The sequence below is a fragment of the Setaria viridis genome, chromosome 7 (assembly GCF_005286985.2).
Source record: "Setaria viridis chromosome 7, Setaria_viridis_v4.0, whole genome shotgun sequence".
NCBI classification, from domain to species: Eukaryota; Viridiplantae; Streptophyta; class Magnoliopsida; order Poales; family Poaceae; genus Setaria; species Setaria viridis.
Genome location: NC_048269.2, coordinates 12808210 through 12879285, shown reverse-complemented (window position 1 = coordinate 12879285; position 71076 = coordinate 12808210). Strand labels below are relative to the sequence as shown.

At 42.5% G+C, this 71076-nt stretch overlaps 4 protein-coding genes, 1 long non-coding RNA gene and 1 pseudogene across 6 annotated transcripts; 2 read left to right on the top strand and 4 right to left on the bottom strand.

Moving 5' to 3' along the window:
• The first annotated feature begins 13032 nt into the window (after positions 1-13032).
• Positions 13033-18234, top strand: LOC117862434 (protein SMAX1-LIKE 4). Its single transcript, XM_034745914.2, has 3 exons — positions 13033-15155; positions 16177-16450; positions 16556-18234. Exons 1-3 carry the CDS (start codon positions 13672-13674, stop codon positions 17960-17962), a joined length of 3165 nt encoding a protein of 1054 aa, XP_034601805.1. The 5' UTR covers positions 13033-13671; the 3' UTR covers positions 17963-18234.
• Positions 18235-21478: 3244 nt separating this feature from the next.
• Positions 21479-36427, bottom strand: LOC117863442 (protein TRANSPARENT TESTA 9). Of its 2 annotated transcripts, XM_034747139.1 has the most exons (21): positions 35943-36417; positions 34457-34508; positions 34294-34370; positions 34090-34223; positions 33903-33999; positions 33758-33815; positions 32705-32813; positions 32498-32621; positions 32227-32413; positions 31846-32129; positions 30985-31073; positions 30830-30900; positions 29984-30094; positions 29348-29410; positions 28534-28671; positions 27538-27643; positions 27374-27445; positions 27219-27265; positions 22670-22829; positions 22392-22558; positions 21479-22232 (listed from the first exon to the last, which is right to left on the bottom strand). In XM_034747139.1, the coding sequence occupies exons 1-21, from the start codon at positions 36149-36151 to the stop codon at positions 21924-21926; spliced, it is 2664 nt and encodes an 887-aa protein (XP_034603030.1). In that variant the 5' UTR covers positions 36152-36417; the 3' UTR covers positions 21479-21923. The 2 variants fall into 2 exon arrangements, 1 of the variants encoding a protein (XP_034603030.1); XR_011898641.1 differs by lacking the exons at positions 21479-22232; positions 22392-22558 and adding an exon at positions 25927-26422 and having other exon boundaries at positions 22687-22829; positions 35943-36427.
• Positions 36428-40319: 3892 nt separating this feature from the next.
• LOC117863095 (uncharacterized) lies at positions 40320-42498 on the bottom strand. The gene is made up of 3 exons (XR_004642131.2): positions 41640-42498; positions 41404-41542; positions 40320-41089 (listed from the first exon to the last, which is right to left on the bottom strand). It is a non-coding gene; the product is annotated as an uncharacterized lncRNA (long non-coding RNA).
• A 3129-nt stretch (positions 42499-45627) lies between these two features.
• Positions 45628-51253, top strand: LOC117864232 (metal tolerance protein C4). Its single transcript, XM_034748262.2, has 13 exons — positions 45628-46036; positions 46144-46201; positions 46886-47018; positions 47121-47176; positions 47476-47590; positions 47706-47763; positions 47929-48047; positions 48234-48353; positions 48986-49087; positions 49161-49233; positions 50151-50218; positions 50798-50858; positions 50934-51253. The coding sequence occupies exons 1-13, from the start codon at positions 45703-45705 to the stop codon at positions 51071-51073; spliced, it is 1437 nt and encodes a 478-aa protein (XP_034604153.1). The 5' UTR covers positions 45628-45702; the 3' UTR covers positions 51074-51253.
• Positions 51254-51608: 355 nt separating this feature from the next.
• On the bottom strand, positions 51609-55803 carry LOC117864606 (ABC transporter C family member 10; the record flags this gene model as incomplete). The annotated part of the gene is made up of 8 exons (XM_034748734.2): positions 51609-52071; positions 52464-52703; positions 52862-52925; positions 53261-53566; positions 53629-53867; positions 54402-54696; positions 55031-55195; positions 55306-55803. Coding segments are annotated over 8 exons (1902 nt in total), but the record flags the coding sequence as incomplete, so codon positions are not given.
• A 9687-nt stretch (positions 55804-65490) lies between these two features.
• LOC117864605 (protein FAR1-RELATED SEQUENCE 5-like) lies at positions 65491-67972 on the bottom strand (annotated as a pseudogene).
• Between the last annotated feature and the right edge of the window lie 3104 nt (positions 67973-71076).

Here is a 71076-nt window from a genome sequence, read left to right as displayed (position 1 = left end):
ATATTGGCACCCAAAAACCGATTCAAAACTTTTGTTTGTACATTGGGCAAATACCAATATACCATGTGCCAACCAGTTGGGTTAAATAGTGGAAACAAGTTCACAAATAATATGTGGAGATTGTATAGAGTTATAGAAAAAAAATACTGTCGTTTACCGTAAGAAAGTGACAGACCACAATTTCTATGATTTTTTCACCATTAAAATGGATTCCACTTTGAAGATATAGAAAGTGACAAAGGTGCAAAAAATTAATTAAATTATCAAACAAGAATATGTTTTCTTTTCGGTACAGATTTTGTTCGCTAAAATTGCTTTCATTTTCCTATTCTACTTGCTAATAAACTGATGTAAAATCCTACCGTTTGGTACAGCTTCATCTGCCTTTTTTTTCTTAAGAACGAAGCTAACACAGAAGTTACGAAAAAATAGGACCATGGTCATCCAAACCGTTGTTTGCAGTTTATTTTTAACAAGATCCTAGCAAACAATTATAGGAGCAAAAGGCCTAGCTAGTAACTTTCCACGCAAAAAGTTTTTACCAGCATCTGTTCATGTACAGGAAGACGCGGATCATTTTATTGAAAAAAGGCAAAAAATACAAAAGACATGGAAGAACAAACAAGGCATTGTGTTGTCCCATGTTCATACTGTGCAATCTTACTAATCTGCCATGTCTGCCACTACGAGATTTGTTAATTGTATAGTCCTTAGTGATCTTGTCCTTTTGAGGGGCACGAAAAGAAACATTCCATCACGACGTCAAATTCGGCAACCCTTGGGACATGAGTGATATAGTACAGCTTGTGTTCTGAGGAAAAAAAAAAGGTGATGCTACAGCCTCAGCTCATGCTCTCTCCAAGGTGTCCTGGTGAACTTAGAAAAGAAGAAACAACTGCTGCGAACTAAAAGCCTATCCTAGGCTAATTAAGTCAGTCTATACTAGCACTTACGATGTACGTTCAAAATAAAATTCTTCCATAATTAAATAATTCCTCTGTTCCAAATTGTAGGTTGTTTTGGTATTTCTAGGTGCATATTTTTGCTATTCATTTAGACTATGTGTAAAAACTATAAATCCAAAAATATCAAAACGACCTACAATTTGGAACGGAGGGAGTACAAAATCATTCGTGCCAATTGTTTAGACCCGCTGCAAAGCATGCTCTTTGTTCGAGTTAGTTTTCTAGCAAATTTCAGCTATTATATATAAACGGACTTCATTAGATCATGCGGGTTGGGTCTTCATCATTTAGCTCATACAAAGTGTGCATCGCTGAGTACATGACAATTTTTTACACAAATGAAAAGAAAGGCTGGAAAAAATATGGATACTTTTACATAATTAGAGGCTTCTCAGGAGCCTCCATGTTAACCCTCGCCAAATGTGCTAGAAAAGGTATAAATTTTAGAATTTCTCAAAAATATCCAAACATGAATTCAGTAAACTCAAGCCATGCATCATTGACAATAATAGACACCGGGCCTATTCTGTTTAAAAAAGTACACATCTTTGTCATTATTAAAATAATCTAGAGTAATAACCCCCTCTATATCTATATCTAAATCATCCACATTAATTGTTACAAAAAATAATCTAAAAGTAACCCGCAATCTTCATCTAAATCTAAATTACCTCCTAATGCCACTAAAGTCACCCTCCAAATTGGCATATAAATTACCAACCTCTGTCATCATTAAAGATAACCTACGGAAAACCCTTAAATATGCATCTAAATTACTTATCTCTATCATTATAAAAAATCTTCCAAAAGTATTCTATATCTAGTATGTCTTTAAACTACCTGCTTCTGCCACTATTAATATAGAGAGAAAAAAATTACTCGAGTTATACATGCGTGATGTCATATAGACCATATGTGTATTTGTGCATACATAAATGTGCATATCAATTTTCATGTTTTAAAAGCATAGCTCAAGCTAAGGTTTCAACTAAAAAAAATATCACATGGATATGTTGCAAAGGAGAAAAACTAAGATCAGGATGGAAAAGCATATACGGTAATTGATAACTAAAGCCTATCATAAATGGATTGATGAGTATTGTGTTAATATATGAATATAATGAGATAAGGAATTTCGGTTAGCTTTGAGCCCACATTAATTCATGAATGTGTAACACACATGCATGTCTTTTAAAGTTAGCCTGTCAAACCCGGATAGAATATTTTGCTAGAATATGAATAGAACAAAGATAAGCAATTGTTTTTACCTGTGAGCCCATATGTATTCATGAATTTTTAACACTTGTCTTTTCAAGTTACTAGCAAGCTCGTGCAGGCACAAGAGTATATGACCTTGACCCCACAAACTACAATATAATTGGGTCTCAGCTAACTAAAAAATTCTAATTTTACGTGCATGCGTATAGAGATTAGATTAGATTTATAGTTTTGTAATACATTGGCACGCTAAATTTTTTATTTTGGATTCTGGATTTCATGATGATTATAGTGTTACAGTGGAACTTTGTAAATACACAGTCTTGCGATACCTTTGTCAGAAATTCTTAGTTTGCTGATTTTAGTTTTGCCAAAATTACTCAAGTACAAAGAAAGCCAAACGCAAAAGGCTTGGTTAAAGTTCACAGGAGTACATCAAACATATTCTCTTTACTGAAGATCATCAGTGCCCGGTAACATACAAAGCTGCTTATCTAATTTTGAGGCGTTTAAACTTTGGAGGTTTAAAAGTCTGATTCCCGATCACGCGCAGCTCTTCTTTTAACCCTCTCACGGAAAGTATGATGCACGATCAAGTACTTCAGAAGGGAAAGCAGCTACAATATCTAGCTACACATAGCTATGTTTATACACACCGGTACTGTACAGTCACTACTGGAAAATTGAGCATTCGTCCAACGCGTTAGTACCGAACGTCTTTTCATCCGGTATTAACGTGCGGCGTTAGTACCAGTCGTCACGCACAGTGCAACCGGAGCCTCTGTAGTACCGGTTTGGAGCCTCAGCTGGTACTAAATGACGGCACGTGGACCGCGTGGCCGGCACCTAGATTCTCCATTTAGTACCAGCTGGTGGCTTCAGCCAGTACTAAATGGTAAGAATGCCATTTAGTACCGGCTAGTAGCTTCAACCGGTACTAAATAGTGATTGAAGCTACCAGCCGGTACTAATGTCAACCATTTGCTCCATATATAAATGAGCTGCTTCCTTAGCTTCCTCCCCGAGCAAGCTCACCATTTGCTCAGGGTTCATTTTTCTTCACTCGACCAGCTTCTTCACTGGACCGACTAGCAACTTCATTCTTCCTCCTCTGGTTATAGTATTCTAGTTTTTTTTTTGAATGAGCTAGTTTTATGTTACAAATGGAGTACTTGTTGCTTTATTAGAGTGAGGAGAATGGAGAGTTTTTTAGGATGAGTTTTATATTACAAATGGAGTACGAGTGAGGAGAATGGAGAGTTTTTTAGAGTGAGATGAATGGAGAGTTGTTTAGAATGAGTTTTATGTTACAAATGGAGTACTAGCTTGTTGATCTTTTAGAACGAGGAGAATGGAGAGTTTTTTAGAGTGAGGATTCTATCTTTCTCCTACCTAATATTGACCAAATTCTTTATCTAATACGAAGCTCTATGTCCATTTTTCACGTAATACGATGCAGATGGACTGGCAATGGATGTAACACCTCCACTCCTCCAATACCAGAAATAGAAGAACTTCGAGTCCACAAACTCTGACCGAACATCATAAAAGAATCTTTAAATAGTTTTCCAAACACCTTTTGGAGCCAGATTTCATAATAGAAATATGGTGGCCAATAGCCGGTTCAAGCAGAGATTTGTTCATTGACCTTGACCCATCGGCTTATGGTTGGTTTTGGATTGCCAAAATAGGCCATGCTCAGTGAACACGTCTTTTGCCTGGATAGGCTATTGGGCCACCATACTTCTATTATGAAAATGCGGTACTTGCTCCAAAAGATGTTTGTACAATTATTTCAAGATTCCTTTATGATATTTAGTCAGAGTATGTGGACTTGTAGATCTCATGTTGTACCATTATTTTAGGATTGGTGTATCTTTTTGTCTCCCAAATTAACGGTCGTGATGTGGACGACGATCCTATGTTCTAAATATCTCATTTATGTAAGACCTAATATATGAGCTAGATTATATTGATAGGTTCTTAGGAATCGACATTATCGATATAAATCGTAGTTTGTATGTTGCGATGATTAACGGTTATGATGTGAACGATCCTAGGTTCTAAGTATCTCATTTATGTAAGATTTAATATATACGATGCATTTTATATATAATGTACTCTAGTTAATCTTTGGGATGAATTTTTATCTCTATTATTTCATATATATATATATATATATATATATATATGTATATACATGTGACAACTTTGTCACGATGATTGAAATATTTTATTAGAATTAAGATAGTGTGCGCAGGAAAGAAAATTGCTGGAGGCGGACAATTTCAGCTCCCACCAATTTGGCAACTTTAGTACCGGTTGGAAGCATGCCCGGTACTAAATGGAGGAATTTAGTACCGGGCAAAGGCTAGAACCGGTACTAAATGCTCCTAATTTCAGATCCCGCCATGTAGCAATTTTAGTACCGATTGGGATCCCTGCCCAGTACTAAATGGAGGAATTTAGTATCGGGAAAAGGTTAGCACCGGTTCTAAAGTGTCCCACCTACAAATACTTCATCTTTTCCAAACACTTAGCAGTTTTCAAAAATTAGCAGTTCCTCCCTCTGTGCCACGCCGGCCCCGTCCCCGTCGCCCGCGCCCACCGCCACCGCCACCGTCTCGTCCCTGTCGTTGTTGCCATCGCCATCCCCGTCACCCACCGCCGCCGTACCGGTCCCGTCCCGTCCCCATCTCCATCATCATCGCCGCCACCCCGTCCCCATCCCCATCACCGTCGTCGTCTCCCATCGCCCTGTCCCCGGCTCCGTCGCCATCGCCGTCGCCCGTCGCTCCGTCCCTGGCTCTGTCACCGTCACCCATCGCCCCGTCCCTGACCACCACCACCCCGTCCCTGGCCGTCGTCCCCATCGCCGCGCATCTCCCTTCCCCGCCTCCCCCGCGTGCCGCCAACACCACACCTCTCGCTCCCCCACCTCCCCCGCGCGCCCTCCCTAGTTAGGTTTTCTTTTTATATATATTTTTTATTTTGATGCATTAAAATAATTTTGCTACCCATATTGGATTAAAATGGCTATGATTTTGTTTGAATTGGATACTAATTTGTATTAGATGCTAAGTAATTATTTTTTGTGATACAATTATGGCATAAAACTATATCTCTTAGTGGACATGTAGATATTCACGGGTAGCATTGTGATAGAATTGTGGATGGCTATGAAATGATGGTAGCATTGTGATAGAATTGTGGATGGCTATGAAATGATGGTCTAGATTTATTTCAATGTATATGATGTGAATATATGATAATGTATTATTTGTGGCAAAGTTGACTAGTTAAGAAAAATGGTGGTAAATTATCTTGGCCATGTTTAGTTGCCTCCCAACTTCCAACTTTGATACTATGCAAAAAGAAGATTCCCCATCACATCAAATTTGCGGTACATGTATGGAGTACTAAATGTAGACGAAATTAAAAACTAATTGCACAGTTTTGTTGTACTTTGCGAGACGAATCTTTTGAGCCTAATTAGTCAATATTTGGACAATAATTCACAAATACAAACGAAACGCTACAGTGTGCTACAGTGCTAGCACAGTAATTTAGCACCTCCCAATTTGACCAACTAAACAAGGCCCTTATCACAATTTTATTTGGACAGTTTGGGCTAACTATTCCAAGTGGAAGTCTCTTCTCACCGTGGTGGTGGTAGCCATGGAGGTGGGCGCCGTGGTGGTGGCGATTGTGGACACTACATTTTTCAGGAGCCACCGTTGGCTTGTCCTCCAGTAATTCACTTCCCTAATCCCATCATTGACTTGCCAAAAGGTGATCGAAGCAGAGGAACAATTTCCAATATAGTAATATTCTTTCCTTCTTATAATTGGTTTTTTTACTGCACATGAATAATTCCTAAATTCACTTTAGCTTATCGACAATATTAGATGGCTGAAAGGTGTTGTCGAAGCTCTAGGTGGTACTTCTCCTTTAGTGCAATCTGAGATAGTTGGTCCACGAAATTTTAAAAGAGTAAAATCTCTTTTCAAGTACCTGTTCGAGAAACACAGGCCAATCGAATGAGAGTACCAAGACAGCCCATCCCGATGGTTTCAATTGCCGCATGGGTTAATTAGCACCAAGTAGGGTAACTTTTGAAAGGACCACCATGGAGGCTTACCTACAACAGCTTAAGGATCATAGGTACTTTGTGCCAAACTTCTCATATTTTCGAATAAAGACGCTCGAGGAGGGAGAAGCAATGTGACTAGGACTACCGAGAGGCTTTGTCAGCTTAATCAACATGACATGGTATGGAACACATATCTAATCATCCTTTTATCTTTAATTATGTTACATATTTTAAATTTCATCACGTTATTCTCTTATTTTAGGATGTCTTTGGTCAAACCTTGGCGGCAATAAGCTTTCATGCGATTCTGGCTCAAGTCTTGGATGTATTGAATTATAGTTACACCAATGGAAACCCGATACGCACTAGAGATTTCAAGTTCCAGGCTCATCTCACTTTCTAGGGCCATTTCAGTTGACGTTGTCTCCATTGTTCGAGATTTATGGTAGTGCATGTAACCATCTTGTGAAGCGCTAGAGAGTGCACTAATTCATGCTCTAACTTATATTGATGAAGTTATAGGCTTTACGATTGGAGACTTAAGCTATGTGGCATATCTACATAAGAGAAGCGAATTATTAAATATGTAGCATGTATGGATGTACTCCTACCATATCTTTTTCTTATGGATTTGAACTTGTTCTCTATAAGACCTTAAGTATTGATGTATGAACTATTGAGTGTTAATGATTTGAATGGGTTGATACTTGTTATACTTGGATTTGAATGGGTTGATACATTAATGTAATATTGTTAGTAAAAGCTCCATCGAATACGAGTACGAATTAAAACAAAAGGGTAAAAAAAAGAAAAAGAATAAACTTTAGTACCGGTTAGTAAAACCAACCGGTACTAAACTTTCATCCGCAACAACACGACGTGGCTCGCAGTTTAGTATCGGTTTAGTATCGGTTGGTACCAAGCGATATCGGTCGGAAGTATGGTACTAAAGGGGTCCTTTACCGATCGGTATTAGAAGTCGATCCTCCAGTAGTGAGTGCGTGCTGGTAGACGTAGATTCGGATAGTGAAGCATCGCATGCACAAAGAGAAGGGAAAAAGTGAGGCAACTTTAAGATGCATATGTAAAATGTAAATCAACTCTATCAAATAAAGTAGATAACAAAAAATGAGGGGAAAACCACACCTATTACTAGTATATTATCAAAGTGAGGGTGCAACAAGTGCTATATATTGAATTTATTCTGATAGACTTCTGCATTCTAAATATTTATATTTAGAATAGTGACAGAAGATTATTTCACATAAACCATCTATTTAACCAACGAATTTTACACCCTTTTCCTGTCCATTTTTGAATATTATCAAAGTGAGAGAGCAACAAATTCTTGAGTTTGCTAAATAAGAAGATGGTCACCGAAAGTACCACTGGAAAACAATTCACAAAAACTTACTAGTACCAAACAATTGTAGCATCGAAATTAAAGCCCTAGTGACTTTCTTGCAAAAGTGTTCTTAGCCATCTGAGTACAGAAGAGACATTAAAAATAGGTTTGCATAAAGAAAAGACATGCTAGAATAAGGCATTGTGTTGTTCCAAGTTTATCATGTGCAACCCCGCTATTGTTCTTTGTCTGCCACTAACAGATTAAATTATTGTGTGATCCTTGATTCCTTGGTGAGCTTGAACTTTTGAGGAGCACAAAAGGAATCATTCCATCACCACGTCAAATTTAGCGACCCTTGGGAAATGAGCGCGGTAGTACTGCTTCATTCATGCCATCTCCATTGTGTTGTGTCCTTCTGAACCTTAAATAAGTTTGTCATTTAAAAATATATTTGAATTTGTCAACTGTTTTCCTTTTGTATATCCATAGCAAATTAAGCAAGGTTTCTATATTCGGTTAAACTTTAACAAATTGCCGGTAATCTTTTTTGAAACGAATTCCGGTAATTTGAATCAGTTCTCATTTCTATCATATCACACGTCTTTTATTTTCCCTGCATTGTGTGCATCACTAAGTTTGGAGCCCATCTGTTTTTTTTCTTTCGTTGGTACAATTCCAATGCAAAATTGCTGCAGACATATATAGAGCTAAGAATAGAGAATCTGTGAGAATAGAAGTGGGTAGCATAGTTCCTTGGTCAACTAATAATACCGCTAGTAATACGTACAAAATGCAAAAGCAAGATCGAATTAAAGTTGGCAGCAATCCATGTGTAGGAATACGTCTTGTAATAGGATTGATGTCCTACTTGTATTCTACTAGGAGAATACAAGGGTTTAGTGTCCTACATGGACTTGTACAATTTGTCTAGACTATATAATGAAATCCTTGGCAACCCATGGGTACGTCATTTCATAGTACATCTTACATGGTATCAGATGATAGAATCAAGTCGGCGCATACGCTGAAACAATTTCAAGTTGGCGAATCTGCTGAAATTCGGAATCAAGTAGGCGAATCCGCTGTAGAATTACGTGGCTGCTCATGGCGTCGTCCAGCTCTTCCTCGACGACTGCTTTGTTCTCTATTCCCGTGTCTGAGAAGCTCACACGAGATAACTTCGGTGTGGTGAGCCCAGGTTATGCCGGCAATCCGCGACGGGTCTTACTGGGTTTTCTTGATGGATCTTCAGTGGCGCCCCTCCTATGCTTCTGTTGGAGAAAGAAGAGAAGTCCAAGATTGAATAGGACAATCCTGCATATGTACAATGGCTGGCCCGTGATCAGCAATTATTGGGGTATCTCCTCTCTTCCATGACCAAAGAAATTTTTGTCCAAGTTTTGTCGCTCGAACATGCTTCACAAGTATGCTTCAGAAGCATGGACAGCGGTTTCTCAGATGTTCTCGTCTCAATCTCGGTCAAGAACCATGCACCCCCTGTCTCAACTTGCTCGTGAAAAGAAGGGTGAAAGTTCCGCTGCATCTTACTATGCTAAGATGAAAGGTTATGCCGATGAGGATGGTGGCGACAGGAAAGAAAGTTAGTGATGATGATCTGATTGCTTATATTCTCAATGGGCTCGGTGCGGATTACTTCAATGTCTACCAAGGCTGAACCAATTCTTTCCACGAAAAAGGATGAAAAAAAACACACTCGCATGATAAGCTGCTAAAGCAAGAAGAAAGATGAGTACCCTGCTGGAACGCAAAGCTCATGTAATTTTCAGGCGTTTAAAGCTTGCTCGCTGTTTAAAGGTCTGATCCCCCGATCGATCACACGCTTCACGCGGAGCTCTTCTTTTTAACCCCCGGTAGAAAGTGAAATGCACGATCGAGTACCGTACTCGGGAAAGCGAAAAGCATTGCATATTTGCATGTACATGAATAAAAAATTGTACATATGGCAACGTATACGGATCGACTACGGTATATGCAGACATGTCCACAGTGTCCTGTAAATTGACAGTGAAGTACTCCTATATCACGGTGCAGCTTTACGTTGTGCGCTTAAATTATTTGGACAAGGATTACATGGACGAGTAAAAAAAAATTACTGCAGGAGCTTCGTTCACACGTGGCGAGGGGGCATCCGTGCGACCGTGCACGCATGTGATGAACTGATGATGTGAATTGCTGCTGCATATAGAGGAGTCACATGCGGGCCGGGCTGATATCTGGAGGGTGATCGATGGTGTCATGATGCAATGCAGTTTGCAGTATTTGTTGTTCTCCCACGCACGATCAATCATCATTCCGGCTTGACAGCGGATTAATAAGGACAATGAGGGTGCAATAATTTCAACTAACAAGCAGCGTGTGGGTTAAAATACATAGGAGACGTGATTTTTTCACGTCTTCAAATTTTCGTATCTGATGACAAGTTATTAGAGACGTGGAACATCCGCATCTTCAATGTGATCCTCTTTGGAGACGCGTTTTGGCAAATCCGCATGTCCTATGGCAGAGTCATCGGAGACGAAGTCATCGGAGACACGAATTTGGTAACTCGCGTCTCCAATAACAGATTAAAAAAACAAAAAAAAGTAAAAGAGGACAAATACACATTTTATTCATTATATACATTACAAATACATCACACAAATCTTGTTTCATGAGGTGAAATATCAAACTATGTTCTTATGGGAACTTGGTAAATAGCAAGAAATCTGAAATGAAATACAACCAGTAATCAAAGATTCAGACTTCCAGTTGTAGAGAAAGATCAGTGGACTCACCTGAGAAGCACATGGCCAGGGTGGTCAACAGCGAGCAGCAAGCAGGTGATACAGAGGCAAGCCGCCGCCGCTGCACTCTGTATCCTATAATGAAACAAAAGGGAGGAGAGATTATTCAGTCGGCTTATCAGCCACCAAACAGTGTTTTCCTCTCACAACAAAGCGAACAGGCCTTCGCTTCAGCTTATAAGCCGGCTGAAAAGCTGAAACGGCTGATTTGTTGTGAGAGGAAAACACTGTTTGGTGGCTGATAAGCCGACTGAATAAGCTAAAGCGAACAGGCGTCTTAAGCAACCATTAAAATAACATGGTTCACTCAGTTCATTACATTGATCCTAGGACAGTCGAATGCCGAATCAGCCAAAGAAGAACCTAACATTACAGAAGCTAGCGCACACTTCAGATTTGCTAGAATGTATCGAATCGATCAGAAAACAGATTGAGACAGCTATAGTAGTGCTACATATAGGGAAAAAAAATGAAACAGCATGCGTACCTGAAGTCAATGAAGATGCTTGTTCCTGGCTAGAATCTGTAAAAGCAAGAATAGATCAACATATTAGTAAAAGAGAACATACTCATCAAGATCAGAAACAACACTGGAACTGGTTCACATAACTGGTCGACCAAGGTAATTGCATCTCATGTCTGGGCATCCATTTAACAAATCAAGTTCTTATTTAATTATACATAATCAGTCAGAGCAACTAGGAAAATACAACAAACAGTGGTATCATGTTGTCAATTTACAGCCAACATAGCATTGCACCAATACAGACTATCTGCTATCAATAAACAGTGGTATCATGTTGAGAGCATCTCAAGGTGAGCATCTTACATACCTTCTGATTATCCCAATGAAATAACATCTGACTCAATTTCCTCAGCAGCTGATGGCAAGTAATCCCCTAGATGATGCATAAACATCAAATGAAAAGGTGTCATTTTAATGTGCAATTTGTTACTCGGAATTAAGTAGTCAGAATTAATTCCATATCATGCTCCAGCAAAGTATGATATAGCTCAGGAAGATGCAGGACACATCTATCTTAAAACACTAGTCTAACCAAATCATCTTTCCTCAGTCTCAAGTTTTTTGTTTGCACGAGAGACAGGTAGAGAATTAAGAGATCACTCACTCTGTTGCTCTTGCTCAGACATCCAAACTTCCTAAAAAGACAAGGTCTAACACGTCTAAGCCAATCTAACTGAAAAGCAGAGGGAGCAACAACTAAGTGCACAGGAACTATGCAAAACTCGGGTGGGAGTCAAGGTGCGGCGGCGTTGGAGACCAGAGAGAGAACGGGAAGCAATGGATGCCGGGCCCGGGGTAGGGGGATGGGGGCGGACGTGAACGCGCGGACGTAAAAATCAAGTTTGATAAAAAAAAATTCGGGTCCAAGGTATAGGTTATAGGAGACGCGTTTGGTCTACACGCGTCTTCTATATCTTCTCTTGTATTGGAGATGCGTTTTTATTAATCCGTGTCTCCAATTAGGTGCAAAGGAGACGCGGATCATCCTCCCTCATAGGAGATGCAGGTTAAGAAGCTATGTCTCCTACAGATCATCGGAGATGCGGCTTAATTTCGCATCTCCTATAAAAATGTCTCCTTTAACAGTTTCTTAAGTAGTGAAGTACTGATCAACCTATGGATTGTGCTCCTTATGTGTATTGCCAGATGGGTGATGTTGATAATTGCTATATTCTATCCAAGTGTTTGTCACGCCATTTCCCACTCCTCATGCGCGCACACCACCACCCTTTTAACCATATCATGCATTTGAACCTGAAAAAGTGGTTGGACAGCTAATTTTAACCATGCCATGTATTCAAACTTGGAAAATGCGGTAGAACCGGACTATAAATCTATAACGAATCAGATGAACCATGAGCAAATGGGGAAGTAGGAGAAAATAGGTGAAAAACAAAGAACCTTGTCGAATAAGGGTTCAAATCCCCAACCGCCTTTGGAGGACAGGATTCTCACACCAAACCATGAATGTGTTTGCGGTTTGGACATAGAATTGGTTATATTTGAGCCATGTTGAACATTGGAACAAATGACTCTAATTCGGCCACGCCTGCGAATCAGTCGACATTTTGTATACATGTTGAGCTTAGCGAACCGCAAACTTGAGACTCAATGGTTCAATGTCTGATCTGATCCTAATGATAACCCTAGGTGTAGCATGTTCCATACAATGCAAAACTTGACCACACTAAACAATCTTGACCTCTCTTATCTTTTAAGAACCAATCAAAGTGTAGAACTCAACCTCATGGAATAAAAAAAAAAGTTGACTATTTTCTTTCGTCACCTTCCTCCCTCTTTTTTTTCCTTCCCGTGATGTTGCCATTCTATATATGAAGGTGAAATTTTATTTTCTTTTCCCTAATCTCTAAGTGAGTTCATGAAAGTCCAGTAAAATTCTTTTTTGAAAGTAAAGTCCAGTAAAATTCTTTTTTGAAAGTAAAGTCCAGTAAAATTCTGCAAAGGCTCTATCACTGCATGCTGTTCCCTGGTAGTATTGATAAGAAACAAAATGAAGGGAGGGAACACTTTTGCATGGATGGGCAGCTGTATGTGTGTGAAAGGGGAAGCTCGATCGATCCCTGCCTGCTGCCCTGAAAAACAGAGTCTGCCTGCGCCTGCTTAAGCAAAAAGAAAAGGACGCTTGCATGGCATTGGCGCACACACTACGCGTGAGAGAGAAAGCAGGGAGCAAAGCCTGACGCCGCTATGCAAAGGCAGCGGCATCCGCCACCCTCCATAAAGAGACAAACTAGCCCCTCTCTCTCTCTACCTCTCTCCACTTCGAACACATCCTACTCCATCTCCATCGATCTCCATGAGAAGGTGTGTGAGAGAGAGAGAGATGCATGGGATGACAGAGGCTCAAGCGAGCAGTGAGAGTACTCTATAAAGGTAAAGAAAAGCAGCCATAAAAGGAGGCAGCAGCACTAGCTAAGCCTAGCCACGTACACACAGTCAGACAAACCACAAACCCCATTGCCATTACCAAGCAGAGCCATCTCATCTTCTGGTCTCATATAGAGAGGGAAGAAGAGCTCAGCTCAGCTCGCTCACACACCAGTCACCATTGCCGCGCTGCCTCCCAACGCTCGAGCGAGAAAGGAGCCGCCGTCTTCTTGCATCGGCATTGTCGCTAGGGAGAAGAAGCAGCAAGAGCGTGAGACACCCACGCACACACGGGTAGGGGGGGAGGGGTGGCGGTGTGACGGTGAGGGATGCGGGCGGGGGCATACACCATCCACCAGTCGCTCACCGCCGAGGCGGCCGCGGTGCTCAAGCTCGCGCTCGCGCTCGCACGCCGGCGAGGGCATGCGCAGGTCACGCCGCTCCACGTCGCGTTCGCCCTGCTGACGGGCCCCGCCGCCACCGCCTCGTGCGCGCAGCCGCTCGCCGCGGCCTTCTCCTCCGCCTCCTCCTCGCCGGCGGCGCCGTACGGGCTGCTCAAGCGCGCCTGCCTGCGCTCGCACCCGTCGCCCGGGGCGGCGGCGTCGTCCCCGGCGCAGCAGCACCACCACCCGCTGCAGTGCCGCGCGCTCGAGCTCTGCTTCAATGTCGCACTCAACCGGCTGCCCACCTCCGGCCCGCACTCGCCACCCGCAGCGCACTTCGCGTCGCCGCTGATCCAGCCCAGCCCCACGCTCTCCAACGCGCTCGTCGCCGCGCTCAAGCGCGCGCAGGCCAACCAGCGCCGCGGCTGCGTCGAGCTCCAGCAGCCGCCACCCCCACCGCCGCCGGTGACCGCGCAGCAGCAGCAGCCGCAGCCGCTGCTCGCCATCAAGGTGGAGCTGGACCAGCTGGTAATCTCCATTCTCGACGACCCCAGCGTCAGCCGCGTCATGCGGGAGGCCGGCTTCTCCAGCGCCACCGTCAAGAGCAACCTCGAGGAGGAGAGCGCGCTCATGCCGCCGCCCTCGTCGTCGTCCTCGTCCCCTCCGCCGCCGCCGCCGCCCATCCCTCCGCACTTCTTCCTCGACCCCAGCATCGCCGCGGGCGGCGGCGGTAGAGGTGGCGGCGGCCGCTTCGCGCTTTGGCCGTCGCAGTTCTTGGCCGCCGCGCCTGGCCCCGACGCGTGCAGCGACGACGTCCGCGCGGTCCTGGAGGTGATGGTCCGGAGGCAGGGGCGGCGCGGCGGCGGCAACCCCGTGGTGGTCGGCGACTCGGTGTCCATGGCGGAGGCCGTGGCCGGCGAGCTGCTGCGGCGCCTGGAGCGCGGCGACGTCCCCGCGGAGCTTGCCGGCGCGCACCTCCTCAAGCTGCAGCTGTCGTACGTGCACGTCCGCCTCATGAGCCGCGCCGACGTGGACGCCCGCGCCGCCGAGCTCCGGCGCAGCGTGGACGCCGTCCAGCCCCAGCGCGGCGGCGGGCTCGTGGTCTACGTCGGCGACCTGCGGTGGGCGCTCGACGAGGAGCCGAACCCGAGCGAGCACGCGACGGCCTCGTCCTACAGCCCCGTGGAGCACATGGTCGCGGAGCTTGGGCGCCTCCTCGACGACCTCCGTACCTCCCGCGGTCGCTCATGGCTCGTCGCCACCGCCAGCTACCAGACGTACATGCGGTGGCAGCAGCGGCGCCGGCGGCCGCCGACGGAGTCCGCCGCCTGGGCGCTGCAGGCCGTGGTGGTCCCCACCGGCAGCGGCACCGGCCTGGCGCTCAACAGCCTCCACCCCTCGACGCCGTCGTCCTCTTCCTCCCTCCCAAGGTGAGCAGCTAGCAAACTGCAAACCAAGATACCTGCTTTTCCTACAGTACTATGCTCTCCTCCTCCTGCCACCATGTTTCTGTCTGTGCTCGTGTTCGTTCGTTCGTGTTGCCTTTTGCTCCCTTGCTGCCCTGCGCAGCGCATGCTCGCCACTGTTGCATTCAGCATTCCTGGTCTGGTCCTCCATTGATGCCTTGCTGTCTAGAACAAGCAAAAGGACAAGCTGGCAAAGCGGGTTAGACCGTGGCGCATCTTTTGCAAGAACCTCCCTATCTGCAACACTGGTTAGCCATTAATGAGCTAGGTTGTCATGTGAACTCAAGGTAGTGGAATCTTGCAGAGAGGGATCAGAGGAAGAAGAAATGGATGTTGTTGGGGAATGGGATGGTAGCCCTGTGAAAGAATTTTTTTTTTCTTCTGCTGTTGCTGCACAGTGCAGAGATTCCATCGACCTGAACCGATCAGCTTCTGCCTGACGGGAAAAGGGCTTCATCTGATGCAGCGACAGTGCCTGGCGTCCTCCTGAGCCCCATGGCTCTTTTGGTACGCCAGTGTAGCCAGCGTGCAGCGGGTGGACGCGTCAGACTGATCCGGCGCTGCTCGTCTGCTGCGTCCCGTCCCTTTTCCTTGCAATGATGCTACCTTTCACAAGCTCATTCAAGCCACTGCATTCACATTTTGTGTGTTGCGGTGTTGCTTGCTTGCCCGTGTTGGGTAAAATCGCTGATAAAATAGTACTAGTAGAACGTATCTGTCCAGATTCAATTATATTGCTATCATTCCCTTGCCCTGACACCGGCTGGATCACAAGTAAATTTGCAGAAAGTTACTGTGAATCATTGAAACAAAACGGAAAAAAGATTCAATGCTACCACCTCCTCCGTTTCGAGTTGTAGGTCTTTCTGAAAATTTAGAACGAAGGGAGTATGATACGTGATTGCTCACTGTCTGAGAGGTACTACTGTCATATAGTAGAAGCTTTGTCACGGCCTAACATGGCTTTGTTTGTCCCCCTGTCCAGTGCCAGTGCAGCGCCGGTGCCGCCGGCCATGGCGACAGCGCATCAGCTTGGGCAGAGTCCGTTCGTGATGGCCGCCGGGGAGACGACGGGGTTCGCGGCGGCCGGAGATGACCAGGACGAGACGCACCTCCTGCTCTGCACCGAGTGCAGCAAGAACTACGAGAGGGAGGCGTCGCTCGTGAAGGCGGAGGCTGGCGCGGAGGGCCCACGTGGCAGCCTCCCCGCCTGGCTCGTGCCGGACAGGCCACCGGTCGATCAAACACCTCATCACAAGGTAACAGAAACATATCAGTTTCTGATAACATGCCAATGCTGTTCCATGATCCACCGTTCTTAACAAGATTATTATTGTTTAATTGATATTTTTGTGGTGATTCAGGAGAAGTATCTGATGGAGCTGAAGAGGAAATGGAGCCGGCTGTGCAGGAAGCTTCACCTCTGCGCTGTTGATCCGTGCTCGGCTCCGTGCCCATGGTGGTCTGGCTCTTGCTTGCTACCAGGCAGCCAGAGCAAGCCCACCGTCGCGGGGTTCCTGGGCTTGGATGGCCTGATGGAGCTCGGCAAGAGCAGGACGAGCCAGTGGCCGCCGTCACCGCTGCCTCGCTGGGGCCTGACTCCGGTGATGGCGCCGGGGTGCCAGGGCGCGGGGACCGCGCTCGCTCTCGGCAGCCACCCGCTCTCGGACTCGGCGACGTCCGGCGGTCGCGCCCCGGGAAGCGGCGACGGCTCCGCTGCGGTTCGCGAGCTGGAGCGGAGGCTGCGCAGGAACATCCCGTGGCAGCCCGTCTCCGTCGTCGCGGAGATCGTCGAGACGGCACTCGCCGGCCGGGGCCCCGTGTGGCTGTACGTGAAGGGGAGCGACCACGCCGCGGCGCGGCGCGCGGCCGCGGTGATCGCCGAGGCGCGCTGCGGGTCATCGGACCGCGTGGTCTTGGCCGATCCGAGCAGGTTCAGCTGCGCGGAGGAGCTGTGCTCCGACGTCGTCTCCAGGGCGTCCGAGATCGGCGGCCAGGCGTTCGTGGTCGTCGTCGACGACGTGGAGAACGCGCCGTGCGACGTCGTGGACTGCCTCGTCGCGGCGTCGGAGAGGGGTCGTCTCAAGGATCACCAGTCCGGCCGAGAACTCGACCTCTCCAGCTCCGTCGTGATCCTGACGACGTCCAAGTTCACCGGCGCCGCCGGCAGTGTGATCGGCCTGCGTCTGTGGTCCGAGGACGAGGCGCCGCCCGGCGGCGCTCTCAAGAGGAAGACGGTGTCGTCCCCGCAGGGCGAATGCAAGCGGGCACGCCACGACGCCCTCGACCTCAACCTCAACCTCTGCGCCGAGGAGGACACCGACGAAGAAGACGACGACGGCAGCGACGACGACGAGGAGGCCGTCCCCAGCGACATCACCCACGAAGGCGACTCAGGAGACTCCAGCGAGCACGGGCACCCGCACGGCCTCCTGGAGTCCATCGCGGCGCGCGTCGTCACCCTCGACGAAGAGGGCGGCCACGACGCCTTAGCCGCCATCCGCGCAAGGCTCGCCGGGGCCATCGCCGGCCATGGAAGGTCGCGCGTGGACGAGGCGGCGGTGCAGGCGCTCGCGGCGGCGTCCGGGGAGTTCCTTGAGGAGGTGCTCGAGAGGTGGACGGCGGAGGTGCTGGGACCGGCGGCGGCAACGGTCAGAAATGGCGGGAAAGGGAAGGAGGTGGTGGTGCTGGGGCTGGGGCCCGTTGGTGGGGCCCGGGAGACAGAGGGGTTCATGGGCTCTGTGCTTCCAAGTAGGGTCCACGTGGACTGAGCTGAGCTGAGGTGTCCAAATCTTCTTTTTGCTGCCCTTTTGGAGAGGAAAAGGAGAAGGGTGTAGTTTGTATGTATGTAAAAGGGAAGGGTTTGGGGTCTAGAAATGGAGAATTTGGGGGGTGGGGTAGGGGTTATATGGATCAAATGTCCTACTTTAGTAGTGATAATGCACTAGTTTAGCTTTGTTCATGTACTAGGTTTGGAGGGTTTGGAATGGAGATGAAAATCACAATTGGGTATCCAGTGAGAATGATCCTGGAAATATCTCTAGCACTTTGGTCCTCTGCATCAAAGATGGCGTACGGTGGAAATGGGTAGACTAGAATATGAACCGTCACAATCCCACGGCTGCCCCGACGCACAATCGTTGCCTTGGGTTTGCTTGTTCTTTTCCATACAATTCACAGCTATCTTACTCGTTAAAAAAAGAGGGTTTACTTGTTCTTTTCAATAAAATCAGCGTATCTTGTAACATTTGTAAAACAAAAAATAGTATAGGTTAATGGAGAACTGGTTATCCATGCTCTGTACTTCAGCGCGAAAGGGGTGACCAACCTTGTTGGCAGGCGGCCATTCTAGCGTTGGAGGTGAGGGGAATCGGTTCTGATAAGTATAATGTATGTACTAGTAAGTTTTTAGCTCCTTTTTATCTTTCCATGACGGATCTACTACATGAGTATTCTTTCTTTCTTTTGTCACCAGCGATTGAGGAACAGGTGAGTCCCGATATACCTTTGTGCCATCTTGGCGGGTTTATTTTCTTCCGTTGCTATAGGTTCGGTTCCAATCCGCAATCCGCTATTTTTGCATGAGGCCCTTCATTTCGACGAAATTTTGGTATATTGACCTTCGTCGGCGCGCAACATTTCAACCAAGGTATTTGGTGGAGAGCGGCAGCAACTGCGAGCTGAGACGACCAACGCCATCGGTGAACCTCAGAATCACCTCAATGCAATTTTTATGCATTGCTCTTGTAAGAGGTTGGATGTAAAACCTGGTTTATACAAATAAAATCCAACCTATTTTCTAAAAACAAATTTGGAGGACTGGTCATATTCCAACATGAGAGAAGACGTGAGAATGAATGTCCGTCGCGGCACGGACGGGACGGAAGAATATCGCTGGTTCCGATGCGCGCAGGGAAGGCGAGAGGGACAAAGGAACACCCACTTCCCTGCACACTTTTCTTTCCAGCATCAGCCTTTCCTTTTGCTGGAGTGGAGGGCCAAGGCCTCCTCCGGCTGTTGGCTCGTTCTCGGTCGCCGGCGAGACCGGCCGTGGTCGAGGGGATGGCTGCCTTTTGGCTGGACGCGTTGCTTTCCTCCCCACTCTGCCTCTCCTCCCCTGCTTTGCTTTGGCCGCATGCGCGATTGAAAAGACCGCGCCTTGGGCGCGCCGCCGGCGGGAACGGCAAGTTTCGCGGCAACGCCCTCTGGCTTCCGAATTTTCTTGTAACCAACCCAAGCGACCGGCCTCAGGCTTTCCCTGCGATTGATGTAAAAAAAAACATCAATTTGGGACATGTTTGGATCCGCCGTCCTAAACTTTAGGACATATCACATCAGATGTTTAGAGACTAATTAGAAATATTAAATATAATTTAATTACAAAACTAATTGCACAGATGGAGTCTAATTCGCGAGACGAATCTATTAAACCTAATTAGTCCATGATTTGACAATGTGGTGCTACAGTAACCATTTGCTAATGATGGATTAATTAGGTTTAATAGATTCGTCTCGCATATTAGTATAGGGGTTCTGCAGTTAGTTTTATAATTAGCTCATGTTTAATCCTTCTAATTAGCGTTCGAACATCCGATACGATCCTCCTAAAGTTTAGTACCTTGTATCCAAACATCCACTAAAAGAAGACAGGTCTGTGGGAGGATTTTGTAAGATCCATTTGGAAACTGTATGTTGAACTTTTTTGAATGCATAAATAGTCTCTCTTTTTTTTCTCCCTTCGTTCAAAGACGAGCGTCCAATCAAATATGCCACTCGAAAAAGCGTCCCACTTATCCGCTGCACAGCTTCCGATCCCTTTTTTTGACCTTTTGAGCCTTTTAGGACACTTCTGAAACTGAAGATCAATCCATCCGATCTCGGCGTGTCCGATCGTTGCTAAGCACGGTAAAGATTAAAGAGAAAAGCCCGCGGGTGATTTGTCTCCTTTTTTTTCTCCTCTCTTTTGCATTTTCATTTTAACGAGCGCATAAACAACAAACCCGATGCGGTTCAGGCAGGCCAATCAAAACAGGCATGTCGGTATCGACAGCCACGCCACTCCGTACGTCCTGAAATGAATCCACGAAATTCGAGCACATGTGGTGCAGGCCCTGAGTCTGGAACTCGAATTTTAAGTTGGCATATTATACCACAAGAGACCTAACCAACTAAGTCAGTTCGCATTTTTATACAAGACCTATAAGCTAAACTTGAAATCCTTATCTGTAACATTCCAGTTAAAACTTTGTGATACACTCCGTCCGTCCTTAAATATATAATTTTTAGGACAAGCAAATTAGTTTAATCTCACACCAAAAATAGGCACCTTCTTCTTTTAAAAACTAAACATTAGGGAGTGAAAAACAAACAAGAGCGGTCAAGATAACCCCTCAATTTTCAGTTTCACATTCTCTCAAAAACTAAATAAAAAACGTGAACAAAAACAAGATTAGCACGAATAGAAAAACAAACTATTAGAATGGAAACACGCTTAAATAGTTAAACTCATCAAGTTTAACAAAAAGAGTCCAACTCCCAAATAAATTAAGGAAATTGGCAAGGTAATAGGAACAGGGATATCTAGATAGAAAGGCGGAAAATACGAAAAACAATCGGGAAAATATTAGTCGTTTTTCATCATATTTCCATATTTTTCAGAAAAATACAAAAATGGCTGATAAATATAGGAAACGAAACGGGCTAATCCCGTCCGAAGCAGTACATGAAAAGGGCCGAAATCAATAACCTTCCTCATCATAGTTGGGCTTCGGCCATATTTGGGCTTGCCATATTATCCTGGTCACGATGCTGGGCTTAACGCTTCTGAAAATCGACGCTCACCAGCCTGACATCCGCGTCCAAAATAGATTTTGCGAACACTGTTCAAGCCCCAGTAGCATTTAACATGTCAAACAAAACAGGTTAATTGTATAGAACTATAGAGGTCCTACACGAATTCTGACATCCATATTCATGTTCAGTGACCTCCCTAGCAGTCAGATTGAAAGGGTAGTGAGGGACAGGGTCGCCTCGTCCGACCAAGATGGGGCATATGAACGCAGAACTGTGGACATCCATTTTGACACGGGCATAACATGTTTTACAAACAATATATCCCATACAAGGTGCCACGTTCAACAGTAGAATCAACATAGGAGAAAACCGAATATCCTGTACATGGGAATTGCACGCACCTGGTCGCCTGGCATAACTGAATGTCCTGATTTTCATAGAAACAGTTCTTCAAAAAGAAAAGGTAGGGAACCAATAGTCCATGAACATTAATATTGACAAAGAAAACATTATGGAGCTCAAATTTTATTACTATAGGCAGGGCTTGTTTTGACATTAGTGTACACAACTCTGCCCTGAAAATTATCAAAGAATGGATTTTCAATGTGTATATATAAAGATTACAAGGGACAAAGGACAGATACAAACTATTGTACAAAGAATCCTATCCAGCTAACTCAACTTAAGATGGCCCAAACCCTAAGCTGTGTTATAAAAAGGAGAAAGCTCTAATCTTCCATTGTAATGTACAGAATTCGACAACTTACTCACAGAGGTAGGCCCATTTTGTTTTCGCGTTGCCACAGTTTAGATGTTCAACGATGCACTTTTGTGGCAACTTCTTGCCCTGTTCATGATTGAGAAGTTCAACAACTGCACTTGATGAAATTTCCAAGTGAGTCATGAGTCATCAGAAGGGATATCCAAGTGAGTCATGAGTCATGACCCGTCATCAGAAGGGATATCGTGCGATGAAGGTTGAGGATGCTGCAATCCATCCTCAGGCATGTCAAATTCAACCAATGGTTGCAATTGTTTCCCAACAGCAACCTGTTGGAGCTTCATCTCTTCGATAACCATAGCCTCTGCAGCCTTACAGGACTGCTCATCACTAAAAGCAAGGGTCCATCTACCATCAACAAGATACTTCTTCGTCTTCCCTTTTTGTTTTCCAGAATCCAAAAAAGGAAGTGTGGAGGGACGAATGCGAAGATGTAACCACTTCTCATGTTTTTCGTCTATTCTTGGCTGAAACAAAGCAAAACCAAGGATGCAGGCATGAGATGCATTACGCCAGCGAAAAAAAATCCTTCCGGTGCAGCAGAATTCAAAGAATATGGATGGCTTCATCTAATGATGACAACAAAGCGAAAGAGCATAGATTTTCCATGCCATCATGGTACATACATCAGATCCTGCCAAAGGAGCCATGACACGGACAATTCCACGTTGTTGCTTGAGAGGTAATTCTTCTAGAAGAAGAATCCACCCAGAAGTTCCGTTAGATAAGGCTAAAAAGCAGAAGTGACGCTCTTTGCCCCTCTCAAATGCTATTCGACAAGGAACTGCGTCAACTGCAAGAATAACATGACAAACAATTATTCTTTAACAAATTTTGAGGAACTAAGATAACCTTGCACTTTGCATAGTGCCAGAATAAAGATTTCCATGTAAAGAAATCAAACCTAAGTTGACTTCAACCCCAGGTTTAGGCACCGGACCATCGAAATCTGCAGCATTTGCTCTAGTATTTACAGGCAAATCGATTGGAGGGTAAATAGGAGGCTGGTCTGTGAAAGTTTCTCCGATGCAGAAGAGTATAACTTGATGCTGTAGCACAAAACCCTGAAAAAAATACACAACTCAGCAACATACGTAATTCATAGCTACATCTAAAATTACTCTATCAATTTAACAAGAACTGAACCATTGAAACAGGATATTAAGTTTAAGGTTTCCATGAAGCATTATACGTGTAACTTCAAAAGCATCATTAATGTTTCTTCTGCAAGCATGCAAGGACCAGAACCCGTGAGAGAGCCAAATCGGCTTGCCTGCCCGGGCAAGTTCCTCGCTGCTTGCACCAGCGAGGCAAGGGGAGCCCGGAACTAAACGCGCCCTAAGTGCATGAACTCAAACATTGCATATGCTACCACCTGTGGCCACCAATATCATTGCACTATCATACGACAGCAACTGTTTTGAGGCTGTAGCAGCCACCATGCCATCCTTCTTGTCTCTGCTACGACCAAGCCAGGGAGGCCAACCGACAGCTATGTAGGCACTACTGCTACCATACCACACATGGCACAGTAATCCGCAGCCACACTTTTGTTTTCCAAACACAGCTGCTATGGAGCCATATGTTCACATGAACCTGCCATGTTCCAGGATTGACTAATGTGCCTTGTGCCTTCTTCTAGTTGCAAGCTACACACCAACCGCTGCCAATTTATATGTTTACATATCAGTGTAGCTGAACTGCTGAGTCACATAGTACACTATACTCTCAACGTTTTTGTCAGCCCATCCAATCAACACCTACCAACTATTTGACAAAAATTTCAAGGTAAGTAAAGTGCATTGATTTATACATTTTTTATTTTCGAAATGGAAATGCTAGATATTTCAAATCAGTTCTCCATCTTTGACCTAACCACAATCGCAAATTAAGATTAAATTTGGATGAAAATAAACTACTGTTTTAATTTCTACAATGCATTTTGCGGTATTTTCAGAATGAGACTGATTGCACTTTCATCTACGTATGAACAAACACAACCAGAGAAAGAACAAGGTTTAATTGCATCCTTAAAGATGGTAATGTGTCCACAAGAAAAATGTAAAATAGCGTTGGTCTCAAGCATATTACTGCAGCTAACTATGAGATATGTATTGACTGCAAAAGTAGAAGCATTTTAGGGAGATCAAGATGAAAAAATAATCGTACCATTCAAAATAAATATCTTGTTTTTGATTATAACTAGACTGAACAGCTTTTTCAGTGGTTGCCAGGAGTCACTTGGTGGTATAAGAGTTAAACTAATTTAGCAAAAGACAAACTAAAATGGTGGTAATGTGATAATATACAGCCTTTCCTTAATATGTGTGCAAAAGTCCCGTCATACAAAAACCATCACGGTTGTGTGACAACAACACATCCTTTTTAGCTGTTTTTATCACTGAAAACTCAAAATTGGCTGCAGCTGTTTCAGGTGTAGCGAGATGGGTGCTCACAAAAATTGAGTGTCTAGGTAAAAATAATACCACAGTTTGTTAGCAGCACTAAAATTTTTGTTAGTAAAGAAAAATCTTTAGCACCTGATCGATTCATATTTATGCACCATCCAAGCAAAATAAGAAGTAATTAACAGTTTCAACTGAGTACCCAACGTATGTTACTTTTGTATATTTTTTGCACACCCAGTTCTGGACCCTGTATATTCGGAGACCAGTTGATTTCAGAAAAGGCAAGGCAATCTTTTTTCTTATTTTCTGTATATTATAACACACTTTAGGCATCACCGATATCTACAAGCTGCTGGAATAGAATATAACACCTCAACTCGAACCTATATCGTACTCAAATCGCCGCCAATACATCCACAGCTGTGATAGGACAGAACACTTCAGCTCTGTTATACCACAATGCAACTCCTTATTAGACATACACATTCGAAAGACAGTAAATCATGGCTATTGCTTCACATACACAACTAGTTCTCTATCCTGCTAAAATTTCGAAGAGCAATTTAGTTTTTGCCATCGGTTCAACTACAGTTTCGAAATTTGATGCAGCCTACTGATTTTATTAGGTTCATATCACTGGTGTGGTTTCCCGAAATTGTTTGTCTATGCGACCACCATTTTATTCTGTCAGTCACCATAACTATTTTGCTGACTATCCAATTTACTACAAACCGACCATCATAGCCCAGTTACTTGTCTCCAGAATCCTATCTCTTTCCCTGTACCCTCCTTACCCCCATGACCAGCCACCGTCACTCTCCATATGCCCATGCTCAGCGGGTATTGGTTATGCCAAGCCCGAGCTTGGCTGTCACCTCTCTATCCTCAAAGAGACAAGAAGGTATGCATTAGGAGTAAGCCACACATACAGAGAGGCAACAAATTTGGCACTGAGAGCTGCTGCTCACTGGCTAGCACCACGGACAAAGAGGCAGCCAGCAAGAGCTGCAAGAGGTGGAGTGGCTAGAAGCTGAGATCCAAGGCAGAGGATGTGAGCAAGCAAAGCCTATGACAACCTGAGGGGCCCCTGTCCTGGAAGAGGGGGGACAGGAAGCTAGGGTTGTCGGTGAGCCCTTGTGTTGTGCTAGCTGAAATCTCAAGGGCTATGGAATTCGTGACCCAAGATGGTTCCAACATCATGGATTAGGCGGCAATGCCTCAGGAGGCTCCGCTATCTCTATGGCTTCATTCCAGGATGCAGTGTGGTCCCTGGCCTGAGGCATTGTGGGAATGAGTCTAAGAATATGAGTGTCCATGGCTCAGATAGAGGGAGGACAAATAGGGAGAGCAGCAGTGCTCCGGACCAGTGTTTTGGCCACATGGAGCTGCATTTTGTGAAGCATTAACATTTTTGTATGTGCTCCCGCCAGATGAAGAAGAGAAGCAGCAGGAGAAGAAAGAAAAGAGAGGGTCATTTGGTATGGTCAAACAGATTAACCAAACAGCTTTCGCCCGAATATGGCATGAACCAAAAAAGTTTTTTACTATCTACGTGAGTATTATAATTCAAAAGACAGTGCAAATGTCTGAACTGGAATTGAAGCAATGGCATACACCAGAATTTCCCAATTTCAAGATGCAAAACGGTTCATGCATGTGTTGCAACTTGGATTGAGGTAATACTGGATTGATCTTTATTCTGATTCAAATCAATCGATGCGATTTGACTGCAAAGGAGAAAACAGTGAAGTACATTTAAATCCATAGTCCTGTCAAGCAATCCAATTTGGCAGTCTCCTTCTGTAAGCTTCACAAGTATTGACATCAACTGACTGCGAAGGAGAAAACACTGAAGTACATTTAAATCCAAAGTCCTGTACTCCTGTCAAGCAATCCAATTTGGCAATCTTCTGTAAGCTTCACAAGTATTGACATCAACTGTTTAGCGTAAGCTGTTGCAGCTTATAGCAATTGTTCAGCGCCGTAAGCAGTTGCAGCTTATAACTGCAAAAAGCCTGTCTTCTGCAATCTCTTTTTGCCTCATGTGTCAACATCTGGGATTCAGCGTGGCTTTGTGTGTTATCCTCCATTCTGCTAGCATTGATCTTTTCTTCACCCACTGGTTGCTTGCTCCAATTAGATGTTTCTACGTCCTCGGAGATGCATGGGTATCCTAAGTATTTAGGTGAGTTTTCTGCTTGGCAACCTTCATCTTCTTTCATAGTTCTACAACTAGCAAGAATGCAATGCTGCATGTATAAAAATATTTAGCGTTTGGTTTGGCGTTCCAACCACCTGATTTGCTTAATAGAAAATTAAAAAGAATAACTGTTTATGATTAATTGAGAGGTGAAGAATAAAAATGACTTCCAAAAAGAAACAAGTACTCAAAAAATCATTAGATAGAAATTCATGTAGTCATGCTCCTTTGTTCATTTCAACGCTCGCGTCAAAATAAATTTACAACTGCACTTTGATTCGGAAGACTGTATGTTTTCATTCAGTTTTCTGAACGTGAGCACATCCAATTGGTTCATCGTACCCTTGTGCCTGAATTTCCGAGAGTCCAGCATAACTACCAGGAAAAAGTCATGGTATTTTTATAAAGAAATTTGGTAATATATCTTAACCATTCAATTGAATTGCACATTTTTGTAATAAAAAATAAGGTGTATTTGTCTCACTTGCTCAATGATCAGAAAATAAAAAAAATGAACTACAAACTTCATGCATTTAGAACAGCAACATAGAAACAAATCTGAGTGAAGTGTCTTTAGAAACATTGCATTAAAAATGAACATAAGCTGCCCCCTTATGGATATTGGATGGAATGCTAACACTGGCAAGAACTTTCATGTTAGATTTGCTAAACAAATTATTTATCTCATTGTAAGGAAGATTGACCACGTGAGCATTAAGCACCACTGGGAAAGTTATGACTATTACGAGATCCACTACCCATCGGGAGGATAAGAAAGCTTCTGATTTCGGATTGCACGTATTTAAAAAAATGTGCCAAACCAACAAATAAAGATACATCCATACCTTAACCATCTCATGGACTCTCTCTGCAACAGCAACAGAAGAATCACCTGAAATACAATGCATGACTCAGTACATCACAAATTTACTGTGTAGTTGCAATACATATTTGGGGGGCTGATAGATAGTCACGTGAAGCATGATCAAGTAGTTCTAACCTCCAAATGAATACAAATCCATGGGTACAATTATAGACTTGGATCCTTTTGGTGGTGAAGAAGCCTCAATTGCTAACTCCAAAGGAAAAAAAAACATTAGGAAGGAATGATATCTACAGAACACAGAAAAGAACATATACATTCATATCAAGATTGAAATTTACCTTTCTTGCAATTCTTCCAAGCCTCCTTAATAACGGGAAGAAGCATGTCGCACCAGCATCCTCCAGATTCCTCTGAAAGCTTTGCACTACAATCCTTGTGTGAATCCTAGGACGCACACATTATAATCAGCAGGATGCAAACAACACTAATATATCTACACCTCTGGCAAGGCTAATTTAATATATCAAGATACCACATTTGATAAAGGCACTAACAATTACTAGAAAGCATTTCACTTCTTTGACAATTGGTCAGAAAGGCAAATGTGAGAATTAGACTTTTAGACTATAGAAGAGAGTAAGCCTTCTGAACGTATGGATAAATCTCGAATAGGAATTTAAATAGTGCACTACTTCACACCTACTTTTTTTCCTTTTATGTATAATTTTGAACAGAAACATCAACATCTGGTGAAAGCTAGCAAGGCTGAGTTGCAAGAAACTGCAGGGAAAATATCAATGTGGAAATCCATCTCCAATATATTTATATCTAACAGGTCCTAAACACACATTTCATGACATTTAAAAACAACTGCATCCAAACATAGGTGATATGAGACAATGGTTTGCTTCAACACAAGCATGTAAGAATTGTCTACCGCACACGAGTACCTGTTGAGACGACAGAAAGTTAAAACCATCCTGTATTTTGCTGAGTCAGGGCTACTATTCCAAGAAAAGCGTTCTCATGGCCAACATTTGAAACGAGGAAAAGAATCATAACACTCCTCCCCTTGCCTTCTGCTGGTTAAAAAATGGCCCAAGGGTATGTGTTCGTGTTGAGCATTAAATGATCAGGGGAAAAAAGAGAGAACCAAACTTTTACTAACTACCGGTAAAGGTGTACTACTCTCCCCTGAAATACAATATCAAACAAATACAATCTCAAACAAATATCACAAGGAAGGTGACTGCTATTATGTATTATCTCCTCTGATCCCCAGTTCTCCATCAAAAGTAATACATGAATCATGCAGTATTGATGAATGGATGTACCTTTAATCTTCTTAGATGAAAAGCAGTGAATTCTTCCTCCCCATGGGGCAGCAATTGCCGAAAAAGCCAGCCTCCAACCAAGCGAACATCTGCAGATACCTTCGATCTGCAGAAAAGGTCGACTAACGCATCGAGCACCTATAAACAATTAAATGGCAAAGAAAAAAGTAAGCATCCGATATCATAAAGCATGATGTGCTCAAGTAAAAGGCTTACAAAGCAAAAGTAACATTTAACAAAGAACAATGTGGGTTAAAGTTGAAACAATGTATCACAATCACCCTCCAAATATTAACTAAGAACAATAATTAATTTTCTGTGACAAGATACAACGTCATCAATTATGTCCAGAAGAATAGCAGTTGTGATTCATGTTGATCTGGACAATTCTAAAGCTGCATATAAATTATTCAAAATGGCCTTTCTAAGTCACAAAACAATCCTAAAAGAATTAAAGAACATGCTATATCAGTTACACGGGATGTCCCAGCATAGATGCCCACAGTGGTTTAACAAAGTCTCAACAGATAAATAGGTAATGATAGTCTAGGTGCAAAGTTGAAGTAATTTGGAGAGACATCACATCCAACACCTAAGGTACACTTTATTAAGGTGCCTAGAAGTTGTTCACTTGTTTGGCACATGGCACATGCCTTCAACGTAAACAATAAAGTAAGATTATTCGTGCACTAAAATTACAATTTTATTGTTTGATATCATATAGCACAAAAATAAGAAGGATACCATCATTATTTCAAGAAAGTACACTCTACAGATCCAAACAGGTAATTTGTGTGAGATTCAGTGAATAAACCTGATATCTGTGAACTTTGGAAGTCATTTGCCGTGGATGATGACACTGTAGCCCATACTTATCCTGTAAAAGAAAAGAAAATTATAGCATTATAACAAGATTGTAAAGCCACCCTAAAAAACAAGCTAAAGAAGGTTAAAAAAACTACAATGGCGAGTGTGAATGTAACTAAATAAAACTGTCATCAGTGTTCCACGAATGAAATCAAACTAATTTGAGAATTTTGGATGACTTCGCATATGTGGTCTAAAGTATAGCAAAACTACACTCCGTGCCAAATTTTTGATAAAACTACACTGTTAGTTTGAATGTCAACTGGCATTCAAGTCCCACACGTCAGACATGTTAGTTTCTGATGTATTCCAAAAGGTTTGGTCTTAATTCAGACAGTGTTTAGTTCTCTTAAATTAACTCAATTAATTAACATATTGTGCATACCACTGCATCTAGTAAAATTTTGTCCCAGCAGTGTACACATTTGCAATAAGAAGATAAGGATGCAGTTATATGGATGCAATTTGCTTAAAAACAGTTGTATGATCATGCTGATGGTCCAAAACGACATGAGTTTGAAGAAGTATGAATGCTCAAAATTGTATTTATGTTAAATCTGGGGGTGAAAGAGCATCAGCGTACCTGAAGCTTCCTTACATAAACATCAAAATCGCTACAAATACTGTCATCAGTCAGACCGCTACTTGACGAAAATAACCGTCTTTCAGCAAGGTCTTCTCCTACTAAAGCTTGCTGGAGGTAAAAGAAGAAAGGTGTCAGAAAATCAAAGTAAAATGTAGTACCATGATCAATTTTTCAAATATAATGGAGGTAATACAAAGACATACAACTAGATCCAATTAAGGCCCCCTTTGGAGACTTCCGACTAAAATAGTCCGATGTTTCGATGCTAGTTAGGACATGTAATGATGTAAACATGAGCTAATTGCAAAACTAATTGCATAAGTCATGGCTAATTGATGAGTAGAATACTAGAATCCATTGATCCTAATCAGTCCATGTTTAGCACATGTGCTACAGTAACATGGGCTAATCATGGTCCAATTAGGATCAATGGGTTCTACTCATCAATTAGATGTGACTTATGCAATTAGTTTTGCAATTAGCTCATGTTTAATCATCCTAATTGGCATCCAAACATTGAACTAATTTTTAGCCGGGGGCTCCAAACAGGGCCTAAGCTGCAAACTGATATGGTCCAACAAATATGTCAAATCTTGTTGTTTTAAGTTTTAACCCTGACTGTCACTACTTAAACAGTAGGATTCCATAGATCATCATCACATGATATAGAACACACTACGAAAATATAAAATCTATATCAACGACCATTTAAGTAGACATCTACAAACATCAGAATTAGTGCACATGCTAACAGAAGCCAACTACATTCTTACACTCAACTGACCACGATAGAGTAATCAACCAAGTAAAAGAACTGTTTCTCTCAGAGCAGACAGAACTTACTAGTAGAAGTTTCTTATGCTGCTTTCTTTGAGGGAGTATTCCAAGTGCATCCAGCATCGATTCATCAAGTTCTATACAGCCCACATGCGCTAACAATTATTTTCTGGGGCAGCCAAAGTGAAAAGGATAACTACATGAGAAACAGTCTAACTCACCTTTTGTCTGCAATAATGTAGCAAATAAGCACAACGAACCCAAAGCTTCTGAATCATCTCCTCCTGTGATATAGGACAGCAAGTGTTCCCTGGAAATTGTGCACGGAGTCGTCACTCATGTAAAATCATCTAATATGTGAACTGATGCAGATTTAAAACATTTTCAAAAAAGAAAAAGAAAAAATGTATATCATTGTGCCAAGACAAAAGATTTAGCTAACAGAGAAAGGTAGGTATTTTTATCTATTATATTATCAACAACGGTACTGCTTCCACTCAATAAAGGTGACATCCTGGAATTCGTCTGGTCAAACTACTTAACTTTGACAAATAACATATTTGTGAATATTTAAACTAGTAGATTTGCCATTTGTATCCAAAACACTTTCAATTGTGTTGGGCTTTGATAGGATATCATAGTCCAAATTAGTTGTCAGAATTTCAGATTGGGGACCATATCAGTAACCAAAACATTTGCAAAAACAGGGAGTACAATCCCTTGTTTACCACACTGATGCCCTACAAACCTGATCGATATAAAGAAACTCAGGTTCCTAAACTTACAGGTGGGTTCAAGGACACAATTGATATGTATTGGACTAGCTTACACCTACACAATAAAGTCTGACATAAACAAGCAAACTGTACTTTCGAGCCATGGCATCTTTGGATATGTTATATACTCCCAACAGACAAACATAACAACCAATATGATACAAGGCAAAGTTCAAAATATAAAAACGTGCACATCTTTATCTTAAATATGGCATTCATCCTCTACCATTCAACAAAGAAGTACAAAATGAAATGTGATTGATAAACTTGCATAACAGAAGCATGTATTCAGCTCAAGTGACATACCTTGGTGTGTTGCCTTGGCAACAATCACTAGGCGGCGAACTAACAGCAGACAAAGAAGTTGGCTGGTCCTCATTTGCTTGCTCGCAGGTAGAGTCACTGCTGCACTGATTCTCAGATGCATCATGCTCCGAGGTATAGCCATTAGGAGTCACTTGCTTCCTATCAGGGCAATCAGGTTGATGAAAAAGAGCGGCAGCTACAGTACTTGCCATGTCCTTGTTCTTAAAAATGTGGAGAATACAGCAAAGCAAATACATGGAAGTAGTGACACTTATATCCAAATCCTAGAAAAAAAAATTAAAGATAATAAATTATAAGAAATAAGAAGTCAAGGCACAATAACATGAGGTAATATGAAAAAAAATATTTCAGCACACTTACTGTGCTCTGCCTCTGCAATGACGGGAGTAAGAGCCGAAATACCAAAACTTGCAAGATGTTTTCAGTGATAAACCTTTCAAGATCAGGAATACCAGAAGACATAACATCACTGAAATAATACAGTGTGTCTTCAATTTGCACAATTGCATCTTCAACAGAGGAAGATGGGAGAGAACAATTTGCATTTCTGAAATAATAAAGATAAGCTAGCATAATGAATATAAATTGATAACACAAACAATTCTAGTTACTAGTTATGCCACAAAGTTACCGTGAGGAGCGCGTAACCAACTTATCCAAGTCAATGCATTGCTTCTGGAAATGCTGAACTATGTCTGAAAAATAATCTGATAGCGGCACACGGGAAACGAATCTGTTAACAGATTCATCTCCCACTGAAAACAAAGGATTGCCCAGTAAGCAACAGCGAATAAGGACACAAGCAATCATAATGGACACCAAGGGTTTACCAACTTACCATGATAAACATTGAGAGTCAAGGTTCGTATAGCAACTCGAATCATGCTATCCTCGTGAAAAGCAAACTTTAAGGCCTCCACATAAAGAGGAAAGGAAGTGACTTCATCCTGCATTCAACACAGAGGAAGCTAGTAAACAAGAGATTTGCGATAACAAACCTCTAAAGCACTAGTCCAGAATTTTGAAGGGCAAAAAAATGCATGATGCAACATAATAGCCAGGTGAGACAATCAAACTACCTACCTTCAGAAAATAAGCTTATATATTTCAACTGTGGGTGACACATCCCTAGCTAACAGGGCAAGAATCTGATCCGGAACCCTTGCCAAGACACTCTCATGACGCAAAAACTGATAATGTTAATAGGAACTTATTCCTTCAAGAAAGAAGCCATGGTTCTGACATGTTTGTCCTTAAAAGTAATGGAATGCTTCTACACGAGATTGCTGGCCCCAATGACATAGAAACAGGAACCATTATTTTTTTTCTAGTAGTCCATTTGATAAAGCTGCATTCCATCTGAGGAGTCAAAATTATTGGAGATGGAAAACTTGAAGTGTGGCAATCTTCTACTCATAAACCAAACCAGGAAGTACAGAAATAGAACAAAATACTCCCTCTGTCCCAAAATAAGGGTTCTTTTAGCTTTCAAAATTTGTCCCACAAAGAGTTTTCTATTAGCTCCTAATGAGCCTCATCTAATTAAAGCAACACTCATCACACCATCAAAAAAAAGTGTACGGAGAAGCACGTGGAGCCAATCAAATGATCAATCGATGCTATTTTTCTGGTCCCAACGCACATGCATTTATTCAGGATCCAGAAAACCAAATAGACAGCACAGCTTTCAATCACAACTAGTATGAATAATTGGGGGCAACATAGTCATTTCTGGCAACTACTAATGTGTCTGAAATTTGCTAAAAGAACACTTATTTTGGGATGGAGGGAGTAGAAATCTAGTTTAGTCATCCAAACAAAAGATGCAAGGAACAAGGCATAGAGTATCTTTGTCTATCCAAAACTGCAGCAGAAGGAAACAGATATGTACATTTTTTGTCTTCACGAGCAAAGAAATTGTATTCTTGTTCAACTTCCCACTTATCGCCCTTCATAAAACATGAAAAGGTAAGCTGATACATAATAATAATAATCAGTGCTTAAACCTAAATGTTAGATAGACCAGTATTACAAACCGTAGAAAAGATATGTAGTACGATAGCATCTCATCAATTCGAAAATCAAATGAGTATGTAATCAAGAAGTTGATGTGCTCATTGCTAAAAATATAGTCTGCAGAAGACATAATAAATGCTCATTAGACCGTTCAACTATATGCACTGCAACAATTGGATGGATACTGCAATATATAGGAAAACTTACAAATTGAATGTTCATTTCTTAGATTTTGGATCATGATACCCATCGTCTGTAGCAACTGGAGTGACACCCTTGACAGCTTCGAGATCCTTAATATACGAGCAAATTCACCCATGATCTGTTTCTCCATAAAATATCTGAAAGAGAAATCATAAATAAATAGGTTCAAAGCTAGTTTCCTACAGTACTTGATTGTTTAGCACTTACTCAAAAAATGAAGGATCATGCTGGTCACCATATATCATAAGTTCCGCAATTGATCTCAATGCTTCAATCACAAAATCCTTTACAACAAACATCAGGGTCAATGGATCAACTGTAAAGGTTTAACATAAATCCCAAAAATATCAGGATGGCCAGCTACACCTACCTTATTAGCTTCGTTGACAACGTAAACCTTTTGTAGCTGATCTGTTAGATACCTGCATAAAGAGAGCTGTCTTAGCATGAAATATGTAGAAGTTGAGATTCTTACACATAATAACAAGAATAAAGAATCAAGTTGCAAGAATTTTTTTACATCATAACATTGAGTAGAGAGAACAGTAGACAGGTAAGGTATCTTTTGATTTTTAAAATCTTGAAACTGACCACAACAACATAGGATCTATTTTGACAGTTGTGGCAGTTGATTGTCTTCTTTGACAAAAAAAATCATCACTGGCAAAAGATGCAACCAAAAAAGACAAACCAAATGGTAAGAGGAATCCACAAAACTAACCTTTGGTCTAACAAGCATATAAAAGGGTCGTTAGCTAACAGGAAAAAAAAATGCATTATGTGCTATGTAGAGACTACTGTTGCTGATTAACATAAAATTGGACCAAAACTGGATTTTTTTATGCACAGATAAAGACTATTACAGATCAAATATTGTTGCACTTTTTATATGTTGAACTTTTATATTTCCTTCATTTGAAAAGTATTGTACCTTTACTTAGGAATCATGTTTCAATAAGTATTAGTGAATTGAAAAAAAAAACATGTTGGTAGCCATTGCAATATTTCCACTCCTGCCCCTACACTCATGAAGTGGAACGGTTCAAGTGATTATAGCATGTAATTTAATAGGGTACGCATGGTCATTTATCATCAATTTCTTTCTTACACTAAAATCCTCCTTCGTTTGTGCGAGTGGCTGTTGCTAGCAAATATGTGTAGATAAAAATAACTAACAACAATTTGATAAATGGGAAGTTTGATGCAACCATATCCTTTGATATTTAACTTCCATGGCATTTCTAACATTTGATCTCCTCAAATTTCCCCTATTGCTTTGTTCGCCAATAGACAAATACAAACAGTAAAAGAAGTTGGAAAGATTCTTACACTACAGAGAAAGTGGAAAGCATGATCTTTAAAATTCATTGCGTACAGAAAGCCTCCAGTTTATGTAGGTTTGATAAAGTCATCTACCCTACAACTTGTGTGTTCTACAAGAAATCATGTGGTCAAGTAGGAAGGGTTTACCACTCTCTAGGCTTATCATTGATTAAGCTAGCATAATTACAAATGTCTCAAGTAATGCATTGATAGGCATCACGGTACGAGTGTCCTATAGCACTAAAACAAGGGAGTATTTGCTAAGAACCAGCGAGTCTATAACTCTGTAAGAGCATTGCATATCTATATTATGCTATTTACATTAGCTCCTAAGCTCCCTCCTTCCTGCTGGTCCCAACCCAATCAGATTCGGAACCAAACGGAGACCAGATTTCGCAAAATCAACGCGAACAATGGAGCAATTCCGCCTTAGCGCCCAGGCGGATCTACGCGCGGCGCCCCGCGGAAACCTAACTCGACCATGTCGGCCGCCGTGCCAGGCAGGGGCAGGGCACGTGGGGTACGGGACTCACCGGAGCTCCTCGACGGAGAAGCGGTTCCTCGTGCGCCAGAAGAGCCACATGCCGGCGAATCCGCTCCGGGCGGCGTCGTCGGCGCGGGCGCGGGGGCCAAGCGCAGGCGCGGACTCGGGGGCGCGGGAGCCGGGGCGCGCGGCGGCGGATCCCTCACGACAGTGCGCGGGCCACCACGCTGCCGCCGCCGGTGGGGGGACGCATCGCATCCGCGGCGGCGGATGATCGCCGGTGGGGGGATCGGGGGGCGGGCGGACTCGCTTTTTGCCTTTTTCGCTTCTCCTTTTATTTTTCTTTTCCTCTCCTCCTCCTAGTTCTCGGCTCCTCGCCTCCTCCTCCTCCTCGCTGTTGGGTTTCGCACTTGCGCTATCCTTTTCGGCGCCTGGTTGCTTCGTTCGGTCGTCACGTCACCTGCCGCGCTGGCCGCCGCGCGGTGGACGGGTGGAGCAACGGCAATGGAGGCAATCGCCAACAGGGAGAGGTTGCCTTTTTCCGTTTCGACTCCGGGTTAACGGTTTGTGCTCGGCTAGGGGTATATCGTGGTACTGTTGATAGCAACCGACTCCTATACTATGCCAAGTCATACATGAGCTGGCTGGAAATTTAGTTTTCTTTATTTGAAAACAAAAGGTAGCTGTAGATCTCTCTAGTCTAGTCCTAGTCCTGCTGCATTGATTTTGCTGAATTTTATCGAGCCAACTTATAGTAAAGATGTCCATTGTAAAAACAATTCATAAGCATTAAATTAAATACTCCTCCTTTCAACCTAATTGAAACATTGTGCAAGTAGCCTATATAGCAGTCTATGGATTCAGATAACCATATGCTTATAGCCCAACCATATATGAAAATAAAAGAGTTAAATACACCAGTGGCCCTTAAACTTGTCCCGAGGTGCCACTTAAATCCACGAACTCGCAAAATTGAAATCTGACACCCTGAACTTGTTAAGTGGTGCCACTTAGTTCCATACCCCTTCGAAATCTGATGTGGCATGCCAACGTGACGCCACATGGACGAACATATGCAAAACAACCCTTGAGTTTTATCTTCTTCTATATCTGCATCCTCCTCATCTCTTTCTCCTCTCTCTCTCTCTGTATATATCCGCCGGCCCCGCTCCCCCGCTCCCACCGCCGGCGGCCACTCCGGCCTCAGCGTCCACAGCCGTCCGCCACTTCGACGCCGACGGCCACCAATCCGCCGCCACCTCCCGCCCTCCCCTCCTCCTCCCCTAGTCGCCAACACCCCCTCTCTCCCGACCCCTCGCACCACCACCTCCCTCTCCCGCTCTCCCCCGACCGCACCGGTGACCATCCCGGAGCCGGCGGGCCCCTCCACCCTGTCCCCTCCCTCTCCCACCCCTCCTCCATGGCCGGTCGAATCCTATATCTAGGTTCGGCCGGCGGCGGGCCACGCCGAGCGCACCGGCCGGACTCCACCATGCGGGGGCGCCCATTTCGGTGGTTGGGCGCCCCTACGCACCCGGCGCTGCCTCCTCCTCCTCCACCGCCAGAGGACCGCGCCGGGAGTCGAGGGCGGGCTCCGTCGTGCGGGGGCCACTCATCCCGACGGCTGGGGTCCCCTTCATGGCACCGCCTCCTCCTCCTCCGCCATCAGCGAGCCACGCCGGGCGCAGGGGCCGGGCGCCGTCACCACTGCCCCTGGTACCGTTGGGGGCCGTCCGTCCTGGTGGCCACCTCTTCCGGCACCACCATCGCCACCCCCGGCTGGCGCGCCACTCGCTCGGCTGCACCGCGCTTGCCACCTGTGCGTGGCCCGTCCGGTGTCATCCGAAGAGAGAGAGGAGAAAGAGACGAGAAGGATGCATATATAGAAGAAGATAAAACTCAAGAGCCTTTTTCATATGTTTGTCCATGTGGCGCCACTTTAACACGCCACATTAGATTTCGAAGGGGTACAGACCTAAGTAGCACAACTTAACAAGTTTAGGGTGCCAGATTTCGATTTTACGAGTTTATGGATCTAAGTGGCACCTTGGGACAAGTTCAAGGACCGCTGATATATTTAACTCAAAATAAAATAATGAATCTCTCCTCTTCCGAGAACAGATCGGGTGCACCCGACCTTTGGCGTGCTTCCGTTAGATGCACAACCAACAGTCTAGATGCATACATTGTGTATGATGCACTTTTGCAATGTAGCCCCTGTAGTTTTTACGAATCTAACTCGCCGTCCAAAAATATTGTGCATCCGCCCGGGTGCATGGGAGCACCCCAAGGGCCAGGTCTGATCCGTTCTCCTCCTCTTCTGCCTCTCTCTCTCTCTCCCTCTGTTGATGTTGTTTTCCATCTTTCTCACCACTAGCTCGAGCTCAACGAAGCCATGCGCTACACCGCGCCTCCGCATGACAAGGCCCGCGACGATGGTGAGAACCACGTATGCAAGCAGTTCGTCGGTGAGGAGTGGCATGTCGATAGGAAGGAGTTGGGCTTGTCCTCCTATGTGTCGCCCTCCCCCTACAAGGTCCCCTGATTCACCTTTAGGATGGAATCGACGGCATCAACGATGCTAGTAGAGGAGGGAAGAGAGGTCGTAGATGAGGGAAAGGTAGTTGCAAGGACGGTGAGTTGCGAATTAGTCATCAGTGAACTCCGTGTGCTTCAAGATCGATTTGGTTGGGAGAGAAATCAATTTGAGTGCTTGTGGCTCGATTCAAAGTGAAGGAAGGCTGATATGATGGGCGGAGAGAAGAACAGGCGATGGTGGCGCACATGGAGTGATGGGTGATGCTGCTGCGTGTAGAAAAAGACAGAAGCACAAGGGAGGAACGAGGTGGAAGGGGAATGGATGGGCTTTAGCATATTTTTATTTGCTAATGGTACCAACATTTTACTCAGCATTGTAGCAAAACAAGTAACTAAAGTCCACTGACAAAAAGCTGATACATATAGATTACTTGGTCAAAATACATTAGAGTTACGTTAAGTGAGATAATTTTAAGGCATTCTCCAGTGGTTTAGTCGAACCTAGAATGTATTGACATGACTTTGCATGTGTTAGTTGTAGTGAATTGTAGTGAAAATTAGTAATACGCGAGTCTCACTGCAAATAAAACTGTTAATAGTCAAAATTGGCAGATTTGGACGAACACATTTACAACGTTGGATTTAAAGTTCAAATAAGAGAGTTATGATCTCGAGAAGATATGCACCTAGGAAAATCGATCACACTGGTTTGCCAAAACAGTCAGACCGGTTTGGTCTGTATAGTCCGAGTTAAGAGTTATATTTTAACACAAGATTTATAAGGGTTTCGACTTCGAGCAAGATATTCCGTCCCTATAAATATAAAAAGGTCAATGCCAATTGAGGGCATCCCAATTGAAACCATTAAATATACTTTTATGTTTTTATACTTCTTACTTCTTACCCTACTTTTCCAACGTCGTGTGTTATTTAAAAAGGAGGAAGAAAGGTAAAAATATAAAAGCTACGTCCTGCCGCGCATGTGCTGGCTTGGACTTGACTTTTATATTTTTACCGCATGCGCCCGGTTGGTAAATTTCCTAGTCCTGCCGCGCGGCACCAGCGATCTCAAGCCGCCGGAAGCGGTGCCCAGCACCAGCGCGCGGCATCGGTGAGCTCGAGCCGCGCGAAGCGGTCACCGCCACGACTGCTTGGTGCCGGCGCACTTCATTGGTGACTTTGCGGCCTGCCTTGCACCGCGCCATGTGATGAGTTCACCTCACCGTCTTCCTCGACCGCTGGGACGAGCCTTTGCGGCGGGCAGAGCTGCTGACGACAATGTGGGGAGTGAATTTTTCGAGTTCAAGGTTAGGATGCAAGCAAGGTACGCGGTTCGGGAAGCGATAAGCATTGCATGCGCGGCAGCGCGGTCCTCGAAAATCCAGAGCTTGAAGTCCTGAGGTGTGCGGGAGGAAGCTAGGCACCTCGAGCTCTGTTTTTCACGGATGTCGGATGGAGAATTCACGAGCAACACCGAGACGTCGGGACCTCTCCAGAAGCATCGTCACCATTACTCGTGTGTAACTACTGCCCGTGGGTAAGCAGAACATTTAAAATATATTTAATTCAAGAACTTAGTTGCTAAATTTAACAAAGCTAGGTAGAGCATGCTCTACTATATAATTTTTCCTATGATATGACTAAGATAACATTTTATATAAGTAGGAAGATGTTCTGTGCTATCCATTAATTTCGTGTGCAAGTAAATCCCGAAGAAATTCCGCCGCATTGTCCTCCCATCCTGCACTATAACATTTGAGGTTGTTAACAAAAATATCGAGACATTGGTCTTCCGAGGAAGTCTCCAAGCACGAAAGATTCTAGGTGTACCCCCGTGGGTTGCTACGGGAGAAAAAAAATTCAATGCAAAAAAGAGTTAACTTGCCAATGAAACAAGCAATCTTAAACCATGTAAATTTGCATCGAGGAGACAAAAAAAATTGCTCCTCAAATATTATTTTCTCTATACATCAGATCCAAGTAAAAACGGGGAGAATCATTGAAATGTTGATAGCTGATGGGAAATTTACATTCTTTGATTTTGAAAAACAATTATATTAGAAGTAGCTTGGGTATAAGAGAATGGCTTATAACTCATTACATATTTATGCTCTACAGTTTAGAAAAAGATTGAAGTATTAACTTAGCAATATCTCGTAAGGTACTCATGTGGTACATAAATTCTATTCTACGTATATAAATATTTCCATGCCAAGTATCTTGAGGACCGGCGAGGGGGGCAGAAATTCATCCTCCTCTCGCATTCCTTGCATAGGCAAAGATACCGTCACTGCAACAAGAGTATGCATGCCTCACTTGACTTACAGAACCTGCAGGGCGTCAAATCTTTGGGTTACCTGTTACCCATCAGCATCAGTTGCAAATTGGCAGGACCGCTGTTGCAACAGGACGTTGTGTGTCTACCTTGCTATCACCACAACCTTCCTTTAAAAACCTTGCTCCGATGAGTACATACATCCTTCACTCCAAGAAGTACTTGGCCCTTTGCTGCCAAGCACCAACCTCTGCTTAATCTGTTCTCAAGTTCAGAGCTCCTTTTGTTAATGGTCTCCACTTCAGCCTCTTTATCCCATATTTTTCATCTTGTGCATTTATTCGGTCTCCTAGCCAATCTCTATTTCCGAGCAAAATGTCAACCTGTTAAAGAAAAAGTCACAAATGTATGGGCATGTGAACAACACATTCAAATAAAATAAAACAATGAACAACCCATTTCCTTGCTAATGCTCAACTGTATCCAATAATTTAAATGAACAAACATGATCTACGCACAAAACAAGGTAATGGAAAAGCCTATCTTAAGTAAAACTATTTTTTTCACAATATATTTGAGGCTTTTAAAAACAGTAGCTCAGTAATAAATAATTCTTTCAGATTTGTATACGGCTTTGACATGGAAGTCTGAAACTGAAAGGCAAGTCTGCATAAAACAAAGCTATGTATCATATTACTGGATCTTGACGGATCTTGCAGCCATGAAAAAATTATTGCCAATGGTAATTCATTGTCGGCATCTCATCACCAATATCCACATACTCATCCACCATATGAGCTTCCATTGCCCTCTTCTCCAGCATGTCAGTCAGTCTCCTGAAATAAGCAACAAAAACAGGATCGACATTACAAGACGATCCAAATATCACCAATTCAGAGCTGAAAACAACCACATTGAAATTGTGTGCCATACCAAGTATTCAATTTCAACCCCACAGGAGGATGGACATCCACCGTGATCATGCCATCATCATCTGGAATTCATTCCTTTTCATCACAGCCGCATCACCATCCATAGCTGAAATGCGCTGGCTGTTCTTCAGCCACCGATCAAAGTAAATCAAATAGAACAAATAAAAATTGAACCATGAATTGTAAAAATAAAAAATGGAACCATGAGTTCTACAAATAAAAGGCAGAACCTTAATTGAATGGCTATCACTTGTAGCTGCATGGAAACAAAATGATCTCACCTTCAGGGCTGATGGCAGGAAATATTACATGCCTGCTCAGAATATATTCTGAGTTCATCAATTGGATTGCAGGAAAACCAACTCATAAGAAGGATGTGCAACAGAAGATTCAAATCATGCATAGTAAGATCATAACATGACCACCAGTACTGGTTAGTACATCACTATTTTAAATCGGTGCCCCCTGATAGCAACGATTCTTGTGATGTTCTAATTCCAAGTTAGCATATAAATCAATCATGTCTGACAATTAAACAGTCATGCACACAGGAGTACCTCGAGAGTTGAGAGACATCTTCCCATCCACCAGAGGGAATTGCTCGTTCACGATGTGGGCGTCTACCTGCATGTACACGTCACACTTGAACTTATCTTGATAGCCCAGGCACAAGGCAAACGCCGGCCCGCCAGATCTCGCCGCCGGCATCGCGAGGGGCCGCCATGGGGGCTCAGGGCCGTGCGTCGCTCGCGAACTTGATGGAAGCTCGCCAGGAGGTGACTGCAGGCCATGGGGGAGAAGGGTTAGGGATTGAAGAAGCCGGGGGATGGGAGGGAATTGCTGAATTGGTGAAAGGAGGCTTTCGGGAGTGTTTGGATATGTCACATCGGATGTTTGACATTAATTTGGAGTATTAAACATAGTCTAATTACAAAACTAATTGCACAATCCCTAGGCTAAATCGCGAGACGAATCTATTAAGCCTAATTAATCCATCATTAGCGAATGGTTACTGAGCACCATATTGTCAAATCATGGACTAATTAGGCTTAATAGATTCGTCTCGCAATTTAGCCTAGGGGTTGTGCAATTAGTTTTGTAATTAGGCTATGTTTAATACTCCTAATTAGTGTCCAAACATCCGATGTGATAGGTGCTAAAATTTAGCACATGCCTCCCAAAGGCAATCGGCGGTCCTCGGGGTACTCACCGTCTCACCGGTGTTGCCGGCGGCGGACTGGCTTGGTCGGAGGCGCCGATTCGTGGCTTTTTTTTTTACTGTAGAGATATTTTACATGCGGTAGGAAGGCATGGCTACAACGTCATCATGACGTGGAGCAACCAAATTATCGATGTCCAGCCGAGTTTCATTCTTTAGAGATAGAGATACGGGGATTTGCTTGCTACAATAAAATGATTCGGTTCCTGCGGCCAAGTCCAAGTGTCGGCTCTATTTAGCCACTGTAGACATCCTAATCTTTTATAAGAAAGCATTATTTTTTTAAGCCGCTAGCAGGAGAATTTAACCTTTAAAGTAAAAAAATATAATTAAAAAGAGTAAATTGCACCCACCCTGCAAGAACTTGTCAGGTGAGTGCAGATTGATTTAACAATTTGTAAAATGCTCAACTGTCAGGTGGGTGTAGATGGTCCAACAACCTGTAAATACTCAATCTAGAACAATAACGTGATATGTAGGTGCAGATTGGTCAAAAACTTGTACAATACTCAAATTAGTGAAATAAATTGTTAAATCGGTGCATGTAGTCCAAATGTTATAACAATCAACATATTTGTTAATATTGGATAAGTATTGAACATTATTTGATCATTGATATTCGTCTCACAAGCATAACTTATTGGCCTGGACTAGAACCTTGAACTGAATCTTGAAATGCGTAACATATTGGCCTAGACTAGAACCTTCGATGGTTAGGAAATTAACGTTATTTCTCCATATTAATTATTTTTTATACAATATTTTATTTTATTAGGAATATTTAATTTCATATTTAATATTGATAAGTTCACCCTCACTAATTTACATTTTGATTATGTGCATTTTTGTTCAGCTAAAAAACTAATATATTAATACATACAAACAATATCTTTTGGAAGTTTGACATAAATATTTTTTAAAGCTATGTAGGCTTGTTTAAAAAGTAAAAATGAGTTAAAATTGCAGAAACATACATGCTTCTTTAAGGTTGTTGAATATATGAGCAGATGCGTAGAAGAAACTTAAGGTCCCATGATCTCTCTTCTAGACTTTAATCTTTCGGTAATGCTAATAACATAATTCTAAAATTTGATTCAATTTTAACTGATGAACAAACAAGTTATGTACACATCATACGACTTTTATTGATTAAAAATAAAAATTATTGATAGGAAGAAAATTCACATGCCCATATACTTTACTTAATATGTTGTCGTTGTAACATTTAGGCTGCAGGTGCACCAATTTGCCAAGTTATTGCACTAATTTTAGCATTTTATAAGTTGTGGACCAATTCGCAGCCACCTGTCAAGTTATTGTACTAAATTACCATTTTACAAGTTGTTAGACCATTTTTCATCCACCTAACAAGTTATTGTACTAGACTGAGCATTTTAGAAGTTGTTGAATCAATCTGCACCCAGCTGACAAGTTGTTGGGTCTTCTACATGAATTTGAAGCATTCAAATTTTGTGTATTCCATCCATCCTTGCTTCCTTAAATTGTTTTAAAATCTTTTCGACGCTGCTAGCGCCCGGATACCCGATGGGAACTTTCCAGCTCTATTGCAACATTGAAACAAAATATCTGAAACATCGCAAATGTATAATTGGAATAATGAAAAAATATACGAAAAATAGCTCAATGTAAGTATCCTATTCCACGGGAAAAATTCCCACCAAAACATCAGGAATATTCCCACCGAAACATCAGGACATATTTCATGCAACATGTTCAAGAAAATCACCGTATAATTGGTTAAGCTTGAGTTCGTATGAGTGAAACACTGAAACAAATACTACAACATGAAAAATCAACAGATGAAACTTCAAAAACCAAATGTTGCAACATTGATGAATCTCAAAAAATGAATCACGCAACATTACATGATGCATTCATATGGAACACTTGCACACATCTATAGCACCTGCAACATCCAAAAAATTTACCTATTGCAACACGACTGTCGAGGAGAAGAGTGTTCGGCCATCTAGAAACAAACTTCTCCTCTGCTCCTTCTATGGCCGTTGGTGAGCACGAAGCAAGGGTGACGGGAGAGCATTACAGGATGGAGCAAAAAGTAGGAGCTTCATCTTCTCCTCCAACGAGGAGGATGCTGCTGCCGCCTTCGCATCGACGTAATCCGCTATGGGCTGCTTTGGGATGGGACATCGCAAGGGAGGTGAACAAGTGTGACACATGCATTAGTTGAGAGTACCGCCGGTGGTGGTGAGATGGTGTAGCGTGGGGAAAAAAGCATGTGCCTACAACGGTGGGGAGGTGACGCGAGAGTGTCGGTGGCAAGATCAGATGTGGAAGTAGGAGAGAAGAGAACACGTGCAAGCGGAGAAGCCGAGAAAAATATCGAGCGAATGGATAAAGAAATAGATGTGTGGTGTTGGAATGGACGTGTGATATTACGCTGGGTGAAAGGTGTGTCTGATATTTTACCTTCCATCAGACGCCTTGACAGGAGCATTGTCGAAATCTTTTTCACTTTATATTTGAAAGTATGAAAGGAGTATGTATTTCGAAACATTTCTATCTAGAATCTAAATATTCCACTGGCACCACGACAACCGAGTCGATTTCGAGAATCCAAAAATTGACAAGCCCTAGCTTGAAGCCCATGACTTTCAGCCTTTCGCTCTCCTGACCCTGAATCTCCGACGCCACCTGTAATCAAAATCAATCACAAACCAAACCCAGTCACAGTGCACACCGCGTCACCGCGCACCCCGTCCTACTACTAGGAATCCCTCTCTCCCCCCTCTATATCCCCTTCCTCCGAATGGAAGCGGCGCCCCACCCGCGGCAGCAACACCGGCGGCGCCGGCACGCCTAAATGCGTCGCCCCCTCGCCGCCGCCGCCGTCCTCCGCCTCCGCCTCCTCTCCTCCTCCTCCACCACCCCGGCCCGCCTCCTCTCCCCCTCTGCTTTCCTCCTCTCCCGCCGCGACGACGACGACGGCCGCGAGGGCCCCTCCTCTTCGCCGCCCCCGCTGCCCCCGCCTGCTGCCTCGTCGTTCTCGCCCCGCCCGCTCCTCACCTCCGCCTCCGGCGCCGCGGGCCTCCTCGGCCTCCGCGGCGGTTTGTGGCGGCGGGCGCTCCCTCCCGCGGCGTCGCGGCCCCATGGCGCCGTCGACGACGCGCCTCCCGTCCGGCTCACCATCTCCCGCAGTAAGAAAGGGCGGACTTTTTCCGCCCCCCTCTGTTTGGTTTCCTCTTTGCCTCTCCTTTGTGATTATTTTGGTTCTTACCGTGTGCTTCTTGCTGCTTTGGTGCAGGTTATTCTCTGCGTGTGGCCAAGGGCAAGAAGAAGGCACATTTTGACGATGAGCACAGGTTATCCCCATTTCTTGGTTTCCTTTCTGAACATTGCGTGCCTATTCCACCACCAACGCGTTGCTAACAGATTTACTATGCTTTATGTTTTGGCCATCCCTCTTTGATGTTCTTCATGTCATATGTGAAATATAGTTAGGGGACTTGTATACAAACCCTAGGGGGATGGAAAGGTGTTCCAAAATGATCTTGCACACAATGTCAGAAAATTAGGAGAAGATTAGAGAAAATGTGCTTCTGTGATGTGATGGTAGAAATGCTATTGCCTCTATGCTGCATTAGGAGATAGAATTATTCCGATTAGCAAATGAGGAACACTGTAATGTAGGGACTAGGAAGTGTGAGGCTTGAGATGATCCAAGCTTTAGAGGAAAGGATCGTTTACTTTATCCATTTTGTAGACTACTAGTTGTTTGCAGATCAGGCATGGAAAAAAGGTCCACTTTGAATTATTTATGAATTAATGTGAGGTTTAAGTCAAAATCATGATGCTTCCCGATAAACATTTATTGCATACAACACTTTTATTCTTTCGTACCGCAATAAATAAAAGCAATTGCAAAGGATATCCAACATTGCATTTTTAGCAGAATGTCATTGTTACAACTTTGTTTGGATGATCCATAAGGCTATTTGCTGATGTTCATTTTGTTTGGTTCATTTGCTAATGGAATGTGACCTCAGCCATCGAGCGGTTAATACGGCACTGTGGTGTAACTTCCTCGTCTTCTCCCTAAAGTTTGGTGTGTGGATTACGACTTCAAGTCATGTTATGCTAGCTGAGCTAGTGCATTCTGTTGCAGACTTCGCTAACCAGGTATGCTTATTCTTTGCAATGACAGTTGATGTTTATACATTTCCTGTCTATTTCATGACCAGGATCAATGAACCTGTGACCTTACTGTTTATCTAATTTCAGGCTCTTCTTGCATATGGTTTGAGCAGCTCAAGACGTGCTCCAGATGCTCTACACCCGTATGTGTCATCAATTATTTTGGATTATGGGCTTCGCCAGAAAATAAATGGAATTTTCTTTACTCTACTTTCTTTGTTTGATAAATTCATTCCCTCCCTTCTCATGGAAGAGAACCACTCCTTTCCTTTGAAGTAAAATATCATGGATTCAGGGTTAGGAAAAAGCTTGTTTTTAGTTATCATTCCAATTTCATACTAGTCGTTATACAACCAATGATGAGATTACATTTGGTACACCACAAGCTGCAATGATGCCTTGTGTTTTGACAGATGTTAATCCAAACTTTCTCTTTTTGCAGCTATGGTTATTCAAAGGAAAGATTTGTATGGTCCCTAATTTCTGCTGTTGGAATATTTTGCTTGGGTTCAGGTGCTACCATTGTGCACGGAGTTCAAAACTTATGGAGTTCTCAGGTACGATAGGAAATTGTGATTTGAGTTGCTGGAACTTTATATACAACATTCCATTTTATTGTCAAATATTACTACTCAAGCATGATGGTCATATCCTTATACTTTTGATCGACAGCCCCCGGAGAACATTCACTGGGCTGCACTAGTGATTGGTGGTTCCTTCCTAATTGAAGGTGCTGCTCGCTTGCTGCTACTTCTCTCATCCCTCCCTCCCTCCCTCCCCCCCCCCCCCCCTCTCTCTCTGGTTTACCTATACTTATTGTGAAATCCTCTCTCTCTCTCTCTCTCTCTGTGGTTTATTCTAGCTATACTTATTGAGAAATCCTGTCTTCTGTTAGGTGCTTCACTTCTTGTTGCTATAAAGGCTGTTAGGAAAGGTGCAGAAGCAGAAGGAATGAGTATCTGGGATTACATCTGGCGTGGTCATGATCCAACTTCTGTTGCTGTTATGACCGAAGTGAGCAATTTTACTACCTAACATTTTTCTCCCATTTAGTTCAATCACTGCATCATACTGATTTTCATTTGTGCCATTTGTAATGGTTACTTTAGTCTCTGGTTTCTTTTTCATTTATCATTCATCCCCTGTTACTTCCTGCCTTGATTTCATTCCCAGTTTCTCATATCCAATATTGTCCTATAGGATGGTGCTGCTGTTACAGGCCTTGCTATTGCTGCAGCATCTTTGGTGGCTGTTCAAACGACAGGAAATGCTATGTATGATCCAATTGGCTCAATCATAGTCGGCAATTTACTGGGAATGGTATGCTATGTTTTGTTGCTTCATAATTCATACTTCTTTCACTTATGTGGCTCATAGTTTGTTTTATAGATGACTGATTGATGTAAATCCAAAATCGATTACTTTTGTCTGTGCTTGTATGCTAAACTACTTGGCGTGTCAGTCTCATAACCTGATCAAACGCAAAGCAAATTTAGTAGTATTTCTGATGTTTTAGCAGTGACGCAAAAAACTTGTCAAAGTTAGAGAAGCTTGACCTAGGACAAAACTAAAACGACTTGCATTTTAGGACAAGGGCCCAGGGGAGCATGATGTAAAGCTAGGATAACAAGCACAACTCCTGTAAAAAATTGCAAAATTACTGTTTTTTTAAGAAAGATCATTTTCTTCATTTTAATGGAACTAAAAGTAGAAATGGTTTAGTAATGAAATCGAACTGTAGCCAAATGTTTTTAATTCTGGTCAAGACTGAAACAAGAGCATCTTTCCGCAAAGTCCAACAAGACTTGTCCAATGGCAGCTACCTCTATATGCTTTTCATTCTGGCAAGTGTTTGGACCTCTGAATGTCTGTTAATGATTTGGTTCTCTATTTTTTATGATTTTCTGTACTTGTTGGAAAGCAGTGGTTCAATAGCTCTGTTCTCTTTGCAGGTTGCTATTTTTCTCATTCAGAGGAACAGACATGCTTTAATTGGCCGGGCTATTGATGATCACGACATGCAGCGTGTCCTTGAATTTCTTAAGTCTGATCCGGTGAGCTTTTGCGTCGTAATTTCGGAACTGCTTAGAAGCAAATTCGTGAAGCTGATTTCATATTTTCTTGCAGGTTGTAGATGCTCTTTATGATTGCAAAAGTGAGGTGATTGGACCTGGATTTTTTAGATTCAAGGCTGAAATTGGTAAAAGCCCTTATGTTCTGGCATTTCTCCATCTCTAAAGCAGTTACTTCATTGTCATCACTTTCAGTTAGTATGTGTGATGGCAATTGAAACTTTTACATATTTCTAATGCTGGGATGGCTCCTTTTTGGATTTGATCTGAGTTAGACTAATTTTACTAGTAATCAGAGTGCAGTACTTTGAAAGAGTAGGAAACCAATGAGTCACGCTTAGTGATTAGTGTGTTTCGTGATAAGGTGGTGAACTTATCTGGTATGCCGTAACCTGTGACAATATTCTGCATGATTTTGATGTTACTACTGCAGTACTGCTGGCAGATGGTGCCTGCCGTGATCTATACTGCCACCCCAAGCCCATTTAATTTTTTAATGAGATGGACAATTTGACTACCCTTTGGGGGTAATCGATGTTATTGAACACTTCAGATAGTTAATCCTTTTCTTCTATTTGCTTAAGTGAATTTGGATTTGTAATCAATCAAGTTGATTTGGTCTATATGTAAAGAGTTGTCATACCTTTCACTAATGGTTCTAGTATTGAAGGTGTTTAGTTTAGAGACATGCTGCAGCCAACTAATCTCTTGACTTGAATTTGCATTTTGCTAAACACTTTAGGTTAGAGATGTCTACAATTGGCATGGGCAGCTCCCATCATAGTTTTCCCACTGGGCCTGGCTTTTCTGAATGCATGTTTGTTGGGGCTGGCACTGGTATAGCTTATGGGGTTGCGGTTGGGTGATAGCGCTTCATTTTCATCAGCATCCCTACCTAGGTTACTTATTGCTAATTATTATCTTTTATTGAATGGTCTTATGACCCTGCTACGCTTCGTTTCCCAGTTCAATACCTGTTCCTTTTTGCTTTAGGAAAAGACCTTTTGATATTTATTGCTGTTTCTTTGGTCTAATCATCTCACAGATTTCAATGGAGTTGTTCTGGTGCAAAATTATTTGGAGAGGACTGGCCGTGGAACATGGGCCAAACAGGTACCTTTGCCCCCTTGAAAATACTGTGTCTGCAGGATGTGCTTTTTTGTAGTCGTATTCTTCTGTCAGTAATTTAGTGAATTATCGCTATTTTTTCTTTTTGTTTAAATTTTAGTTGATTTTTTCCCCTGTTACTATTTCAGCTGTCAGTTTATTGATGTTTGGTTGCTTTGTCACATGCTATTCTTGCACTTATCATGACATCATGATTGCTCTAATACTTCCTGTTGCTAATTAGAAACAATAGGAAATATAAATAAAAGTCATTTTTAATAAAAGAATGGGGAAACAGTTGCGTGCACTTAGCATATATATTGTCTCGATATTCTGGGAAAGAACAATGTCAAGAAGTCAAGAAGTAGAATGTGTCAAGTTTCATCATGTCACAGTTACCGGGCATGTGAGCTGTGGTCTTGTACCCTTGTTTTACTATACCTTTCAAAAGAACTCTTAAGACTATTCCAAGTTTCCAACACATCAGGCAACTAAGAACCACCTTTTTGTTTTATGCCTGCCGTTTCTCATAATAATATAGATAATGCTTATTTACTCAGACTTTTTATTATTTGCCTTGTACAGTTCCGGGAAGCTGCAATGTCCAAGGATGATACGGAGTTACTCCGGGTCATGGCTAACTATGGTATGTGAAATATATGTTCCTCTATAGACAGATCCACCCTTGCTACCTTGGTCTGAAACCATACTGCTTCTACAGGTGAGGATGTAGTGGAAGCTCTGGGATATGAGGTGGATCGTCTGGAATCAGAGATCCAGAAGCTTGTTCCTGGTATCAAACATGTTGACATCGAAGCACACAACCCAGAAGGGCTTTCTCTTAGAGCAGAAGTTTTGTAGATTACCTGCGTACACCGCATTAATTAATCACACTTGCTGATCACTGCCAGTTTGATTTGTTTCTGACGGCATTTGATATGTTTGCCCCTTTGTTGCTTTTCCATCGTGGTCAATATAAGAATCAGATGGCTATTATTTGTAACAGAGAAGGGGAAAAAAATACCAGCCTTTTTACTCTGACCCTGTTTGGCCAATTTTGGGATCTAGGGCATGGTTTTTGGAGTGATTGCTTCCCCTAAATACTGCAGCAAATTGGTCTGACTTGTGTTTACTCTGGTGGCAAATTGTAGCAAGATTTGCTGATGATTTATTGATTTTAGAGTGCTGTTTGACCAAGCAGCCTGTGTGGCCAGAAAACAGGAACCGTTCAATAGAAATCACTGTGAAAATATACTGTGTTATATGTTGAACTTCTGCGGCCTGATTGATGTATGCTGACAAAAAATAACTATAGCACCAGCCAGACTGGATGCCGCGTCATCCATATACGGGCAATTCATGTATAGTAGTTACAATTCTTTGAATAACACGCCAAACTCCGTGGGGGATAGACTTCCAATGAACTGTAACTGAAGCTATATCCAAATTATGCAGGCATTTTGAAGAAAATGAAACACAGCTCATAAACAAAGCTCAACCAAAGCAAACAGGACCACGGCGGCAACTGAAGGCGAAAGGCCAACTGCGATCCTATAGCTTGACCACACAAACTCAAACGAGTGTGTACTGAGTACTGGGAAGGTAACAATGCAAAAAAAAAAGTATACACATTCCATTAATTGTCCAAAATCTCAGGAAGAAACTAGATAACAGGAGCATTTTCCTATATGGACTGACACATTTTGTTCAGGCACCACCACATTGAACACAGATGTGTACCTCTCCTAAATATTTTCTGTAGTTCTATGCGTATGCGCAGTACTCTTTCAAGAGATCGCCGAAGAGAGATCCTTCAGTTTCCATGAGCTTCATAGGTTTGTCATACTCCACTACTTTACCTGGAGAAGTAAGTTAACTCATCAGTATATCAGTATGAAGTCTCGTACTGCAAACTACCCTAATACAGATTTGGTTTTATTTTTTTCATAAGACGGAACAATTGAACAGGAAAAAATATAAAACCTAAGTTAAGAACAGTTGAGCATTATTCATGGTGTGCAAAGTAAAGCATTGTAAAAGTTCTCTAAAGTTAATAGGAATAACTGATGCAGAAAAGGCTGAAGTGCTATTGAACTTTTCGGACAGCCAGATACTACTGAGTGCAAGTCATTTTGCCTGCCTGAAACGTCAAAGAATTCCATCTGGTACATCTTCCAATGCTGAACCGTTGGTCCATGAGTATAGTACCATCACTATGTGCTCTAATAAGATGCTGAGAAGAGAACCTTACCATCACTGATTGCAAGTACCATACTGCAGTTCATAACTGTCGGTATACGATGCGCAACAGTGATTACAGTGCAGTCTTTGAATTCTGTCCGGATGATTTTCTGAAGGATAGCATCGGTTGCATTGTCTATAGAGGCTGTGGCCTCATCGAGAACTAAGATACGGCATCTTCTCAAAAGTATTCGTCCTAGACAGATGAGCTGCCTCTGTCCCATGCTCCAATTTGATCCGTCTTCAACAACTGTACAGCAAGATCTTAGTCAACCACTTTTGTGCGGCGCAGAGATAAATCCCATATTTTGAAACAGATAAAAGGCAATTGTGCCATTGAAAACATTTTCATAATGTTAAGGTTGAAAAGAAACCAAGGTATAGACAGATGGAGCAAGGCCTACTTACCCGGTGAATCCAATCCCTGTACCTTCTCCTGGACAGAGTCAAGAAGTTGGCATTTGTGAAGAACCTGCACCAGATTAGTAACTTACCAATTTATTGGTTCCTTTTTAGTTTGATTGATTGAAGATGTGTACCATAAAAATGGTCGAGAGGCTTTGTTACATCTGACGAGCTCCTAAATCAGTTCAGTCATCTCATTTGATAATGTTCTGATTCTTTTCTTCTGAAATTGTTAAGCATTATCTCATTGCTTCATGGTAATCTGAACTAATATGAACACTACAATTGCCATATCTTCTCATTGTTCCAACAATTGAAAAATTAAAAATAAAAAGCATAAATCTGAACACTGAATAACAAAGGAACAGCTCATGTAGGAGTATATATTATAAAACATCTTACCTCCCATATTTCTTCATCCGTGAATTTCCCAATAGGGTCAAGATTGTACCTTATGGTGCCCTGAAAAAGTGTCAGATCTTGTGGAATGATACCTAAACGTGATCGCAGGTCATATAAGCCTATTGTGGTGATGTCTATGGAGTCTACCGATATTTTCCCTTCAGCTGGCTCAACAAGACGAAACAATGCACCAATTAAAGTTGTCTTGCCACTTCCTGTCCGGCCAACAATACCAATTTTATCTCCACCTTCGAAGGTGCAAGTGATTCCATGTAGCACAAAGGGAGCATCTTGCCTATACCTAATCTGTTTAATAAAAACCAGTCACACAATTTCGTTAGAATTCATAATTTCCATTCAAGTGATACATGTAAAAAGTTTATTTTGATATCCTTTAAATCTCTAAGATCCACCCTGCCAACTTGGGGCCAGTCTTGTGCCGGTTGATGTTCTTCAACAACTTCGGCTGCTTCACTTTTTATCTCCATGAACTGGTTCACCCTTTCCACGGAGATAATTTGATTTGCAAGGCTGCATTGGTTTTGAATGGAGAAAACAATGGACACATTTAAGGATAGAGCATATGACAATGCCATTCCTACAAAACCTGTGCAAAGTATGAACAAGAATAATCATTGTTTCTTACGGAATTTGAGTGCTCATAACTTGAATAATATCAAATGTATATATGCTTTTTTTTCTTCCACTAATCAAGCCATGCATTCATCTTGGTTTTGCCATTTTGCATTCATTGGACTCAAATGCTAACGAATCAAATCAGAGCGAATAACATTCCCCTTAAGGAAACAGGCATTGCCGACATAATACTGCCATCAAAATTGCATTATCATTATAAAAACGCCAAGTCACAAACATTTATATGCATAATATACAACAATCACCGACAATCACCGGATATTGTGTCCGTCAGCCTAAAAAAGGTATAGAAAGATCATTACTTTCATGGCTTGATTTCAGGAGCCTACGAAGACATACATAGGATATTCTTTAAAGTGCATCTAACAATTTATTGGAAATCAGATGCAAGAATCAATGGTGATAGAGGTTGCAGGCTATTTTTAACTTATGTCCAATATTTGCATCGTTTTGGCAATACTAGCAACTACTAAGAATTGCTCACCGGGGCTAAATGTTCCAGGAGGAAGAAGAGCCATGGCAAAGACACAAAATGAAACAATAACAACACTCATGGTTTCCAGCCGTAGAATCAGCCATTCAGTTGTTGCAAAATTATGAAAGTACACGCTAGCATTCTTGTCAACAAGCTCTAAATATTTAGCAAGGAAACAATCTTCTTCCTTAAAGGCCCGAATTGTTGTAGCCCCTAAAATCGCTTCACCTAAGTGATTAGCTAGAGTGGACTTGTTAGTGCCACTGATCCGCATCAATTCCTTAGCTGAGGCTGAATAGTACCGCTGCATGACCAAGCATAACAGATTCCAGTCAACTGGAGCTGTGAGTAGAAGAGACAAGAGAGCTGACTTCTCAGCCCATGGCCGTGGTGTCAAACACGTCCATAAAAAAACAGGGACCGGTTAACAGCCTTAACCTTCTATTTTTTTTGCATGAAAAGTTTTCAGGTTTTAAATTTTGTCCAAATTTATTCAAAAAAATGTTGTCCAAAGTTTCACAAAAGATCAACATTTAACTAAATATTAAAATTTGCTCCAAATAGGAAAATCCTTGCCATTACAATTGATGAGTAGCCCAATAAAATTGAGTCCAGCCAACAGAGTCGTACAAAATTACCTGCAATCTGGTTGCCAAAACTATCATTGGCACTGCAATAAATAGAATTTTCCATGTAACAACGGCCAAGACCCCCAGATTGCTATATGCGTTTAAGCTGGCACTAATGCTAAACATGAAGGTGAATGGAACACCAAGGTCAATAATACTTAAATCTGAAGAAACCTGCGTGAGAAAAGACATCAGGTTAAAACATTGATAAAAAATCCCCAATTCTAGAAGGAATCTTGATTTTATTGTGTTTTCCACTATCTGATCTTTTAAAGGATTATTACCCGGCTAAGTACCCTTCCAAGAGGGGTAGAGTCGTAGAAGGATACTGGTGCACGGCACAATGAAACAAGTAATTGGGAAAATAAGGATCTTGATGTCTGGACCCCAAGAACAACAATAAATAAGGATCTTGATAGTAGGAAGAACGTCATACAAACTCCAATAACAATGTACACCAAAATCAACTTCAGTGTATTAACACTAGGATTCTGGACATTTGCTGCCATCCATGAATTCTGTGATATTTGCCCAGCTAGGAGAACTATGTAGGAAATAGCACAAAGAGAGACATTCAAGAAGCCTTTGTTCTGGCGCAGGTAGAGCATATAAGGTTTGAGGCCTGTATCCCTAATTTCTCTTTCCTCTTTTTTAATCAACTGGTCTGCTGGTGATGGCTTCACAGACTCTAAACATAAGCTTCCATGAGTATCATTTTTCTCCTTAGTCGATATTTCCTTTGCTTTTTGTGGTAACTTTTTGTTGGGATCTGAAACACCAATAGTATTTTGTGAGCATTTACAAGCTTCTGAAATTCTTGACAAGACACCACTAGACTTGATAAGGTGCTGATCAGATAATCTCCCCATTTGACATTAACTACAAAAGACTCTATTTTATCAACAAATGGAACATATAATAAATAGAAAACCATGTGATTAGGGTGACATGTAAAACACAAACCAGGATGGAATCAAATACGGGTAGAAAATCCACTTGGTGGGTCACCAAAAGAACAGTCTTGTCTGATAGAGCACCCATAACATATTCCTGTGCAACAAGAATTTTTTTGAAAATCAATCAATGCTCAGGTAATGATATTGCGTCTCACAATTGTTACATCGTTCTTACGTTGAAGAGACTTGTTGCTGTATGGGCATCAACAGCACTGAAAGGGTTGTCAAGCAGATAGATGTCTGCATTTTGGTATAACACACGAGCAAGCTGAATAAGTTGCTTCTGACCACCGCTAAGAGTTACCCCTTTCTCACCAATTTGAGTATGATCCCCATAAGGGAACATTTCAAGGTCCTTGACTAAGCAGCACCTTGAAAGCGTTTCTTGGTATCTTTGCTTGTCCATTGGACATACAAAGAGAATATTATTTTCCACACTTCCTGTTTGGATCCATGCATTTTGAGAAACATATGCAATTTTCCCACAAACATTCTGAATGATTTGATGACGATTAATCAGTAGAATTTAAATTTTTACCAAAAAGCAGTTAATTAGCATAATTTTTGTTGGTGAGGATTTAGGTTATACTGATTAATTGTCATCAAATCATTCAGATTCAAGTTTTTCTTGGTGAGGAATTAATTAACATAATCATATCATAAATTTCGTATTGCTCAACTTTTCGGTAGTAAACTCTATAACTGCAATTGAGGGACAGAGTTTGCAAAGATTATAATTTTTTTCAATCAGCTGATGCATTGGGAACTTAACCAAAGTAGCATTTTCTTGCATGACGTGAGATACTTCAAAATCTCACAAACTACCGCTGCAAGATTTTCTGTTCCGTAAATATGAAGGTAATAGAAAAGCATACCATGCCTTCTGTTTTGAGGACCTCTCCTAGTACTGCAGCCAAAAGTGTTGTCTTCCCCGACCCCACCTCGCCACAGATTCCAACCTTCGCTCCATTTTTTACCACCAAATTTATATTCTTCAAAGTTGATTTAAAGGGGTTCTCATCCCATGAAAAACTGCCAGAGTTTATCACTATTGGAAACTCGCCTACACAATGTTTGTTTCTTACCTGTCCACTCAGCTCAGGTGCATCAAGAAACTTTGCAATCCTACTGAAAGCAACCTTAGCTTGTATTACAACTCCAATAACATCTGGTATCTGCCTAATTGGATCTTGCACAAGGCTCAGAGTTGCAACAAAGGTGAAGACATTGCTAGCATCTAGAGGAATCTTCAAAAGGTAGCATGTGAGGAAGGTCGATGCGAACAACTGAAGAGTAAGAAATGAATGCGGCGCATACGGTCAGGGAAACTGACCAGAACCGAACAAATGCCACTCCAAGGAACCATGGCCCGACGCCGAAAGCAAAGCCGGTAAGGATCAGGCTGAACCCTTGAAGTAATGACACCAGCCACCAATGTGGCAGGTAAACAGAAGCATCCACGGCCACCATCCACAGTCCCAGGCCAAGATAAACCAAGCCCAAGCTGCCATTGAACACCACACCAGCAAGCTGCAAAGGTGAATTGAATCTGAGTGTGACAAGTTGCCGCGCAGAAGCTCTGTTCTTTCGACACCTGAGAAGCAGCTGCAAGGCAGGGATGATGACAAGGAGTGCAGCGACGCCAATCAGCAGCAGAGAGTTCGCGCAAGTACAAGAGACTGAAGCTTGCTCGGTGCGAATTGGGCTCCTGCACAAGTTCATCCTCCAAGAAGATGAAGGTGAGAGAGGTGATAACTGATAAGCTAGAGGGCTCACTTGTGGAGAGGGGAGACCCCAGTGGAGAAGCGTAACGCCCAAAGAATGAAACAAGTAAACGGCGCATGAATATTTCGTTCTCGTTGATCAAATCGGCAACATGAATTCCTTCAGCCACTTAAAAGTGGCCTTACTTATCAAGGAGCACCAGCAACAGCTCCATCACATTGGAAGTACCTAACCGTACCGTTTCGTCAGGGAGTGGTTTGCTTGTTTTGTTTTTTTTGGCTGTATGTCCTTTTATTCTTTTTACAGTTGTTGTGTGGCTGGGGTGGTCGTTTTTTCTCCTCTTCTTTGTTCTTTGATCACGTTGTGCTAGTGGCTTAGTTGTGACCACCTACCCCACACTGATCTGTTTTTTGTTCTGTTTTCCTCCCTCTCTGATAAAATTTAATGGCAAATCGCGTGTCGTCTCGTCCTTTAGAAAAAAACTTGGCACCTGGAGAATACAAACGTATGCATCAAGTATGGTCATTTTTCTGCCTCACAAAAAAAAAAATCTTTCCCTCGGAAGAGGAAACAAAAGAAAACATCTTTCACTGAGGAGAGAAAAATATGAAAATAAAGGAAAAAAAAAGGAGAACCAGAGGTGTAGTTTCCAATGAAGATAAGCTTACTCAAGACAGGCCCACTCCAAAAGGCAACTAAGCCTTGTGACAACTCAGCAATTTTGATGACATGGCATGCTAATTATGAAGAGAGTGGGAAGGAGTTTATCATGATGAAACTCTGTATACATTGTTTCCAAGATTATGAAACCTGATGAAATTAGCATTGGGGGCTAGAGAGTTTCATTTCATCTCATCACATCCAATCACATGCCTCACAATTAAATGGTGTGTCCAGCCTATAAAACTACGGAATGAAACTCTGCATTGTGAGATCTTATTTCATTCATCTACTTAAACCTCTTTCGATGACATATCACTCTTAAAAACTGCGATTTCAAACCTCCTGCTAGAATAATAATATTGCTAGACATTTAACTGGCCCACACTTTCGTTTGGTTTATGCGGAAGATAAGAGTATCAGTTTTACAATTCATCCACTGAAGACTCAAGCTCAGTTTATCTTCTTTTCTAGGGCATTTGAATTTGCAGTAAGTGGTGTAAGTAACTAAATCTCCATGAATATGTATTCCGTAGCAAAACTAGCTACAAATTTTCTTGTATTACAAGGAACATTTCTCAATAAACTATTTCCATGTAAATGTGCTTGACACGCATGGCAACCAAGTCTGTGCATCCTAATAAGTTGCAATCCTATATACTACAAACTAAAGATGCCAGTTCTTGTAAATCTAAGGTAAAAAGTGGAATTTGACTAACAAAATAATCGAAAGTTCACAATATTAGATTTGAATATTGTATCGATTATTTCGGCACCAAGATTGCTCCAAATCAAAAACTTTTAACTTAATAAAGGTGTAGATATCGTCGAGATTTACAATTTTCGTATAAAGTTCGTCTCTATCCAAGTTCATATAAAAGTTACGTTTTTTTTAAATATGCAGTGTGGAGAGGGGACATTCCGCCAATTGAATTGACGGTAATGTGGGTGCAAGAGACATTCCGCCAATTCAAGTGGCTATAGCCATTTTAAATGGCTATATAGGTATAGTTTTGCAATTTTTTAGTTTGACATATATTTTTTCAAAACACTAAAATAAAAAAATATAAAATGAAAAATTTTAATTCCATGGGAAGGGTAGGAATGGGTCGGCCCGAACCTGGCCCTAGCCCTGCCCTATGGCCTCAAGGCCAAGCTCTAAGACAATGGGCTGACCCAAACCAGCATCTGCCTATAGCCTCAATGGCTCAATGGGCAGCATGGTTCCGCTGACTTATATAATCACTTCCAAACATACCATGCTGGAAACATATAATTAACATTTAATTTTATTACAGGTCGTTAGCAAACATCATTACAGCAACAATGAGGAGGCTACTTCTCCATAGTTACAGGTCGCTACAACAACAATACAGAACTTCTAATTCATTTTTTCACTAGACTTTGTTGCTACATAATCTTACTGGATGTTACTGAATCACCTGCCTGATGAGGTACCCCTTTGGTACATTTCATGAGCCCCTTCGTCCTCTTCCATTTTTCTGAAATCCAAGGTTGAGAATCAAGTTTGTTATAAAAAACTACTAAAAACCATGCTACAGAAACTGTGCAAAAATAAGCCATGAATCATTTAAGAATCCACTTGCTTCAACTAGTGTAAAACTGTGCAAAAATAAGACAAGAATAATCAGAATCCACTTGCTTCCACTAGTGTAAAATTGTGCAAAAATAATCTCACTAAATTAGCAAGCAAGGGACCATATATATGAGAAGAGGTATCTCGCTCGATGTGACCTCAAAGCATAGCAACCATCTGAAGTTGCTGCTCATGAAGGCAAAGGCAGGCTGGAAGTTATCTAAGTGTTTTGCATACTACATGATCCCACAATAGAGTTCATTACTGTGGCATATTTAGCTTTAAAATGCACTCTTGTGGGTCAGTTCAGCTATCCCATGGGTAGACCCGGCCCATTCCCATCCCTACATGGGACAATATTTACTGAAAATCCCAGAGTTATGAAAGATCAAATGAGTTCTCGTAATGGAAGGTGAAAGCAATCCATTGATTCAATGCAAAGTTCTTGTACTATGGGATAATTTCGTATATGGAAGTCTTATTGATATTGAGCTTAGAATTTTGGAATGCGTAAAGGGGCACGACTCCAAAGCTAATAAAAAGAGAAAATTCCCTATATAGCATCGGATAAAAATCTGGTTCCCTATATGACACTAGAAAGTTTTGCCTTCCTTATTTGACACCGGGATTTATTTTCGTTCATTTCTTGACATTTATGTTCCTTATTTGATATCAGGATTTATTTTTCATTTCTTTCTTAGCACTAGTTTGGCTGGTAAGTCCCACCTAAAGAGACATTTTTACCCCTCATTTTATCTAATTATATATGGTGAGTTTCATGCGGCTGCATCAAAGTTGAGAAGTCCTTGTGATATATTGTGAAATATATAGAACATGCAACAACGAAATTGGATAATTTGCTGTGAATTATCCAAAGGATAATATAATAGCTGCACATTATGTTTCAATTCCGACAGCTTTAGCCAAATAATTATTCATTGAAAAATTTAGAGATTAATGGTCCACCCATTCCAGCATTGAGCACGAACATGCATTCTCAAAAAGAAACATTTACAGGATTGATGTCCTGTATAGAAAAAAAATCGTATAGGATATGGTGTATGTGTATATGACAGTATGAGAACCAATTAGGCTGGGGTGCCAGGTGCATCATGAGTTCACAACATGGCTGTGCTATCGGCCCACTGCTTTCACCCCACTCGCCATTGAGGCATCATCAGCCCGTCGCCACGCCAGCGTGAATACCATGGTGCACTCAGACAGCTCGCAAAGGAATAGTCCAGGATGAGAGTAGAAGTTTCAGGGGTATTTTGGTACATGTTGAAAGTGAATTTGATAAAAGTTCCTAACAAATCTAACGGAAGTGTCAAGAAAGGAATGAAAGATAAATTCCAGTGCCAAATAAGGAACAAAAGTGTCAAAAAAGGAATGAAAAATAAATCCCGGTGTCAAATAATGGAGGAAATAAATTTCTAGTGTCATATAGTGAATCAGATTTTTATCCAGGTGCCATATAGAGAATTTTCTCTAATCAAAACCCACTCCCACCAAAATAAATATTAGCAGTAATATGTTGAATACTTGGTATATTCTTTCATAATTAAAGGGAACGAAAGAAAATGAAATGTACACATGGTCAGATATTCAACTTTAGTTCAATACTTCTATTACAATCTATTTACCTTGTTTGTGTACTGTAAAAAGGGAAGAATTCAAGTTGGGGACTGGACTTTCTTTCATCCCGAGTTGTTATACCAAATTGGCGTATCAATAGTTTCAGATACTGAACACAATGCAAGCATTGTGTTTCCGTAACCAGCAACATTTTAAGGAGTGAACTGTCCCCGTTTTTTTTGCTACCAAGCTAACTCTCGTGTAAGACAAAAAGATTCTCAGAAGAATCACTTAACTCGCAAATGGTACGTAGTGCATCATCAAACTTGCATGCTTGTTCACCGGAAGTCCTTCTTGAATACGGAAGCACTGATCCTTCACATAAGATGGTTTAATCCATCGTGGCATATGAATGCTGTACACAATGGTTATTTTCACAAAACCCCTTGAAAAGAATTAGGTGACCATGTTTGATAGGTTTCTTTATCGTGTTAGAGGCACCGAAACAAAAACAGAGTACGACCCCGGCGGCGGCACTAATGGCTGGCAAGAGTTTCGGCGACGTAGATGGGCCCTCAAAGGAGAGAACCAGACGGATTGCCACCACAATATGGTAAATTCATGAACTCATTTGTATTTGGGGCAAGGCCATATAACATAGAGTTTAGATGATGGGGACACAAAGCTATAGGAAGTGAGACAAATTTGGCTGTGAAAGGAATGCAAGATCTTGTATTTTCACTTGTTTAGATCATATATATGGTTCGAGTTTTGATTGCTAAAGTGGTGGTTCTACAATGTAAAAGGTGGTCGTTTTTTTTCATGTTCTCATATATAGGTGCATGCCGTTCAGCATACACCATGATGGATTCTTTTGTGGCTCTTGGACCAAAACCACGCTATCACAACTCCAAGGTCGGTTGGTTTGATTTAGAAGGGGATAACCTTGGCTAGGGGAGCACAAACGAGGGCAAGAGCAAGTGGCAAGGCAGCACTCAGATGCGCTGAGGATTTGGCCCGCAGGCCGCAGCTTTGTCGATTTGTGGAAGAAGCAGATGCAAGGAAAAGAGTTAGCTGGGTGGGTTCTGTGCAAGATGTGATGCAATTTTGGTGAAAAACACCCTGCTCAGCCCTCACGTGCGTCATGCAGTTCCACGTCATCGTTTCCACCCGGTGAAATTGATCACACGTGGCTAAAAAAAACCTCGGTAAACAAAAGTACAAGTTTGCACTACCAGATAACTCACCTTCCATCCAACCCTTTTTTTTTCCTGATTAACTTTGGACCCAGGACTAAAGGACCTTCAGTACCGGGTCAAAAATGAACCACCGACGGGAGGAACTTTAATCCCAGTTGAAAGACCAACCGGAGCTAAAGCCCCCCTTTAGTCCCGGTTATAACTGCTAGTGAGATGAGGGGGTGTTTTGTCCCGGTTGGAAACACCCACAGGCCCCCCCTTAGTCTCGGTTGAAACACCAACCGGGACAAAACGTCCCTTTCTACGTGCCCCCTCCCCCTCTCTCTACCTTATCTTCTTTTCCTCTTCCTTTCTCCCTTGTTCTCTCCCGACCCACCCCCTCCCTTCCCTCCCGCTGCCGCCGCCCCCTCCCCCTGCCTCCCGCCGCCGCCGCCACCGCCTCCTCCTCCCTCTCCCGGTTCGCCCCCTCCCCTTCCCTCCCGCTGCCCCCACCCCCTCCCCAACCTGCCACCGCCTCCCCTCCTTCTCCCGACCCGCCCCCTCCCCTTCCCTCCCGCGCCGCCGCCCCCTCTGTTGCCCCTCCCCTTCCCCCTCTGCTTGCCTCTCACTGGTAGTGAGGAGCGGCAGCGGGACGAGGTGTAGGGCAGTGGTGCGCGGGGGAGCGGCGGCCAGTCGGAGGCGGCAGGGCGAAGGCGGGGCGCGACGGCGCGCCAGACACGGCGGCGCGCGGGGCACATGTATGCTAGCCCCTTCCCTCTCCCTCTCCCTCTCTCTAGTAGGGCACAGGATGTCGCGGGCCAGGCGGCCGGCGGGAAGCGGGGCCGAGCGGCGCGGTGGTGACAGCGGCGTGGGCGGGCCAGCGGGCAACGGCGGTGGCCCTTTTTTTATTTTTTTTGAAACTTTTTACTCCCGGTTGGTAACACCAACCGGGATTAAAAAAAACTTTAGTCCCGGGTGAATGATCCCACTTTTATCTCGAATAGGTAGTCCTGGTTGGATTTTCGGGATCTATGACCCTTACCAACCAGGACTAAAGGTCCGTTTTCCAGTAGTATTTGATGATACGCCATGTATCAGTAGCAAGTTAAGTGATTCATGAGAGTTTGGTGAAAGTTTAATGATCTGTCGCGCATTTTACTCGGAATATAAACACTATGTACATATTAGTACCCTGTTGCTACGAGCAATATATATAGCCAGAACCAAGACAAGAAAAAATATTGCATTAGGAATTGGAGGTCCCGGGAAAGCTATTACCTTGGGCGAGCACCAAGACCAAACATTGATCCTTTGGAGCTCATCCAGTAATATCTATAGAGGTCACGTGGATTTTTTTTTCCAACTGGAGGAGAGAACTCTGAGGTGGCCACGTGGAATTTGATTTTGTCTGCCTAATAGACAAAAGTGTTATTTCCGCCAGTCCATGGACGGAAACTCAATTTTTGTACCCAGTAAATGATGGTGCTATATTACGTATTACTCTAATTTGAGGAATACCTTCCTAAATAACCTATGAAGTAGTGTTAAAATAAAAAAAAATAAGCAGATGCTGGCACCTAACATGTCATCAGTATACCAACCTTCTTTTGCTCAATTTACAAATGCAGACATACTTTCGTACTCTCTCTACCTGTGGTAGTATATTTGCACCCCCGTCACCAGCTATCAAAGTTTCATCAGTGAAGAAAAGTTAGGAGAATGAGAGACCCCATGAAAAAAGGAACGTATCTAGTGCAAACCAACCACCCCATGCAACCTTAAAAACTACAAATCAGAGCCACTAGATGCTAATCCAATAGATAGGATGAGATATGAAATTATTTTGCGTTTAAATCCCCCACCTGCTAGCCACTTTTTCCAATAACCCCTGCCCCCTCGCGTCCTTTCTGGTTGCCCTACCATCACGACTCACTCGCTCGCGCTGCCGCCAGGCAATTCTGTGCCGTCCGTGTGCCCGGCCTGGTGCGCTCGCCGTGTTCCTTTTCGCGTGCGCCCGGCCATCAATTTCGCGTGCGCCCGGCCATCGACGAGATACCGTGTCCTGCAACTTCCTGATAGCATTGTACTTACGCTAGACACACGCTACTGAACAAAGAGAATGTACAGCAGTTCAAGTGAAACAAATCGAATGTGAATGCTATACATGTTTCACAAGTCAATACAATGCCTACCACATGTGGTTTGCAATCATTACCTATCCGGGCGGCATGATTAGACATTGTAATTAACAGCCTCAAAAGTCTCAACTACCATGCCAGCATGGGCATGCAAGCAGCAAGCACGGCAGTGAAAGCTAAGTTATCTGGACTAGTGCCAGCACTGATCAACTCATCGAGCAGGAGCAGTGCCTCTGCAGGTTCTCCATGGGCAGCGACGGCTGATATGATTGATGTCTATACAATTTTGCTTCTATCACCAATTCAGACACCCATTACTGCTCCAGGAAACTCTGCTCTAGATAACAGAGTTGAACAACTCGGCCAGCACACGTACCTGCTCCAGTACTCCCTCATGAAGTTTGTCAATGGCTTGCACAGGGAAATAAGCAACATGATAACCATTACTACCGTGTACTTCTGGTGTGTACTTCACACAGTAGGAAATTAGTGATTAATTTGCTATCTAAATGTACTCTGTGCAATCTAAATGTACTATGTAAGGATGTAAATGCAATGACATTTATGCAAATGCACTGATCAAAAAGTGTTTACAAGCAGCATTCCAAAAGGTATTAAAAGGTTACACGAACTTAAAATATCAGCCAACAATATTTTTTGGGCAAGTACGTGCATCATGATCCCCTACTTGCTTACATTTTCCACACGTCCATTTACTTTTACCCTTGCTTCCAGCCTTCATCTCCTTGCTCTTCTTAATTCTTTTGCATCTCCCTTTCGACTTGATATCATTTGGTGGATGTATATCGACTTGATTTGGAATTTCACTACCAAGGAAAGATTCATACTCATCCTATTTATTAACTCTCATAGCAGGCATGATCTTTTGGAGAGGTTCTACTAGGTTGGATAAACTAGAAAATAAAAAGTCCATCCCTTGTTCAGAGTTCTTGGCCATCTGGATAAGATCGTCAAACTAGTTGCGTGAATCTGAAATCTTTTTCCGCATTGCCACCTCCATAGGATCTTCAAGCTTTTCATCTAGCAAGTTACCTTCTTCATCAAAGAATAGTTCCCTGCAAAATTGAAGATCTGATCAAGACTATTGTGCAAAACAACCATAGAAAAAAAATCATACAATACACACATTTTACATCTTTTCTCCCATCTCTTCATAATATAAATCAATGGTATCTCATTTTGCTTCTCGGCTCTAAGCACTTGTATGATATGATGGCACGGGATGCCACAGGACTCATACCATTTACAGGAGCACCTACCAAACATGTCTAACTTGTTCAACTGAACCACTCGCTCTTTTCCAGATAGACTGCTGATGGTGACAATTTTTATATCTTCACACCCTGTAATGCCTTGAATAATGCAATGGTCTCTTGCAGCTATGATTTGTTCCTGAAATTTACTGAAAACTTCATGTGTATATATCACACTACATTGCTTCTCCGTGGCCCATGGTGTCATCAATTTAGGAGTGGTGTGAAGACTTGCATTGTCAGCTTTCAACTCCTCTTAGTGCTGGCACTCCAAAGCTGTGTCAAACCTTAGCCTGAACTCAACAAAGGTCAATTTTCGATGAATGAAACGGTAAAAAAAGGAATTTGCACTCTCCGATCGTGACGTAGTCCTAAGGATTCCTGCTAGAGGTATGTCCATAAAGTAGCTGGAATTCATGATTGACGCATGGCAAACTTTGTGGAAAACCAATCATTTCCCATGAGTGCAAAATCTGTTATGATAGAATTCCATTGTGACTTAAAATCATCTGAAGTCTCGGAGCCCCAAACACACGTGTGTAGTCTATCCCAGAACTGTTCATCCTCTCTAATAGAGGGCCCGACCTTCTCAGGTGCCTTTTCCATGATATATCACATGCAAAGTCTGTGAGTTGTATCCGGTAGACTTTGAGCAATAGCAGCCTTCATGCTCGCATCTTCATCTGTTATGATTGGATGAGGTGCTACTCCACGCATAGCCTTAATAAAGGTGTTAAACAACCATACATATGACTTGATCTTTTCATTTGCCAAGAATGTTGCTCCTAGGAAAACACTTTGCAAGTGATGATTGACTCCAGTAAATGGCACAAAAATCATGTTATACTGGTTAGTGGTGTATGTTGAATCTACCGAAACCACATCACCAAAAACACTATAGTTTTTCCTACATAAGGCATATGCCCAAAACACACGAACAAGTCGTCCTTATTCATCCACCATAAAGTCATAAAAGAAGGCAGGATTTACTTCCTTCTTTCGCTCAAGTTGTGCCACAAATATTTGTGCATCCGAATCCTTGATTTTGCTCCTGAGGTCACGGTAATAGTTTTGCAAATCCCTCAGCGTGCACCCAACATTCTAAAACCCACCCTCACTGACATGGAGAAGTCTATATGCTTGTGAGGTGCCAATGCTAGCCTTATGACAACTGAACAAAGTACTCTTTTCCCTCTCACTAACATTACAGTTGGATCTTAGCAAATACCTCTGATCTGATGACACAAAACCATGGCTGTGCTTCTCAACCATTGAAGCTATCCGATACTTCTTATCACTGCCAAGCTTGACAACAATATGTGCCTCACAACCACATCTGGTTTCCATCACATTATGTGCCTTTCTCTTTTTTCCGGATTCATCAATAACATTTTTTACGTTCTCCTTTTTGTACCCTTCCCTTGAACAATAATACCGCTTGAATAATATTTCATCATTTTGCTTCTTGTGCTGACCAATACGAACAGAGAAACAAGCTTCATGTGCATACGATTTGTAAAATTTCTCCACATCTGTGAGTGTATCAAACATCATTCCAACCATAGGCTTCAAATGATCCATGGTGGAAGCCTCAAAACTTCTTCCTATAAGTCCGGCGACGGCGGGATCAACGGTGACGGCTTCAGAGAGGGCATCATTCCCTGTCCATGGCTGCTGCAGCTCTTGCTGCCGTTGGTTGTCCATGGCCGTCCATGCCCATCCACTATCCATGCCTGTTCGTTGTCCATGACTTGACACGTCATTCCCTGTCAATGTCTCGCCCAAGCCGGTGTCCATATCGTGGGTGGAGCCGCACGCGGCTGTGCCGCTGTCGCCGTCGTTCTGCATCGTCGCGCCGTCCGAGTATGTTCTTTGGCTGGCGGTAATATGAAGCGCTGCAAGATAGCAAGGCGAACACAAGGTCATGACGTGGTAGATGAAACTAGAAAAATAGCTCAGATTGACAGAACTTGCAATCAAATGAAAAGGACACGGGATCTTGTAAGTACAATGCTATCAGGGAGTTGCAGGACATGACATCTTGTACGTATGATGCTATCAGGGAGTTGCAGGACACGACATCTCGTCGATGGCCGAGCGCACGCGAAAAGGAACACGGCAAGCGCACCAGGCTGGGCGCACGGGCGGCGCAGAACCGCCCGGCGGCGGCGCGAGCGAGCGAGTTGCGATGGAAGGGCAACCAGAAAGGACGCGAGGGGGCAGGGGGTTATTGGAAAAAGTGGCCAACAGGTGGGGGGCTTAAGCGCAACATAGTCCCACCTCTCACCCTATCCATTGGATTAGCATCTAGTGGTCCTGATTTGTAGTTTCCAAGGTTGCATGGGGTGGTTGGTTTGCACCAGATACGTTCCCATGAAAAATTCGGTCACCTTCTCCCTCAAGCCACAAAGATTCAATTATTTGTGCTAATACCCGTACCCTATGAGCATATCCGAAAGACTAAGCCGGCAAATCCTCGAGATTGACGAAGTCACCACTGGCGCCTCACTGTCGACGTCGCCTACTGAAAGAATAACGCCGGTTAAATCATGAAATAAATCTAGTAAAATGCAAGCACCAATGCCGAGTCAAGGACTCGAACCCTGGTGGGCAGGTTCCACCACAAGGAATCTTGCCAGCTGAGCTACGCTCAATTTGCCTATGAAAACCAGTTTGCAATAGGTGATACAAACTTGTGTAAATTCATAACCAAATATTTCAATAGTTCCTATGCAAATAAGTTTTCTGATTTTTGTTAGAGTTCCTTTTTACATTTTATATGAATATCAGAATAAGCAAAAGCTGTCCCTTCTTTTTGTGCTAGCAACATGTGACTCTCGCAGCATGGGAACGCAATTTCTCATGTATTTTGTTTCTACTAGTGATAGTGTAGTTATAACTATGGCTGTACTTAAGCAACACATAGAAGAGTTCGGTATGAAACTAATGTACAGAAAAAATTTCGAGTTCTAGTGAAAAAAGAAACAAAACCCAAGTAGAAGATTGTGGTGTGTGTCTTTTCGGTAAGAGCAACCATCATTCATTAAAAATAAACAAAAATATCTCTGCCAGTCTCCAGTCTGCAACTAGGCACTGCAAACTCATACGTACGAACCAACTTTTCAATGTGCAGGACCATTATATATTTTCCAACTCGCAGAATGGTAATAATTTTGATGATGGGCTTGCTCTCATCAGCCAGTATTTCAGTTCTTGAGTGTTGTCATTTACTTGTATTATTAGCACTGTGTCAGTCCATTCACACAACTGAGATATACATATGCCATTCCAAAAGGGACTCAATGTTAGCCTGATTGAACAAACATAATGAGTACGTATTAGCCAGAAAAAAGCAATCATATAATGCGCACCAGGTCACCACCATGATAAGTCATGTGCAGAAAAGATTGAGCTCTTAATTTTCCAGTGCACGAACACCAGTAAGGCCCACCAAATAATTATCAGTAGTAATAACCTGACAAGCCATGTAGCCAATTTCTATATACATATGTTCCAGTACTTTATTAGCCAGAAAAAATATAATGCACACCAGCTCACCATATGTCAGGTGCATACCAATAAAGCTCAAAGCTAGAAAAGAGTCACCTCATGAATCAGTAAAGATACTTGAATTCATCTACACTGCTCTCCCTCACCTGGAATTTCAAGCATGCATTGTATAGGCTTAGTTTCTGGGATATATGTGGCTTCCTAGCAGTGATCAAAATTTTGGCTGAAATTTCGTGAATTTAGCGAAATTTTGGTTTTTTTGGTGACGACCGAAATTGTGTTCACCCGAAATTTCAGTACTGTTAATCGAAAGATCACCTTTTAATCCGGATTTCAGCTGAACTTTTGCAAATTTCGTTGATTTCGGTGACGACAAAAAAGGGTGAAAACAAAATTAAGAATCCTGCTTCCTAGCTCTTTGTTACTAGTTGAAAGGTGCAGCTTTGATCCTTAGAAAAGGTTTCTACGATTCATATGAGCCCTACGCTAATTATTTGTTCTTTATCTGAAAAAAATTCAATAATTTTCTACCACATAAGTATTTTATTATATAAATTTGTCGTCATAATTTCCTTTTCATTAGGCATGTGTCCAACAAATGGGCAGTTAGCTGCCATAATTGGTTACTACAGACATTATTAGATCATGTAGTAAAAATTCATACTGTCCGGCAGTTTGTAAGTGTACACATAGCATTCAGTATAAATTAGGCAAAAACCATTTGTCTGTGCACTGTAATAACTGCTGAGGGCAATAAAGCATCGAACTCAAAACTAGTTGCTCCTGCGAACTACAATGCTACATTGTCAATTGTCATCCAGATTACTCGATCATGCTGCCAATGCAAAATGGTTGTTCTTTTGCAATTGTATAGTGACATTGACGACATAATGTCTAAGCATTCTATGATGAAATTGCAGCAACAAGTCAAAATTTTGCACTGATGACTAACCCTGTTTTTCTTTTAGCTATATACCCGCAACAAAAAAATGAGATGATACATGTTATTTATCCTTGTAGTCCTATTTGAACTTTTGTAGTTGGGGATATAATCTCTGGCACCTAATCCTTGTTTCACATACTGCACTCCTGTCAGTCATCAGTATATACACTGACATCCTTTCAACTTTCATACTTCTCTCAACCATCGTGTGCTTGAAATGATATAAGTAACAATAATGTCTGGCCCTGTTACCCACTGCCCTTATCAAGTATTATCAATACTGAAAATGTTTTGGGAATGAGAGACATGACGAAATGGCACCATTGTCTATATTACCACACGAAACGAGATTCATTTCTTGCTTGATCCTAGCAGGAATGATCAGTGGTCAGCCATTAAGGATCAACATACTCTGGGTTAGCTCCTTGACGGTGCAAAAGAAAAGAGTTGTGTGGACACTTGTTCAATGCATACTTGGAGAAAGCAACCCCAAAAAAAT

What these genes read in the sequence shown, in the direction of transcription:
- LOC117864232 (XM_034748262.2), top strand. Translation starts at nt 45,703, where the DNA reads ATGCGTCGCCCCCTCGCCGCCGCCGCCGTCCTCCGCCTCCGCCTCCTC. An exon ending in AATTTCTTAAGTCTGATCCG is followed by an intron (nt 49,088 to 49,160) that starts GTGAGCTTTTGC and finishes ATTTTCTTGCAG; the next exon opens with GTTGTAGATGCTCTTTATGA. An exon ending in CCGGGTCATGGCTAACTATG is followed by an intron (nt 50,859 to 50,933) that starts GTATGTGAAATA and finishes CTGCTTCTACAG; the next exon opens with GTGAGGATGTAGTGGAAGCT.
- LOC117863442 (XM_034747139.1), bottom strand. Translation starts at nt 36,151, where the DNA reads ATGCGATGCGTCCCCCCACCGGCGGCGGCAGCGTGGTGGCCCGCGCAC. An exon ending in TTCTCCGTCGAGGAGCTCCG is followed by an intron (nt 34,509 to 35,942) that starts GTGAGTCCCGTA and finishes CTCTTTATGCAG; the next exon opens with GTATCTAACAGATCAGCTAC. An exon ending in TACATTATTGCAGACAAAAG is followed by an intron (nt 30,901 to 30,984) that starts GTGAGTTAGACT and finishes TGGGCTGTATAG; the next exon opens with AACTTGATGAATCGATGCTG.
- LOC117862434 (XM_034745914.2), top strand. Translation starts at nt 13,672, where the DNA reads ATGCGGGCGGGGGCATACACCATCCACCAGTCGCTCACCGCCGAGGCG. An exon ending in TCCTCTTCCTCCCTCCCAAG is followed by an intron (nt 15,156 to 16,176) that starts GTGAGCAGCTAG and finishes CCCCCTGTCCAG; the next exon opens with TGCCAGTGCAGCGCCGGTGC. An exon ending in ATCAAACACCTCATCACAAG is followed by an intron (nt 16,451 to 16,555) that starts GTAACAGAAACA and finishes GTGGTGATTCAG; the next exon opens with GAGAAGTATCTGATGGAGCT.